Consider the following 72,089-nt stretch of genomic DNA (forward strand, 5'->3'; position numbering starts at 1 on the left):
TCTTAGAAACCAATTCTGAGCACTCGAGATGACACTAAGCGACACGAAACAGAGCTCAGAAAAGAAAATTAAACGAAAAAAATTTATTCCTAAAATTTCAGGAAAAAAGGAAAGAAAGGCAAATGACCGGGTTGTTACAGACAGTCTCTGCATAGATAGATACCGCAGTATCCTCCAGAGTCTAAAGTCGCTCTCCAAAGTTGGGTATGTGGGTAGGAGCCTCGGGTGCCACTGGAGCGGGAGAATGGTGATCCTGAACCTGCTCTGCATCGTGAATGGGTGACCCAACTAGAGTGTGCTGCTCTAAGGCCTCTGCAGGCTGCTCTAAGTCAATGTCCCTATGTATGGCAGCCGGAACAACTCGTATATCGTCCGTTGTAGGGTCTACTGCTACTGGTGCCTACTCCTTTGCCTCTAAATTCTCAACTGCCTCTACAGCATCGTCCCTCAGACTCTTGATAAGAGCATTGTAGCTCTTATCCCAATCCTTCTTCTAAAAAGAACAGGCCCCAGACTTAGTCTGCTCCAGTGGCTGGAAAGGATAGCGCTGGTCTCGTAGAATCTGGGTGATGAGATGGCCAAATGGAAGATACTTAGTCCTTTTGGGCTTGGCCTTGCTGATGTGGTCGACATACAGCTCCATTATGACGCTCTAGATGAGCGTTGGGATAGATAGCCAATGCCCTGTATAGAATGCGTACAGAGCTGTCAGATAGTTGCCGTACCTCTGTGTCTTATGCCCGACCATAAAGATGTTACGGAATAGGATAGAGTCGAAAAACCACAGGTCATCTGGAAGATAGGTCCGGGTGGCATAGGTCTCGCCACCGGCATAGAGACCTGTGAGTAAAATGGCCATGTCTGCATATGATGGCCTGTAGAAAGTGAGATATGTGTCGTGTAACTCTAGAGGGCAGATGTGTGGATGCTGGCAAGATCTGAACAATGTGTCCACAGTGATGCGGATCGGGTAGTCGTCAATGGTGGTCCACAGCTCTGCCAGGTTACTCAGTGCAGGCCGGAGGTTCTAGAAGAACATCCGGACCAACCTCGGGTACACTAGGTATGAGACAGGGGCTAGTATGGCTGAGATGCCCCTTCGGATTATATCATCATATGCTGATCAGGTAAGCACCAATCAAGAAAAGAAGTCTGTGTCGAAGACCGACTCGTGCGCCACTCGAAGGTGTGAGTATCTATGTAGTGGTCGGTCTAACTCCGGGGCTAGCTAAGCTGGCGGTGGTGGTGGAGATGGTATGTGCTCAGCCTCAACATCACCCTGTGAAGAAGATGCCTCGTCTGAAGACTGTAGGCCTCTGTCAGCTAGAGACTGACGTGGAGTGGGCTCCTAGGCATGAGATGGACCGGCCTCATCATCCAAACTCGGCCTGCCCCTACGGTGATAGTATCTGCGAGCTACAGTCTTGACCCTAGCCATAGCCTGCAAAATAAAAGCAAAACTTGCAAAAGAAGTCAGTACTAATATAAAGAATTAAAGCACAGTTCATAGAATCATGTATATCAAATAAGATAGACAAAACCGATAGGGAATATGAATCTATGCAAGTGACAAGGAATAAGTGATATGATGTGAAACATTAGACAGTATAAGTATAGAATGCATCCAATGTGGAAAACATAGGCATTGGGCGTGTATAAGATGGCATGAAACACAAGAGATGGTGTGTGAGATGTGTGGACCAAATCTATGAAGTTCAATAGATCACAAAAATGTGAGATTGATTCAAGTTCGATTGATCAAGAATAAGTGAGAATGATCTGTTACAAATCGATCGAATAAAAAGTTCAATCGATTGAACTGTGAAGTAAAACACGAAAAGTTACAGATCTGTGACGTGGATGGCACGGGGCCTTCACGAACATGGTCGTGGGCCCATCAACACAACAAATCAACCTATTGGGTCACTTGGTTCAGCCCATATTCTAAAAATCAAATCAAAATCACGATAAATACAAAAACATATATACATATATACACAAAGAGCTCAAAGCTTCATCAATGGAGTTATTCATTATGAAAACAACTTAGATCTATCATTTAGAGCATGTATGCATCAAATTTAAGCTTGAATCAAAGAGATGTGGTTCGGATCTCACCGGAATCAAGAGAGAAGTGGAGATGCGAAGGGGGTGAGATTCGAATCAAGATCCGAGAGGAGAGAGAGTGATTCGACGTGTGGGGTGCTCGCCGGAGATGGAGAAGAGTTGGGATGCAGTGGTGAAGGGGAAACGAGGGTCTGAGATCGATTCTTGTTGAATCGATTGAATGACCCTGAATCGATTTTTAAAAACATTCTCTTGCCAGTTCGATCGATCGAACTGAATCCTCACATCGATCGAACTGACATCGATCTCTCCTCTTAAGAGACAAAGTATTTTTATGATTTTGAAAAAGTAAAATAAAAATAAAATAAAAAGTAAAATAATTTTAGGATTTTTTAGGATTTTTGAAAAATATTTATTTATTTAAATTATTTATTATTTATTTATTTATTTATTAATTTTTTACTATATATTTATTATTATTTTTATTATTATTTATATTTTGGAAAATAAAAATAAAAATTAAATAATAAAATATATATTTTTTGGAAATTTTGAAATTTAAAACAAAGAACAAAGATCGATCTCCCCAAGATCGATCACAGAATACCTTTGATCGATCGAAAATGCATAGAATTGAAGAAGTGTTCGATCGATGAGACAGAATGGCTTTTGGATGCAGGTGGATGCAGGTTTAAAATTTTTCTAAGTATTGGAACTGCAGATCGATCCAAGATGAAGTTGGATTGATCAAATAAGTTTAGATCGATCTAGGAACAAGTTCGAACGATGGGACAGAGAGCTGAAATATGCAGGTTTTGTTTGAACCATTGGACAGAGAGTGATTTGGATACAGGTTTGATGTAGGTAGGAAGTTCGATCGATCGAACTCATTTTGAGATCTATCGAACTTATGCAAAATGCTCAATTTCAACATAAAAGTGCATGCAATCCTAATCAAAGTTCCTAGCAATACATATGAACCCAAAGCCAATATCTAGACTTTGCAAGAAATGAAATTAAAGATAGAAATGAGGGAGGAATAGGGTTTTGACACCTTACGAAATGTCTTGCTAGTCTTTAATGTCTCTAGCAAGACATTGGGCTCTTTTAGCCTGGATTAAACATCTTATAGTGCATCCCCTCCTCAATGGGGTGATAACTGCTTTGAACTCCACCCAACAAATGGTTCTTTAAGGAACTTATTGGATTAAGCTCAAAAGACGTTTTCGGTCCTTGGTCAAAACAATCTTTGGGCTACCAGGCCCTTTCAAAACAAGATTTTGAAACAACTTTCTTTGGTTTCAAGTTTAAAGATGGACTTTTTGGAACTTTGGTCTCACACAAAAACTTAATTCCTTCACTTTTAAGGTCATGACATTTCTCAACAACATTCACTTCTTTATGCTTGTCAAATGAGTTGGGGGTTGGATTGAAAATATTCAACTTTACCTTCATGTAGCCAAATGAAATCTTCATTATCCCCGTCCTACAATTAATGTTGGCATTCACGGTTGCCAAGAAAGGACGGCCAAGGATAACGGGAATTTAGCTCTTAGGATTTGGGACCTGTTCCGTGTCAATGATAACGAAATCAATGGGAAAGAAGAATTTATCAATCTTAATCAAGACGTCCTTAATGATACCCCTAGGCTTTTTGATTGATCGGTCGGTAAGTTGTAAAATCACCGACGTCGGTTTCAAGTCTCCTAAGCCTAATTTGACATATATCGAGTATGGAAGAAGATTAACACTTGCTCCTAGGTCAAGAAGAGCCCAATTAATGATATGTTCACCAATGATGCATGAAGTAAGATTGAGCTTACTTGCTCAGCTAAGACCACTTTTGTAGGTGCTTGGCTTTTGTTCTTCCTCTTTTGGGTGCACAAGTCTTTTAAGAACTTGGCATAAGCTGGAATTTGCTTGATTGCGTCCAAAAGTGAAAGATTAACTTTCACTTGCCTAAACACTTCTATAATTTCATTTACTTTGGCCTTTTGCTTGTCATTTGAAATGGATCCTTTTAAGGCATCCGGGAATGGAGCTTTTGGCTCAAAAACCTTTTCAGAAATTTTCTTTGAAGTCACTTCAACACAAGAAGTTTTCAAATCATTTTGCAAATCTTTCTTTTCAAAATCACTTTTCAAATCACTTTTCAACACATTCTCATTTATATGGTCATGAACATGCAATGAAGAAGGAATAGGATATGAAATGGGATGGGTGTCAACTTGTGGTTGCACTGGTTCACTCTCTTCATTGGACATACCCACTTGGTTGTCCACAGTCTTCCCACTTCTCAAGGTAGTCACCGCATTAACATGCTCTATTGTGTGACCTTCCGATGAGGAATGAGTCTCCACAACACATTATTGCTTTTGTGGGGCACTCAAAGGCATTTTTCCTTTTTTTCTATCAATCAAAGTACTAGCTATTTGCCCTACTTGGGTTTCTAGCTTAGCAATGGATTGAGAGTGAGAATGACATAATTGTGTGTTTGCCTCTAAAGTGCCCAAAACGGTCAAAACTTTCTCTTTAAAAGCGGGACTTCTAACATTTCCTTGGGAATATGATGGTTGATTAGGAAAATGAGAATTAGAGAATTGGTTTCCTTGTGATTGGTATGATGATCTAAAACCTTGGGAACCTTGGCCTTGCATTAGAAGTGGAATGTATTTCCTTTGAAAACCACCTTGGGAAGGGTTTGAGCCCTCCCCTTAGTTTTTCCAAGAGAAATACGGGTGATTCCTCCAACTAGGATTGTAGTGATTGCCATAAGGATTGTTCCTTTGATTAGCAAAAACAGCATTTGCTTATTCATGATGCTCACTTTGCACATGTCCATGAGGATAATTGGAAGTAGAATGTAAAACACTTGAACAAGTCATACATGTCTAATTAGATGCATGATGAGAATGGTTAGGGAAGGAAGATACTTGATTCGCCGAGTTTTGGTTGATCAAAAATTAATCTAACGTTTGAATTAATGATTTCATCTCGACGGTAATTTCATTGGAGTGGTCGACTTGATGTAAGCCAACACTCTTCCTACCACTAGAATTTCTACCATTCTTCGAAGATAAGGGACGATGCAAAGAATTTTCACTCATACTCTCATAAAGACACCACACGTCATCCTCATGCCTATCAATGTAAGAGCCACCCATGGAAGCATCAACCATACCCTTGTAATTATCCGATAAGCTCTTAAAGAAATATTAAACTAATTGCCATTTGGGCATGTCATGATGTGGACACTTCCTAAGCAATTCATTAAAGCGTTCCCATGCCTCATTAAATGTTTCCCCATCCCCGTGTGAAAATTCCCTAATAGAAGTTCTCATGGCATTGGTCTTAGAAACTGGATAGTACTTCTTCAAGAACTCTTGTTGCATTTCTGCCCAAGAAGTTATTAAAAAAGGCCTAAGATTATTAAACCAATATTTTGCCTTGTCTTTAAGGTGAATGAAAAATTTTTAAGCCATAAGACCTCTTCTCGCATGTCCTGTATTTCACGGTGGAACATACTTCAAGAAACTCATCCAAATGCTTATAAGGTTTTTCACTTGGAAGTCCATGATAGTTAGGAAGCATTTGTATGGTTTGTGGCTTGATTTCATAATGGTGTGCTCTAAATGGTGGCAATTGAATGCATGTGGGTGCATTATATTCATTAGGCATATAGTAATCTCTTAAAGCAAGGGGAGGATTAGCAATTGGAGGTGCAATATGGGCACCTTGATTGCCTTGAATGATGGGAGGTGGTGGAGCATAGATTGCCCTAGGCATTCCCAATGGAACTTGGCCTTGTTGTTGTGGTGGATGAATGAATGGCCTTGGCATGCCTAATGGTACTTGCATGTTATCATGATGCACATTGGGATGGAGGATACCTTGTTGGTCTATATGACCAAGGTCCTCCACATGGTCCTCATTATGTCCTACCATTGATGAAATGGTCCTCATTATGTCCTTTAGCACTTCAACTCCAAATGTAACGACCCACTTATTTGCCTTCCTTTCCTTTTTCCTAAAATTTTAAGAATGAATTTTTTCCATTAAATTTCTTTTCTGAGCTCTGTTTTGTGTCGCTTAGTGTCATCTCGAGTGCTCAGAATTGGTTCCTGAGACCCTTTTCGTGGATTGACAACTTCCTTTGAGGACCGAGTCATTTTCACATTTTTCGTTTTTCAACACTATGCGCTATTTCGTCTTTTTCCCTATTATGTCTTATCTCTATTTGTCAGTTTTTGGCACAACCTCACTTCTCATGCTTGGAGTTGGTTTTTGACTTCACGTGTCTTCATCTTGAGTGGTTTTCACGAAATACGTATCTTTACTTTTGTAAGAAAGTACTTTGGTTGCTCCCGGTGTCCATAGGGGTATGGATGCAAAGTTCTTTGAAATTATTTTCTTTTCTTGGGGTGTTTTTCATAAATATCTTTTGAGAATATTTTATTTCAGGGGTTTTTAAGAAAATATTTTTGGAAGATATTTTTATTCTGGGCCATAAGTGCAGTTTTCACTTTTTGGAGGGGCCATTATGCAATTAAGGAAAGTTATTGCAAAATGTCTTATTTTGAGCCTGGATCCTCATACGGGATTCATTTTCACATTTCGTCGAGTTGTGTACTCTTGGAATTTCCTCCTGGTCGATGTTTTCCAGTTTCAGGGTTTCTGACCCCTATTTTCGCCAAACTTGTTTTGGGCATAACTTTCTGCTCGGGACTCAGTTTTTGATGCTGTTTCTTCCATTGTTCATATTTTATCATTTTGAATCTTTTTATTCATAAAGTTTTGCCATTTGAGCGAGTCTGCTCAAATTTTACTTTTTCGGACCCGGCAGGGCCCGTTCGGGGCACTTTTTGAGATTTCTATAAAAGGGGGGTGAGATATTTTATTTTTCATCTTCTCCCCTCTTCATGCACGACCTGGAGCTCCCATGGCAGCCCAAGGGGTGCTTCCATCTTCTCTCTCCTCTTTTGGTTCACTTTTCCTTGATGGAAAGTCTTCGGCCTTAACGTTTGTTGTTCCCCTCGCCGTGCTCTACCTTTTCCCCTTATTAGAATTTAGTTTTGACCATTTCTTGAGTTTGGTTTTGAGGTCAACTTATGATTTTGATGGGGCTTTGATGGGGGTTATGTTCACAGTGTTGTCCCCGACAAAACCTCTCGGTATCGTCGAATTCGAAGCACTTTTATTTTGGTGGGCCTTTGGGATTTTCATCTCAAATTGAGGTAGGGGATGTTTTAGGTTTAAATTCTTGTTATATAGCATGGTTGTGATGCTTATACTACTTGTTTATATGATTAAATATAAAATCTAGAGATTTTATTATTTATTTTTCTTGTAGGGAATCTAATTTTCTCGGTTGCTCATGACTTGGTTTAAACATGTACCATGATTTTATATTGCCCATTGATATGCTCATTATCGTGTATTAAAATTGGAACATTTGAATAAGTATTAAAGATTTTATTTAATATTTATCTTAGGTGAAAGATTAATTCACATGGCCTTAACTAGCTAGAAATTAATATGTGTTACCATATTACATTAGGCCTTAGCATGCTCTTCAACATAGTTGAATTTGAAAGTAATTGGAGGTGTTTTAAAAATTAGTAATTATTAATTAATTTGACCCGAGTGCACTATTCACTCCATTCGAATTTCGACTTGATATTCTTGATCTAAATGCCATATAACTTCACATATATTTAATTTAGAATATTCGGTGAGGTTTTGAAACCTTTCATTTAATTAATTTCCTTGTTTAAGATTTAATCCTCATGGTGATATATAACTTGGAATTGAATTGTGGCATGCTAGAAAATTAAGCTATGGTGTGGTTGTTCACATGTATTAAATTGGGATTAATTGCATGAGAATTGCAACCTTTATTTTATATTTAATTTTAGTGAAAGTTTAATTTACATAGGTGTAACTTGCATGGAATAAGCTTGAAATGTTATATTACATTAGTCCTTGGCATGTTCTCTAAGATATGTTAAATTGAGAGCATTTGGTTAAGTTTGAAAAATCTAGAGATTTTAATTAAAAGAATTAATTAAAATCTATTTCGTGGTCCCATTAGCTTAATTAAGGTTTGAAATGTTATATTACATTAGTCCTTGGCATGTTCTCTAAGATATGTTAAATTGAGAGCATTTGGTTAAGTTTGAAAAATCTAGAGATTTTAATTAAAAGAATTAATTAAAATCTATTTCGTGGTCCCATTAGCTTAATTAAGGTTTTAACTTGATATTTGTATTGGCCATGACTTGTTTACTAGTATATATTAATTTGGGACTATTAGAAGTTGTTTTACACCCTTGAGATTTAAATTAGCATGATTTAATTAAAGTTCTACTTTGTTGTTCTAACAACCTAATTGAGTTTTAGAATGAATATTGGTGATGACCTTGCCATGCCCTTTAACATGTATTAAATTGAGGATAATTGAAATTGAAACAGAAATCTAGAGAATTTAATTGTGTTTATCTATTTAAATTCTATCAATTTGCCCCATAATCTAGTTATGTTTTAGAAGTAGTTTCTATATTCAAATCATGGACTTAGACTTGTTGTATATTCATTTGGTTATGTTTTGAACATTGGATAACATAATTGCTATGTTTGTATTTATGAGAATATGTTTTCCTTATTGAATATATTGTTGCCTTGTGTAATGATTTGCACACTTCGTGTTTAACATCTTTCATGCATAGCGTGTAACAAACCGCACACTGAAGATTCGACATTCATCATATCATATTATTTGTGGATTTAGATCATATATTGTATAGGTTTCCAAATTTGGTTGTACTTAGTAGATAGTTGATTATCTTGCATATTCCTGTTGATATATGCGTTGTTGCACAACTTGTTGATTTTGAAAACTTGGGGATGTCGTTATTTGACTATGGCTAGGATGTGGTTCTAGTACGGGGGATAGTCCCTCTATATGGTCTAGTGCACACATAGGAAGGTTACCCATGGGCTAGTAACCCTAAAATAACTATGTTGTCGGTCTGATCCGGCGTGACGTCCGAGTATCCACTTTGTTTGATTTCACATTTCATTTTCAAGTTGATAACTAGATGATGTTATAACTTGTTGTTTCTTATTTGTCGTTCCATTTTAAGTTACAGGATGTTAACTTTGCAAAATTGTGCTTTATGCGTTGTATTGGAAGTTCTAATGTTGGTTAAATTGCATCGATATTGAAAATTGTGTTTTGACGTTCTAACATAGCTTAGGAATGATCCTATTGGTTTATTTAGAACTTAGATGTTAGGTGGCATGACCCACTATTGTTATTTTGTGCTTCAGATTCTAAGTTGATGATTTTGAGAACTTATACCTTGTTGCATTGTATAACATGCTCTTTTGTTGTTGAATTGCATGGATAATGTAATTCTTGTTAACTTATATTCAAATATGCTTTTGTCATGTTGTATGGATTCCTCTAGACTTTGTTCAATTACATTAATAATGTGATCCGTGGTAACTATAAACTCGTTGTATTAATCGGATTACTCCAACTTTGTTTTGTTTCATTCATGTATTTATATCATGATTCTTGTTGCTTTGTATAACATGTTTCTATGTTGTTGAAATGCATGGATGGTATGATTTATGCTAGAAACACTCTAAGGTAGCTTAGGATGCTCCTTGAGTCTCACTTAGACATAGACGTTAGGTGGCATGAGCCCCTTTAACATGTTTCACCTTAAGGTAATAAATTTGTAAAATGCTAGGTCGATGCATACTCATCTCGTACGAGTAGCTTTATGTTACTCACCCCTACGATACTGGGGCATATTTCAGGTACAAAGACTTGGTTCGTGAAGCCTAGCATTTCGTGGATGTCGTGTAGCTTTCAAGTTTCCATTTCATGCAAATGTTAGCATGAAATGTCATTTTGCAGACTTATATGTCAAAATATGTGTATTTGATTCCATGTATGTAATGTGTACATAAGTGCACTCCTTTCAATGTATTTGACATGTATGAGATGAGGCCAGAGGCCAATGACATGTGTATTGTATTCTATACAACTTTTTAACTTCATGAAATATTATGAAAACCTTGAAAAATCGTAAATCATTGCTTCACCATGGTTGCATCGGGTGTGGGAATTTCATTTTCATTCTTTCATAGGGTCTTATTAATCTTGTATGAAGTGTGACCAAGGGCCAAATGGTCATTTGACTCCATTTTACATTTTTGGATTCCATGTTTTCCATTCCAAGTCCATTTTTGCCTTTTTGCCCGTTGGGGGGTCGAATTTTGTATCGGCTATATTTTTAAGCCATGGACCATTGTAGCGCGTCTAAATAGGTAAGTTACGTTTGTGTGCATGGTCATTTCCGGGCGAAACCTTATCGTTTGTGTTTTGAGCCTCTTGTGAATTCATTTTGCATTTTTTTTGTATATTCTGATCTAGGGGCATTATGGACCTTTCACATCAGTTTTATTTTATTCTTTTGACATGGTTGAATAGAAAACATGATTTTAGGGGGGGTTTCTTCTTCGTGTTTTTCCAGAAAATGTCTTCTTGGTACCGGAAATCCCTCGTGAAGTTTCAGCTTCCAGTTTTCATTTTGCAGCTTTATGACCCTCTTGTTCAGTTCTGATCTAGGGGCATTTTCGGGATTTCACAGTGAGTTTTTTTCGATTCCGTCCGCAAAGTCGGGTAGAAACTCGATTTTAGAGGGGGTTTCTTCTTCGTATTTTTTCAGAAAAACTCGTCTTGACCTTTGTTTCAAACCTCAATTCTGGGCAGATCAAAAAAAATGTAGCAGCAGCCAAGGGCTGCCGCCATGCCATGTCTTTGGGTGCCAGCATACATGCCGGTGGGCTCGCGCATGGGCGCCGTGTGCGCCATGGCCCCTCGTCGGGCCGCCGCGATGTCAATTCTTCTTTTGGGCTTTTCTCCTTCGTCCGGACTCCGATTCAAGTGATTTTTTTTTTGAACTTGACTAATTTTTCGCTGTCTTTCCAACGGTGTACTCGGTTGCACCCAGTTCTTCCTGGATAATTACCAGTTTACCCTTTTTTGCCTTAAGTGCTCATTTTTCTTCGTCATACCGTTTCTCCTTCGTCCGAACTTTGAATCATGCGATTCTTGAGTCCATCTTGATTAGTTTTTCATTGTCCTTCTAGCGATGTGCTTGGTGGCACCTGAATCTACAATTATCAAAAATAACTATTTTGCCCCTGGGGGCTTATTTGTCATATTTTCGATCTTTTGCTTCCGCATCAGTTCTTGTTGAGTTCCACGACCTCATGGAAGGTCACTTTGACTTCTTAGAGTTTTGTTTTCTGTTTTCGCTTCCGCATTCGGATCCGTTATCGGATCGTCCTTACGGTTCATCATAGGACACGTTGGCCTAAAAACCAGGGTCGTCATAGGTGGTAGCAGAGCGTCCGGGTCCGAATACCTTAGACGACGGGTTTTGGGTGCATATCATGCTCATGTTGTTTTGCTTCGATATGTCATTTGTATCTTGATAACATGTCTTGTATGATAATATGTTCACATATTCAGGTGTTTTGAGACATCTATCATTGGTTGAGCATGTTTTTCTGTATACATGCTTCCTGATAACATGTTCTATGTCACTATCATGTTCTGGTGTGATAGCATGTCTGCGTGCTTCTTGATAACATGTTTGATTTGATAACATGCCTATTTGCTTATGTGACAACTTGTTTACTACTTGTGTGAGTAGATAGTTATGTTATGTTGCATGCTACTTGTTTACTTTATGTCAAGTTTTTGCATTGTCTCTTAGGATCTGTCGTATCCCTTGGATGCGTTCTTGTTTCACGAGTTTTTTCCTTGGATAGGAGAAATTCATTCTGTGAGGACCCATGTAGGGAACCTTCTTGTCTGTTCTGTTGGTTGATGCGAGTGAGGCTCATGTGAGCGTAGACGACTGCGATTCATTTCCTTTTCCTTGTCTGGTGGAGTGAGACGTGGGCCAGAGAGGCACCATTTTATTTCCTTTTCCATCATGGCTTTTAGATTTAAGGCCTTAAGTATAATGGTGCCAATGTCATTGTTGTCAGAGTTTTGGGATTAGCTAACCCAACTCTCGCAGATGCCTGGTTCCCGCGGTGCTTCTGGTAATAATCATTTTTTACATTGATGTCATTCGTATCAATTGGTTTCTCAGAGTTGACCTGGTTGGGGTATGTTATGAACTAGTGCCTTATACCATCATGCTACCTTGTTGACGAGTAAGTGTGGGCAGGTTCTGGTTGCTGTTCGTACTGCCTTGTCACTCTCTCCTTTCATCGTGATTCAATGTTCCTCTGTCTTAGGATTCTCTCGGTGGTTGACGTTGAGTTAACGTGCCGGTTCGTATGAGGTGTTGTCTTAGTTTATGGTATTGCGTTCCTTCAGTTGATCTTTAGACTTCAGGATTTGTCCTTCAGTGCGTTGTGAGCTGTCCTTTGATTTGACCTTTTGTTCGGTCATTATTCTGTTCTCTCTAGTATGTTCCTAATTTCGGGGACGAAATTCCTTTAAGAAGGGTAGGTTGTAATGACCCACTCATTTGCCTTCCTTTCATTTTTCCTGAAATTTTACGAATGAATTTTTTTTGTTTAAATTTCTTTTCTGAGCTCTGTTTCATGTCACTTAGTGTCATCTCGAGTGCTCAGAATTGGTTCCTGAGACTCTTTTTGGTGGATTGACAACTTCCTTTGAGGACCGAGTCATTTTCACATTTTTCGTTTTTCGACACTATGCGCTATTTCGTCATTTTCCCTATTCTGTCTTATCTCTGTTTGTCAGTTTTTGGCACAACCTCACTTCTCATGCTCAAAGTTGGTTTTTAACTTCACGTGTCTTCATCTTGAGTGGTTTCCATGAAATACGTATCTTTACTTTTGTAAGAAAGTACTTTGGTTGCTCCCGGTGTCCATAGGGGCATGGATGCAAAGTTCTTTGAAATTATTTTCTTTTCTTGGGGTGTTTTTCATAAATATCTTTTGAAGATATTTTATTTCAGGGGTTTTTAAGAAAATATTTTTGGAAAATATTTTTATTCTACATAAGTGCAGTTTTCACTTTTTGGAGGGGCCATTATGCAATTAATGAAAGTTATTGCAAAATGTCTTGTTTTGAGCCTGGATCCTTGTACGGGATTCATTTTCACATTTCGTCGAGTTGTGTACTCTTGTAATTTCCTCCTGGTCGATGTTTTCCAGTTTCAGGGTTTCTAGCCCCGGTTTTCGCCAAACTTGTTTTAGGCATAACTTTCTGCTCGGGACTCGATTTTTTATGCCGTTTCTTCCGTTATTCATATTTTATCATTTTGAATCTTTTTTATTCACAAAGTTTTGACATTTGAGGGAGTCTGCTCAAATTTTACTTTTTCAGACCCGGCGGGGCCCGTTCGGGGCACTTTTTGAGATTTCTATAAAAGGGGGGTGAGATATTTCATTTTTCATCTTCTCCCCTCTTCATGCATGACCTGGAGCTCCCATGGCAGCCCAAGGGGTGCTGCCATCTTCTCTCTCCTTTTTTGGTTCACTTTTCCTTGATGGAAAGTCTTCGGCCTTAACGTTTGTTGTTCCCCTCGCCGTGCTCTACCTTTCCCCCTTATTAGAATTCAGTTTTAACCATTTCCTGAGTTTGGTTTTGAGGTCAAGTTATGATTTTGATGGGGCTTTGATGGGGGTTATGTTCATGGTGTTGTCCCCGACAAAACCTCTCGGTATCGTCGAATTCGGAGCACTTTTATTTTGGTGGGCCTTTGGGATTTTCATCTCAAATTGAGGTAGGGGGTGTTTTAGGTTTAAATTCTTGTTATATAGCATGCTTGTGATGCTTATACTACTTGTTTACATGATTAAATATAAAATCTAGAGATTTTATTATTTATTTTTCTTCTGCATTCGGATCCGTTATCGGATCATCCTTACGGTTCATCACAGGACACGCTGACCTAAAAACCAGGGTCGTCACACCAAATTTTTAGCTTTTAGCTTAGCAATTTTTGATGATTTTAGCCTTTTTCCTTGCTTGCTTAGCTCCTTTGCTTGGATGTTCCTATGCTCACCTTCTTAGCTCAATGCACCTTGTCAAACAAGAACCAACACAATAAGTAACAAAAATTGAAATGAAAATAAAGTAAAGACACGATCAAAGAAGTACTAATTCCTAATTGATTCTATAAATACGACATTGCCAATCAATCAATTCCCGGCAACGGCGCCAAAAATTATGATGCGACCCAAGCGTGTGCACAAAATAATGCACAACACTTTGAGTTTGAAAATTAGTGTCAAGTGGGCATCATACTTTAAATTTATAAACCGCTTAACACCTATACTATGTAGTATGAGTGAGAAGGGATCGTTCCAAGGGATTGAGGGTCGTACTAGGTTGAGGAATCAAGATTAGGGTTAGTAGGTTGAGTGATCAAAATAGTGGTTGGTGGTTGAATTACACTAAGATGCAATTTAAACTAAAGTAAACAATAATGCAATAAGGAGAATAAAAGAGAGAGAAATCTTGGGGTTTAGAGATCACCACTAAGCATACTTTTTTACACCTTTAATGAATGATTAATGAGGGGAGAAACATGTATTGCAACAAAGAGTGTGTGTGTGGTTGTTTCAATAAGCATGGATGACAAAATAAGCATATATTGTCTAAGCAACATGGTGGATAGCACAACATATCAAATTAAGCCATTAATCCCTTCTTTAAGCTCACAACCAAACACATCACAAGGTTAGAGACATATGTTACTTGCTTTCATAAGTATGGAACATCAACAACAAGCATGGATTGTCCTCCCATATAACAACTACACTGCAACTAAGCTAATGACATGAAATTAAACTAATTAAACTAAGAGAGAGGTATAATCCATCAAGAAATGAGTATGAATCATCAAATAAACCACAAGAATATGCCATTAAGCACTATGTCTTGACAATATCTAGATCTATAGCATTAATACACATAGACATGCATCAATAACACAAGAAATAGAGACAAACACGTGAACATCTATTCTAGCATACATAGATATATGGATATAATGAAATGATCAATTGGAAGCATTAAACCATACAAATTATTGAATAAACAAGATATATATATATATATATATATATGAAAGTGTCCAAAACATGTATCACAATACAAATCCCCTCAAAAATACATAAATCAAGAAGTAGAAAGCATGCTTAGGGCTAGCTCTAGCTCCAAGAGGATGTCTAGCCACTCACAGATGATGTCCTACAACCCTCAAGGGCAAGCTCCATGGAAGAAATTTGCTCCTTGGTTGATGAAGAGTCTCCAATGGTGTCTCTAGCCTCCTCCTCTCCTTTTCTTCCTCACTAAGTATTATATTTTCTCTAAGCATATCTATATGTGTAAAAGTGGCTCGTATTCCTTATATAGGTAGGTCAAATATCACCCTAAATGAGCTAGGCTCATACACCAATAATCCTCTAATAATTGGATATGAGACAACTTTTAATGAGCTGGAATTTGGATTTTTCTCGGGATTTAGGAAGTTTGATTGATTGAACTTGTGGTAAGATCGATCGAACATGGCTGAGATCTATCGAATTAAAGTTGGATCGATCCTAAATGGCGGCGCCTTTTTGGATAAAAAAAATCTGAGATATTTTGAAGATATTTTTGGGAAAAGGACAAAAGTGGTTGGTAGGGTGGTACAGCTGGATAAGATCTGTCATGTGAATAAGGACAAGAAAGTTCGATCGATGAGAGAATGATGTTGGATCGATCGAACTTTTGGGATCTCTGAAGATGATATCATGGCCTGGATCTATCTTGGAGTGCTGAGATCAATGAAAGTTGGATCGATCGAACTTTTCTTGAGATCGATCGAAGTTGCTAAAATTCCACCTTTTACTTCCTTTTGCTCTACTTTGCTCCTTTCTTTGATTCATCCCAGAATTGCTTCATTTCTACTCTTATTTGGCTGAGTTAGCTTATTTTGGGGATAAGTACCTGAAAACGAAAATAACACAAAATTAATACAAAACGAAAAAAATAAGATAGATAAAGGTTCTAGAATACCTAAGCTTAAAGGGTTTAAATACGCACTTTTCAGTGCTCACCACTATTTAATGGGTCCATTCGGTTAAATTAAGTTTTTGACTTGATATTTGTGGGTACTAGGACTTGTATACTAGCACATATTAATTTGGGACCATTTGATGTTGTTTTAGAATTTAGGGATTTAATTATCATGTTTTAATTAAATTCTATGCTATTGATCCAATGACCTAAGTAAGCTTTTGATTTGATTCATGTAATGAATAAGTTATGTTGTTTAATATGTGTTAATTAGGGTTCATTTGATTAAGATATTAAACTTAGAGAAATTAATTAGGTTTTATAATTAATTTCCGTTTCTATTGTATTATTGATTAAATCATGTGTTTAACATTGATATTATGTTTGAAGCATGATTTTAGACTTGTAATGGATTTATACGGTTATGTTTCAATATTGAATTATATTGTTATAGCGTGTAACGAATCGCACACTGAAGATTCGACATGTGATGTTATTATAGCGCGTAACGAATCGAGCTCTGAAGATTTGACATTGTCATCCTATAGTAGTTGTGGATTTAGAGCATGTATTGTGTGGTTTCAACCTACTTGTGCATGGAATGTAGTTTCGTGCTGTATATATATATTTCGTATATAAGTTATTAACTTATTTATTTTGGAGTCTTGGGACATTGTTACTGTGATATGGCTAGAGTTTGGCTCTAGTGCGGGAGGTATGAGGTCTCCCCATTGAGATAGTGCGCATTAGGGTGGTCTTCCCAGCGGGTTGATGCCCGGAATAACCATTTTGTTCTTGGTTTAGTCCGAGACATGATGTCCAAGTCTTCCACTATTTGTTTTCGCATTCAATTCCAAGTTGACAACCAATGTTTAATTGTGACTTATGGTTTGGTTATTGGTGATTTAATGTTGTTAAGTACATTTACGAATTATGGTTCTAAATGAATCATAGCATGTTTTTAATGTTGTTAAGTACATTCATGTTTTATAATTTTTGATGAATCAATGTAAACCTTAATGTTGTTAAGCACATTATGTTGTATTATTCAAATATAGCTTAGGAATGATCCTATAAATTCATTTGGAACGTAAACGTTAGGTGGCATGACCCACTTTTGTCATTTTTGTATTTTAGATTTCAAGTTGATAACTTTGAGAATCTATATATTGTTGTTTTGTATAGCATGCTTCTACGTTACTTGAATTACATGAATGATGTGATTTATGCTAGAAATGGTTTAAGGTAGCTTAGGATGCTCCCTGAGTCTCATTTTGACATAGACGTTAGGTGGCATGAGCCCCTTTAACATGTTTCACCTTAAGGTGATTAAATTGTAAGATGTAGGTCGATGCATACTTATTTCCTACGAGTAGCTTTGTGTTGCTCACCCCAAAGTTACTGGGGCATATTTTAGGTACAGGATACAAAATTGTAGATTTGCAGTTGCTTTGGGTGATTTACAGAATTGAAGTTTCTTTAAAAGCATTTTTGTTCACATGCAAGTGTTGGCATGTTTAAGTTTTGCCTATAAAATGTAATTTTTCTAACTTGGAGGTTTGACATGTCAAATTTTGTAAATGAATTGTAATAAGGCCATAGGCCATTTCAACAAGTTTAAAATGTTATTTTACACTTGCGTGTATGTTCACATCATCACACACTTGCATACAATTCAATTTGATCATGCAATGGGGGATCCAAGTGAGCCTTAGGGACTTTTTTTCATTTATGGTGCATGACAGGTTCATTTTTCCATTTTTAACCTGTTTCGGCCGATCAATGGCCTTTGAATTTCAATTATAGTAAAAGTCCAACTCTAGTAGCCATTTTCAACATCGAGGCTTATTTCGGTCGACCGATTTTCTACATCGGTTTACCGAAACTCATTCTTTTATCTTTAGCCTCAAACCGGTCGATCGGTTTGTCACTTCGGTCGACCAAACTGAAAGCTCATCCCACTTCTCTTCCTTGCTCATTTCGACAGACCGATGCTTCATTTCGGTCGACCAAAATGGAGCTGCCTTGTGAGTTTTGCTTGGTTTGTTGCCTTGACGGTTTAACCTTGTTCCACTTGTTTCCATTTAACCTTGTTGGTCTTGTTCAAGCCATTTAATGGTGTAAGTAGTCTAGTTTGAACTAGGTTTTGTTTCCCTTGGTTGTCATTGGTGCCATGGGGTACCAATTGACCTTTTTACTCTAGTTTCCACTTCCGATTATTTCTATGAGTTTCATGATTTCATAGAAAGTCATTTGGGTGTCTTAGGGATGATTGATGTCACGATTGATCTTGTTTTCAGTTTTGTTTCCACATTTCGGATCCTTTATTGGGTCATCTTTTGGTTCATCACTGACGCACCTGGTTGAAAAACTTGGGCCGTCACAGGATAACATCTGTGTTGAGTTCATCTCCATCGTCATGAACTACACTTCTCTTCTCAGGATCTTCACTTTCAAGGTTGTAGAAACCCTAAAAGCCACCACATCTTCAGCCTTCTGTATAACACCGTAAAAAGCGATTAAAATTTTGGACCCCTTCTATCAAGGCTTACACCTTCTTTTATAGAAGAAAATAATAATTGGTGGGCTTTTAGGTCTTCTGGCCCAACTGGGATGAGATACAGCAAGTAAAGAAAGTAATCCTGCAGCTTTTAATCTGACATGTTATGGAAGGCTCAAGCTTCAGGAACGGATGCTCGAGCTTTAGGGTTCATGCTCGAGCATAGGGAATAATGCTCGAGCTTCTTTGAATAGACACTCGAGCTTCAGTAAATGGTGCTCGATCATCACATTGACACTTAGCCAATTTTCTTCAACTATTTTCTGAAGCATCTTTTTCTTCAACACTTAGAATATTTTTGAGGTTGAACTCCTTTAACATTGCTTCAATCAACTCTTTTTATTTCTGACGCCTTATGCTCGAGCTTTAGGGTCAAGACTCGAGCACCCTTAGTTAAGGCTCGAGCACCCTGAGGTAAGGCTCGAGCATCAAGGTATGAGGCTCGAGCATTTAGGCCTTGTTGACTTTTCTTTTCTTCTTTTTTATGGTGCTCGAGCCTCAACACTTAGGCTCGAGCTCTAAGGCTTGAATTACTTCAAACTTCACCATTTCAACTCTCGGCTTGCTCTGACTGACCGGCAACGGCTCTGTAAGCTTCGATATTATCATAAAGTCCCAGTTTTAACTATTTATCTGGGAAAGTACCTGCAAGCACACATTAAACATAAATTAGTCTAATTATGGATAGCTATCACTTTAGGTCCTAACATATACGTACTTAGGGGCTCAAATATGCATATATTCAGCACTCATCACACCCTAAAACTTACATATTGCTAGTCCCTTAGCAATACAGAACTAAAAAGCCGTTTTCATGGGAATCACGGTTGCATTTAGCCTATACAACAAGCCTTTAAATGCCTAGGTTACCCCTAGTGGACGAGTTGTAGTCTCGTGAGGGTTTCAGTGAAGATATCCACAAACTTCTCAAGTCAGTGTCTTAAATGCACAACATACTTATTCAAGCCTGATTTCAAATCATATCATCCCTGCAGTTCATTAATCAGTTAAATACAGCAAGTACACCAATCATGTAATCAGAACCACTTTCAACTTTCAATTTTCAATTTCAATTAAGCAACCATAGTCCCCACATATCGATTTAATCATTTATTCAATAATTTTAATCCCTAAAGATGCTTTTTGAAAGTGATCCTACAATTCATCGTATGGCTTACTGTCCATACTTGCTTTCATTCCTTACCATTCCTCAATTCACAAGCAGACTTTTCAAATTCCAACTCCCAAGGCATTTTATTATTTTTTTCGGGTATGTATTTTTCTCAACAAGGATACTATGCAATGTTCAGATTTATTAAGCTTTCTAAAGTACCCTTGTAGCGAACTTTCAGCCAATGACTCCCAGACCAGATGGTCTTAGGGCATTAAGTGTTAAAGCACCCCTAAGGACTTAATTGTTTAAGTAATCTAGGCAACCTAAACCCCTTATGTAACAAGCTTTCAGCCAATGACTCCCAGACCAGACGATCTTAGGGCATTAGGTGTCAGAACACACCCCTAAGGACTTAATCACTCAAGTAATTTAAGTACAAACCTAAACTTGATCCTTGTCTACTTTTCTTTCCTTTTTTTTTCATCAAATTTTTTTTTTTTTATATTTTTCATTCACATTGGTGAAGGATTTTTTTCTTTGTTGCATATATACCAATATTTCTCTATTTTTTTTTCTTTTATACCTCGGTCATCAAAACTATTAAATCTACCTGATCATCTTAGTCTAACTCAAAACTCAACAAGACTTCCAATTTCTACCCCCACAAACTTCATGCAAGTGTGAATATTGTACAAAGTGTAGCATTTCAGAAATCAAAATCATTAAACAATAATCATTCTAACAATGTGGACCACAGGCCATCAACCGATTTCAAAAAATTTCAAAGAATCTATTTTACCTTATTTTAGCATACAAACCATCTCTAACCAACATTAGACTGCAAACAGAGTATATAACTATCAATAGACTCAAGCACATGCTTATATTATCAAATAATAAATCACATCCTTGTGTAAGTAGATTAAAAATTAAAAATTTTATTTAATTTTCCAAGCCAACCTTACCCCCAAACTTATTGTGCACATTGTTCTCAATGTGGGAGAACAAAAGAGAATTAGGGAGATATTACCATACAAGCAGACCAGTAAAGATAGAACATAATAATGCAAAGACGGGTAAAAAGAATTTCCAGCATCTCCTCCTTTAACATAGTGGTTCCTCAAAACCACCCAAGGTTGCTATCAGTCAAATCACCCCCAAACTTAATCTATTATATCTGGCAAAATCAATAAACTCCAACACATATCAGAGTATCAAGTATATATGGAGTAAACAGAGATAGAAATATCAACACAAGGATAATATAATCAAAAAGCATGTATAAATATCATAAATTAGTACAATACTTTTGAAAGAAAGACTTAGGGCAGAAATACATCATATGGAAATAAATACAGCAAAAAGACCACCCTAGTCAACAAAAATATTGAAAAGTCCTAAAACTAATCCGTAGGTGGTGGTGGTGGAACGGAATAAGTGGATAGATCGGACGGAGTGCGGCAAAATAACTCCTCCAATATGCGCTGTTGTGCAGTCAACACCTGACGTAGCACTGTCTGACCATCCTGCAGCTCGGCCACCCTGGCCTGTAAAACACTAATCTTAGCCTGAGAAGAACTCTCAAGTTAGGCTGCAGGAGCAGGTCTCCTCCTAACCTGGGGCCTAGAATCGGAGAGATATACATCTTCATCCGTAGCCTCCTCATCATCATCGTCGTCCTCATTATCATCCGCCGCTGCTATCACCACATTAGTAGGGTTGGTAGAAAGAATGGTAGGCAAGGGTGGATAAGGTGGAAAGTGTAGTACATAAGGCACACCCCTCACCTCGGCGTCCCTATGCTATCGATCCTCTTGAATCTCATCACTAATACCCCACTCCAGCTTCCTCGCCTTGGGCATATGCCTGAAGACGTTGTTCCACTGCGTGAAATGGTATTAGGTGAAGATGGTCATAGTAGCCTCGTTCGGGGGCAACCCCTGCCATCTCCATCAGGTGTGTGACTAGCCTAAGAAAGTGAATATGATAAATAGAAGAGCGTCGGGCCTCTCCCATCTCGTCGTATACCCGACGGAGCTGTTCCAGAACTTACTAGGGAATAGGCACCCAGTAGCCAATGTAGAATGCATAGGTCGCATCCACCATCTCAGTATACCACACTATCTTGTAACCGATAGGGTGAGTGTTAGCCACTAGGACCGTATCGAGAAACCAGAAATGGTGCGAAAGCTATGACTTCCAGATCGTCTCCATGGTGGTAGACCATCGTCCCTAGCCCAAAGCATAGACCATAGCCTCCCGAGTCGTGCTTAGGGGAATCGGTGGAAATCTATCCATAAGAGTGGCTGGGCACCTGTGATGGCAACCCATAGCTGTAGCAATAGTATCACAGCTCACTGTCAGCTATATGCTCTCGACAGTGGCTATAACGTGGTCTTCCTTATCCTCCTTCTCGTCTCCTACATAGAACGACAAGGATCTGTAAAATGCCCGCACCAGCCTGGGATAGGAAATCTGCGCTGGATGCTTCAAGAACCCAGAAAGCTAGCGAGCCTGTAGGGCCTCTCCTGCCCAAAAGGTATCACAGTGCCTCTGAAAATCTTCTATAACAAAATCTGTCTCATCACAGATCTTGCTATACCGCCATAAATCATCCAATGCCATCGCCAGCGTCCTAACAACCCTCTGCCTCTGCCGTCTCAGTATCTCTATAATCCAAAAAGAATATCCAAGCTAAACCCCCAACTCTGTGCTCTAATGCTTTAGCCTAAGGTACTGATGCTCGAGCCTGGTACTAGCTAATGCTCGGGCTTTATGTCCTGATGCTCAAGCCTATTGGAAGCAAATGCTCGAGCCTCAATCTGAAGGCTCAAGCTTCCTGGTTTGCAACCGAAGGAAAACCTCTCCCAATTCTTCCAAAAATGATCCCAGCTACTCTAAATTGATCCTAACCCTTCTCTTCAATCACTTACAAACCCCAAATTTTGATAAACTTTTCCTCAAACACCTCAAATCTTCCTCACTCGTGTTCTTCAAATCCACTTGAAATTTGGAATTTCTGCGAGTTACGATTATAGATTTAACATTAGATTGAAGTATATAAATTCACAAGGAAAGTTTTGAATAGGTTTAGGCATCAATTGGAGATGGAATTAGGGTATATATATAAATAATATATACATATACATATCTATATAAAACTAAGAGGAAAGAAGAAATTCATACCTTTTTGACGAAGGTTGAAGCCCTAAAACAATGTGAAACAGGAATTTGAAGAGATTGGAGGGATTTGGAATGAAGAAAAGGCAAATAGGAGCAAAGGCACGAGGGTTTCATCTGTGGCTCGAGGGTTTCTTTTATTTTAAAGTACAGAGGCTCGAGCATCAATTGGGATGCTCGAGCATGGCCGTTGAAAACCCTAGATATTACGAGGATGAAAGGTTCGAGCTTAAGGTACTAATGCTCAAGCCTGTAGCTGCTGATGCTCGAGCCCTAACTTTCATGCTCGAGCATTATGACAAATTTTTGTATTTTTGGATTTTTTTCAATTTTTATTTTCTTTTTCTATTTTATCCAAACTCAAACTAACCTAAACCTAAATGAAGATTAATATGAACCTAAAATCTAGAAAAGAAAATAACTAAATCAAAAACTTAAAATAATGAAATCAAAATTAAAATAAACTATGGTACAACATACAAATGCTAAGTTTAACGTCGATAGCTCGACGAAAACATGGCCTCTCTAGTCCAAGTAAATAGGATCATAAAGTTCCACTACCTCAACTGTGCCTCTCTACACACTACCCTCTATGTAGGGTTTAAGTCTTTGTCCATTAACCTTGGACAGTGGTCCAATCTTGCAATCTTATATTTCTATTGCACCATAAGGTGTAGCAGAAATAGCCATGTATGGACCTTCCTAACGTGACTTTAACTTTCCAGGAAAAGTTTTAGTCATGTATTAAACAACCAAACCTTCTTCCCAGGCTAAAAAATCTTACGCAAGATATGCTTGTCTTGAAATGCCTTAGTCTTTGCTTTATAAACCTTAGCACTCTCATAAACATCATTACGTAATTCTTCAAGCTCAGTTAATTGAAGCTTCTTGTTAGAACCAGCCGATGTCATATCAAAGTTGAGCTTTTTAATGGTTTAGAAAGCTTTGTGTTCTAACTCTACAGGAAGATGGCACCCTTTGCCATAGACAAGACGGCAAGGTGATATACCAATCGGAGTCTTATCTGCAGTACGGTAAGCCTACAAAGCAATGTTCAGTCTATAAGACCAATCCTTACGATCTGGCTTAACCGTTTTCTCAAGAATTCTCTTAATTTCACGATTGGATATTTCTACTTGGCCACTTGTTTGGGGATGATAGGCGGAAGCAACTTTCTGAGTGACGGAGTATTTTTACATCAAGGTAAGGAAATACCTATTACAGAAATGAGCACCCCTATCACTAATGATAGCTCTTGGCATACCAAACCAACTAAAAATGTTCGTTTGAATAAACTCAACCACGACTGCGTGATCGATGGTTTTAGTAACTACTGCTTCAACCCATTTAGATACATAGTCAATAGCCACAAGAATGTACTCATTTTTATTGGACAGAACAAAAGGACTCATGAAATCAATACCCCAAACATCAAAAACCTCAATAACTAAGATTGGAGTTAAGGGCATCATATTTCTTCTAGATATTGATCTTAGTTGCTGACATCTAAGGTAAGGCATAAAGAATAAATATGCATCCCGAAAGAATGAAGGCCAAAAGAAACCACATTAAAGAATTTTAGCTGCAGTTTTCTTTGTACTGAAATGACCTCCATATGCCAAACTGTGACAGAAGGTCAAAATACTATGAAACTCACTCTCAGGAACACATCTACGAATGATTTGATCAACACAGTATTTGAATAGCTGAGGATCTTCCCAATAGTACATCCTAATTTGGGAGAAAAATCGATCATTTTCCTGTTTTGACCAAGATAAATGAATTTTGCCTATTACTAAGTAATTCACAATATCAGCAAACCAAGGCAAATCCTTATAAGAAACCTTAAATCGTTATTCATCTGGGAAGGAATCACAAACTTGAAGTGAAGTTGAGGTTTCCTTAATCAAAATTCTAGAAAGATGGTCAGCTACAACATTCTCTGACCTTTTTTTATCTCGGATTTCGTAATCAAACTCTTGAAGCAAGAGGATCCATTGAATGAAATGGGGTTTGGTTTCCTTTTTGGACAGAAGATGTTTCAAAGCAAAATGATTAGAATAAACTATGACTTTGGAACCAAATAGATATGATCTGAATTTGTCCAAAGCAAAGACAACGGCAAGTAACTCTTTTTAGTAGTGGTATAATTCAATTGTGCATCTGAAAGAGTTTTACTAGTATAGTAGATAACATGAGGAAGTTTATCCACTCGTTATCCTAAGACAACACCCATAGCATAATCAGATGTGTCATACATAATCTCAAATGGAAGAGCCCAATTCGGAGGATTCATGATAGGAGCTGAAGAAAGAAGAGAGCGAAGCATTTGAAAAGCTTCAAGGTATGACTCATTAAAGACAAAAGGAGCGCTATTTGCAAGTAGATTACACAAAGGATGGGAAATCTTACTGAAATCTTTAATGAAGCTTCGATAGAACCTAGCGTGCCCAAGAAATGATCGCACCCCTCTTATAGAGGTAGGAGGAGGCAATTTAGAGATCAAATCTATTTTAGCTCTATCAACTTTAATACCTCTCTTTGAAATGATATGTCCTAAAATAATACCCTCTTGAACCATAAAATGGCTCTTCTCCCAACTAAGAATAAGATTTATTTCCCTACAACGTTGAAGCACTAGGGAAAGATTTTGAAGACAGTTTTCGAATATAGACCCAAAAATAGAAAAGTCATCCATAAAGACTTCAAGAAACTTTTTAACCATGTCTAAAAAGATAAACATCATACACCTCTGGAATGTTGCTGGCACATTACATAATCCGAAAGGCATCCGTCTATATGCAAATGTACCGAATGGACAAGTGAAAGTAGTTTTCTCTTGATCTTTATGATCCATAGGCACCTGATTATAGCTGGAATAACCGTTTAAAAAGCAATAATAGCTCTGGCCAGCCAATCGCTTTAGAATCTGATCAATGAATGGAAGTGGAAAATGATTTTTTCTAGTAGTGGAGTTAAGTTTGCGGTAATTAATACACACACGTCATCTAGTGGTGGTGCATTCTGGAACTAATTCACCCTTAAAATTCTTAACTACTGTAATACATGTCTTTTTAGGTACTACCTGAGTAGGACTAACCCATTTACTATCTGAGATGGGGTAGATTATCCTCGCATTTAGCAACTTCGCAACTTCCTTTAACACTACCTCCTTCATATTAGGATTCAATCTTCATTAGAGTTCCTAAGATGTTTGAGAATCCTCCTCCAAATGAATCTGATACATGCAAATTGTGGGACTAATTCCTTTCAAATCAGCCACACTCTACCCAATAGCCTCTTTATTTTGCTTAAGAACTTTTAAGAGATTACTTTCTTGGGAACTTATAAGATTGGAAGCAATGATCACCGGGAGGGTGTCATTTAAACCCAAGAAAGCATACTTGAGCTTTTCCAGTAGTGGCTTAAGCTCAAACTTAGGTGGAGACTGTAAAGAAAGAATAGGTGGAGTACTAGAAAATGGTGGAAGTAGCTCTAACTTAGATTTCCATGGAGGAAAATCTATGATAGGAGTGGAATCTAGCAAAGAATTCACTTCAGCTATTGAAGCATCGATATCAAAATCTTCATAGTTGAAGTGATTCAGACAAGATTCTAAAGGATCCTTGGATAAAATAGTTGGGAGTGATTCCTCAACTAACTCATCAATAACATCAAGGAAGAAGCATTCATTATGATCGTAGGGATGATGAATAGCATTGAAGATGTTTAGCTTGACTTTCATATTCCCAAAAGACAAATTCATGGCTCCAGTCCTATAGTTAATGCAAGCATTCGCTGTGGCTAGGAAAGGTCGCCCAAGAATGACTGGAATATACTTTTTGGAATCATGGACTGGTTCTATATCAAGAACTAAAAAATCGACTGGAAAATAAAATTTGTCCACTTTTATAAGTATATCTTTAACAATACCTCGTGGTTGTCTAATAGAACGGTCAGTAAGCTGTAGAACAACCGACGTAAGTTTTAACTCTCTCAAACCTAACTTCTCATACACCGAGTAAGGAATAAGATTAACACTTGCTCCAAGGTCAAGGAGTGCTCACTCTATCACATTGTTTCCAATGGTGCAAGAAATTATATGAACTCCAGGATCTTTAACCTTTAGAGGAGTGTTGTACTTAAGAATAACACTGACATGCTCAGTGAGAGAAATTTTCTTAGGAACTTGGCTTTTGGATTTTCTCTTAAGAGTGCACAAGTCCTTTAAAAATTTGGAATAGGCTGGAATTTGCTTTATAGTATCGAGCAGAGGAAGATTAATTTTGACCTGTTTAAAGACCTCCATCATATCTTGAATTTTCTCCCCTTGTTTACCAAAGTGGGAGGGTTCCTTGAGACGTTTAGGATAAGGTGCTCTTAGCTCATAAGCTGTCTCAGGGTTAGGAGTAGATGAAGAAGTGACTCCATCTTCAACTCCTTTTGTGGATTGTGGAATAGCACTTGAGGAAACATCCTTGGGATGTGGATTATGAATGATAGGAATTATGGGAATCCTAAGCCTTTCTTTTTCCTCCTGTCCTTTTTTAACTTGGTTATTAACCACTCGACCACTCCTCAATGTAGTGATAGCCTGAACTTGCTCATAATGAATACCTAAGGAATTGGTTTCATCAATCATGTAAGTCTACCCTTTCGGGTTGGCTATTGGCTGACTAGGCAACTTTTTATCCTCTCTTCGAGATAGAGTACTCGCGATTTGCCCAATTTGTGTCTCTAGCTTTGCTATGGCTTGAGAATGAGAATTAAGAAGTTAGGTATTAGCTTTCAGATCAACAAGAGCATTGAGTACTTGTTCCTCAAATTTAGAATTTCTAGGAGGAGGTGAAAGATGAAGAGCTTGAGTAGGTTGATTTCTAAACTGAGGTGGATGGTAAATACCAGATTGATTGAAAGAATTATTTTGTGGTATAGGATTGGATGAATTTTCATACTGCCCCTAAGATTGGGGAGCAGTGTTTCCTTGATTTGGATTACACCATGACAGATTGGGAAGATCTCTCCAGCCAGGATTGTATGTAGAAGAATATGGATTATAGGCTAGTCTAGAGACTGCAGCATTTACTTACTCCTGTGGGATCTCAGCTGATTATCCCAGCATAGGGCAAGCGTCAGTAAAATGGCTTGGATTAACACAGATTGAACAAACTTCCTTGGGTAAGGCAGTTTGTAGATTAACAACAGGAGTAAAACTAGATGATAAAATTTGATCGAACTTACAATTCAAGGCTTCTATTTGAGCGACTAACTCACTAGATTTGTCTACCTCATAAAATTTTTCAACCTTATGCATTCTAGGTGAAGACCTAGACCTAGAGGAAGAAGCGTGTTGCACTGAGTTTTCACTTAAGGCCTCAAACAGTTCTCAAGCATCAGCCAGACTCTTACGCAAAAAAGCTCCATTATTGGAAGCAACCATATTTTTATATGAGTTTGTAAGACTATCATAGAAGATCTATATTAAGTGCCATTGAGCAATATCATGGTGTGGACACTTTCTTAGAAGATCATTATATCTCACCCATGCATCATAGAGCTGTTCTCCCGGGATTTGGGAAAATGCCATGATTTCTCTCCTCATTTATGTGGTTTTACCCACAGTGTAGTACTTCTTCAAGAACTCCTGTTGCAACATGTCCTATGTAGATATGGAATTTGTTGGAAGGGACTGTAACCAAGTTCTTGCTTTGTCTTTGAGAGAAAACTAGAAAAGACGCATTCTGAATGAATCATTGGTTAGAATGGTGAACTTGGTAGTTGAACACAATTCCAAAAACACATTCAAGTGCTTATAAGGATCCTCTATTGTATACCTATGAGAGGTAGGAATCATTTGGATCATAGCAGGCTTGATCTCAAAATAGGTTGCATCAGCATCCGAAAAAACAAAGCACGAAGGGGAAATATATATGGTAGGAATAAAATAGTCCCTCAATTGTGGTTGTGGAGGAACATGTGGAACCTGTTCTCCATTCCCATTACCATTATTACCCGGTGCATTACGTTATTCAGCCATATTATCAGAAAAACTTCCTATCAAATTTAGATGTTTTTTAGGCTTTCTTAATTGTCTAAGAGTTCTCTCTATTTCAGGATCATGCACTAAAGGTGTTGTCCGATTATGGTGAGTTAACATGCACTGGTTCTACTAATCCTAACAGTAGCAAAAATAAAATATTCCAAGCAATAGAAAATAGTAAGAACTCACAAGAAGGTTAAATAAACAGAAACTTTTTCTCCCTTAAGCGTCTTTGCCTTCACTGTTAACTTGTACCTGAAAAGAAAAAGAAGTAAGATGAGATATCAAAAAGTCCGAAGACTGGTAAACCAAAATAACTAATTAAAAACTAAAATAAAAACTAATCTCCCCAGCAACGACGCCAAAAATTTATGTGTCTCTCGCAATCGAACTATATCGTGTAGGATAGTTTTACATAGAAAGGATGTCGAACCCAAAGGGAGATGAGATTTATATTTAGTTTTCAAGTTCATTTTATTGGTTTACAGGTAACTGGTTGGAAAAATTGTTGGTTGTCACGATTTAGCAAACTAAAATTATAACACAATATTTAAATAGCACGAAATAAACTAATTTAAATAATCAGAGAGAGAGAGTCTTAGGGCTTTGATTTCACCACAACCGTCATAATATGGTTAATTATAATAACTCTGGGAATTTAACAATGATATTTTCCAAAAGAATTAAACTCAATAACATTCATTCAATTCAGGTTTTAAAGAAAGATGTTTTATAAGATTAACTAACTATAACCTATATGCGGTTAGCGTGGACTATCCGCCTACCTACTCTACCTACTTTAACTACTTAGCGAATGAACCACCTTTCCTAAATATAGATTATGAAAACGTTCTTTTGTAAAAAACATTAAAGTACCATTACATGACCTCTATTCTTGTGTTCGGCATGGCTCCGCCAGATACCACACAACAAGATAGGTTGGGAATAGAGCACAAACCATTACATCTAAGATAAGAGAATAATAGTTTATAATCTATTAAAGTATGAAAACCACTTGAGTTGTCTCAAATGCTCATAGTCATATAATCAAGAAAATACATATATTAAAATTAATCCCAGAGTTAAAACAATCAAACCATAGTATTTAGGTTGGGTTACATCAGTGCCCTAAGAAAGGGTTTAGCTACTCATGATAAGACTGGATAGCATCTGTGTTGAGTTCATCTTCATCATCACGGACTGCACATCTCTTCTCAGGATTTTCACTTTCAAGGTTGTAGAAACCCTAAAAGCCACCATACCTTCAGCCTTCTGTATAACACCATAAAAAGTGATTGAAATTTTGGACCCCTTCTATCAAGGCTTGTGCCTTCTTTTATAGAAGAAAATAATATTTGGTGGGCTTTTAGGTCTTCTGGCCCAACTGGGATGAGATACGGCTAGTAAAGAAAGTAATCCCGCAGCTTTTAATCTGACATATCATGGAAAGCTCGAGCTTTAAGAACGGATGCTCGAGCTTTAGGGTTCATGCTCAAGCATAGGGAACAATGCTCGAGCTTATCTGAATAGATGCTCAAGCTTCAGTAAATGGTGCTCGATCATCACATTGACACCTAGCCAATTTTCTTCAACTATTTTCCGAAGCGTTTTTCTCTTCAACACTTAGAATATTTTTGGGGTTGAACTCCTTTAACATTACTCAATCCAAGCTTCATAGGCTCGAGCACTAGGTACTAGGCTCAAGCATTTGGGGCTCAATGCTCGAGCATCAGTGGATGATGTTCGATCCTTTGTGGATGGTGCTCGATCATGGAGGTAAGGCACGAGACCTAGGAGCATAGCCTTTTTATTAAATCAACTCTTTTTATTTCTGACGCCTCATGCTCAAGTTTCAGGGTCAAGGCTCGAGCACCCTTGGTTAAGGCTCAAGCACCCTGAAGTAAGGCTCGAGCATCAAGGTATGAGGCTCGAGCATTTGGGCCTTGTTGACATTATTGCTCGAGCCTCAACACTTGGGCTCGAGCTATAAGGCTTGAATTATTTTAAACTTCACCATTTCAGCTCTCGGCTTGCTCTGACTAACCGTCAACGACTCTGTAAGCTTCTATATCATCATAAAGTCCCGGTTTTAACCATTTATCTGGGAAAGTACCTACAAACATACATTAAACATAAATTAGTCTAATTATGGATAGAGGTATCATTTTAGGTCCTAACATTTACATACTTAGGGGCTCAAATATACATATATTCAGCGATCATCATTGATTGTCACATATTCTTTCTGCAGTCTAATGTTGGTTAGAAATGGTCTGTGTGCCAAAATAATGTTGAAAAGAGATTCTTGAGAATTTTTGAAATCAGTTGGTGGCCTGTGGTCCACTTTGTTAGGATGATTATTGTTTGATGATATTGATCTCTAAAATACTCCACTTTGCCCATATTCACACTTGCATGAATTCTGTGGGGTATGAACTGGAAGTCTTGTTTTGTTTTGAGTTAAATTGAGATGAGCTGGTGAATTTGATAATTTTGAGAACCAAGGTATAAAAAATAAATAAATAAATAAAAGAAAAATAAAAGATATGTATGCAATAAATGAATATTTCTTCACCAATGTGAATGAAAAAAAAAAAAAATGTGAAGAAAATAAGTAGAAAATGGTCAAGTTCAGGTCTGTACCTAGATTGCTTGAGTAATTAAGTCCTTAGAGGTGAGTTCTAACACCTAATGCCCTAAGATCATCTGGTCTGGGAGTCATTGGCTGAAAGCTTGTTACATAAGAGGTTTAGGTTGCCTAGATTACTTGAATAATTAGGTCCGGAGGGGTGCTTTATCACTTAATGCCCTAAAACCGTCTAGTTTGGGAGTCATTGGCCAAAAGTTCATTACATGGGTGATTTAGAGAGCTTAACAGACCTTAACATTACACAGTATCCTTTTTAAAAAATGCATACCATTAGAAAAAATAATGCCTTGGGAGTTGGAATTTGAAAAATTTGCCTGTCAGTTGAGGGATAATAAAGAATAAATGCTAGAATGGATAGTAAGCCAAATGTTTGTTTGTAAGTTCACTTTTAAAGTGTTTTGGAGATTGAGATTATTGACTAAATGATTAAACTGACATATGGGGATTATGGCTGTTAAATTGAAATTGAAATTGAAATTTAAAAGTTTTTCTGATTGATATAATTGGCTATGCTTGCTATTTGATTGATCGATGAACTGCAGGGATGTCATGATTTGAAAACAGGCTTGAATGAGCTTATTGTGCAATTAAGGCGCTGTTTGAGATATCTGTGGGTATTATAACTGGAAACCTTCACAAGACTGGGGTGACCTAGGGGTTTAAAGACTTGTTGCATAGGCTAAATGCAACCATGATTCCTACGAAAGTAGCTCTTTAGTTTTGTATTGCTAAGGGACTAGCACTATGTAAGTTTGGGGGTGTGATGAGCACTGAATATTGTATATTCGAGCCCCTAAATATATGTATGTTAAGACCTAAACTGATATTTCTATCCATTGTTAGACTGATTTATGCTTATTGTGTGTTTATAGGTACTTTCCCATAGAAATGGTTAAAACCGGGACGTTATGATAAAAAAACTGATATCAAAGCTTACACAGTTATTGCCGGTCATTTAAAGCAAGCCGAGAGCTTAAATGGTGAAGTTTGGAAGAATTCAAGTACCAAAGCTCAAGCCTAAATCCTGAGGCTCGAGTCCTACAAGAAAAGAAGAAAATCAACAAGGCATTAAAGTTCCAGCCTTATACCTCAGAGCTCGAGCCCTTCTCAGTAGTGCTCGAGCCTTACCTTAGGGTGCTCGAGCCTTGGCCCTCAAGGTCGAGCATGAGGCGTCGAAATTTAAAGAGTTGATTTTAAAAGATAATCAAGCTCCCAGGAACTCGTGCCAAACCTCAAGGATCGAACACCATCATTCAAAGCTCGAGCCTTGAGTCCAAAAATCTCAAGCTTGGTACTTAAAGCTCGAGCCCTATGAAGCTTGGATCGAGCAATGTTAAAAGAAGAAAACCCCAAAATATTCTAAGTGTTGAAGGAAAAGACGCTTCAGAAAATAGTTGAAGAAATTTGACTAAGTACAGAATTGAAGATCAAGCACCATCTTTTGAAGATCGAGCAATAATTCAAGAAAGCTCGAGTTTTGCTCCTAAAGCTCTAGCCTCAGACCCAAAGTTCGAGCTCTACTTCTTAAGCTCGAGCCTTCCAAGACAAATCAGATTTAAAGTTACGGGATTATTCTTTTCTAAGTCGTATTTTGTAATACCCCTAATTTTAAAAGGATAGTCTCGGCATTTTAATTTTTCTTTTATTGCATTTTTATTTGTTTAATTGTTAATTTTGTTTGTTTAACTGTTTATTTGCATTTATTAATTGATATTTGAATTAAATTGATTTAATTATTTTTATGTGAATTATTTGACTTATTTCAATTATTTGACTTATTGTGTACTATTTTTCTTTACTTGTTAATTGTATTATTTTTATTTGTAATTCACTGCTTTAATGAGGTTAAATTAATGTAGTTATTGTAATGTTAAAATTAGGTTATTAAATTTAAGTTACGTATATGCAACCGAGTATATTATAACCTAGGTTGCTCTATGGGCCAACTAAGATCGACATTAGGGCTCTGTCTCTTATCATACAGGGAATAGGATTTTATTTAAGTCTCTATATATATAGAATAGTACGTTGACTTAGGGTTTTTAGAATACACAACCCCTATTCACTTACCAAGGTTACAGAGAGAAACAGAGAGTAAGTTCATAAAACAAAGGGTTGAGAACAGAGGCACCGTAAGGGTTGTCAAGGAGAAGAACAGAGAGGACTAAGGGAGAGTTATGGTGGATTAAACCAGAACCATAGGAGGCTTGAAGGGATTCAATGGTTGCCAGAAATTTAGAAGCGATGCCGAGATTTCATAACTGAAATCACAGGCAAATTCTTTTCTTCCTCTTTCCCGTTGGCTTGTTCTGTGCACCTAGATAGTCTCTAGGAGATTAATTGGACATTAATTGAACCATGCATGATTATTATATGTTATATTTGATTATCTGTTATCTGTGAAATTTATCTAAAATAATTCTATCATGTATGTTTTTTTACCGTCTCTATTTTAGCATAAAGAGTCACCACTGTTTTAATCTTGTATTGCATTTTACTATATTAAATCAAGGTTTGAATTAATACTAGATGAGATTTAAGACCTTTAAGTTCAATTTAGAGGAAGAATAGTAAGGTTGGAATGGCCGGAGACGGAGCAGTTGGGCTGAAACGGAGCGAAACGGGATTGGAAGCTCTCAGGGGAGGTGAGAGCCGGCTCCATGGAAGTGGGAGCCGGCTCGGCTCCAAGGTCCTTAGAACCGGCTCCCAAGCATAAAAAGCCTTCTCCCAAAGTCATGGAGCAAGCTCTCTACAATTTACACTTTCTGATTTTATTTTTTTTACGCACTGTTGGTACTGTTTGAGCATGGGAACTGTTTTGACGGTTTTGGGTCTTAACAGAGGGATTAAGAAATTTATTTTGGGTGTTATTACGACCTTAAGTTGATTAAAGTTGACCTCTAAGTCAATGGGACAAACTGTATAAAATTAATGAACTTTCTATGCTGTTAACGGATGGAAGAGAAATAAATTGCTTAATTAAATTTTAGCAATTTAATGGGATTTAGTATGCTTATAAAACTTATTTTAAATGCATGATAGGGTCATTTATTTATTTGTTTTGATCTATGCATGCTCTGGATGTTAATTGTTGAAATATTTAACCTTTTATGCAATTGTATGGATTAACGCTTGGATTATAGTTGCTGAAATATTAAACACTTTTCTGCAATTATTTGGGTTATGATTTTGGATTGTAAATTGCTAAAATATTATTTAGGTGTTATAATTTACATGGATATGGAGGATTATATGCACCGGTATAGGACGGTGGCATACTAGGGACGGTTTAGCTCAAAGCGCTATGACCTAACCTACTGGATGAAAGGAATGCATTGTAAAATATTGAATCCTGTTTATGTTAAAGTTAGATCAACTGGCTAAGTTGAATGACTTCCTGGATTAGTTGGTTGTAGTTAAGTCATATCAACTGAATAAGTTGAGTGACTAACTGGACTATGTTTTGTATGTCACCTCAATAAATAATTGAATGACATACTCTGGTTTTGGGATGGACTTTAGATATATGGTTATGGTACCACGAGATAAACTTGAGTCTCAGGCTCGTTGGTTAGGGTGCGTATATGCAGTGGATGCGTAGCTGGCTATGGTAGGTTGAGGTGTACCCTGTTAGCTCTAGGTATTCATGCCCACCTTTGGGTGCGTCTTCGCATGTTGCCTTCTATTCAGGTTGAGACCCCTATTATAGTCTAGTGAATGTCCCTTAGTGTGGATATATATATGTATGGACTAAATAGATATTGTGAGGTATCTAGGGTGTATCTGCATATCGGGTCACTGTATGGATTGCAGTTAGATTAGAACTTGTTCGTGGGCCTGACCCACTCTTTTATTCTTTCAAAGTATAGGACGATTCCAGCCTTAGAGCTTGATCGTGCTTGTCGATGACAGTCTCTTATTCATCTGCTTACGTAGGACTTCTCTCGATGTTCTAGTTTAGTTTATTTTTAGTTATTTCAGTTCAGTTGGGATTTTATTTAGGGGTCCACTAGATGGATTCCTGAGTTGTACTCTTAGAGGTTTTGGAGAGTTGGATTTTATAAATCTTTAACTTTGGAGAATTTTATATTTAGTATTTCTTTCAGCTTCATTATTTAATTCTTTTTATATTCTGTGTTCGCTTTAAAATACTTTAATTGTTTGATATTTCCCTCGGGTTTGGGCCTAAGCCTGATCAATCCGTGTCTCAAATCCGAGGGGTATCACAGTTCGTATCAGAGCACTCTAGGTTTATGTGTCTCTAGGATGTTTCGTATTAAGGCTTCCGCGTAGCGTTTTCTCTTGATTAGAGCTTAAGTTTAGGATTCATAGTATTCCTTTACGGTTTGTTTAGCAAGTACTGATGTCAAGTTTATTCTCTAATTTCAGAATGTTTGGCACTAGAAAGAGGATGTGGTCCGCGATGAAAGCAAAGAAGGACCCAAGGAAGAAGAAGGCTACTCCGACGATTCCCCTACGAAGGCCGACCAAGAAAGCAGAATTGGGACTAAGGAATTGATTCCAATAGGTGTTACTTCGGAGCACAAGTCAAGGAAGGTTTCTGGTGTGCGAGATTGGCCACCATACTGTGGACCTAACACAACTTCGGTGGTACTCGAAGCTGAGCCACGCGGAGAGGAAGATCCCGAAGAAGATTAAGATGGAGGAGATACCGAAGCATCCAAAATGAAGGGCACCGGTGTTCAAGAATGAATGATTTTCTAAGAGTAATTTTAATTACTAGTAGTAGTGGAGATATTACTAAAAGTGTGGTATGGATTTAATCACGTACACAAGTATTTTGTCAAAGAATATCTTACGATTATTCGTTTGACAATTTATGGTTTGGAACAGTTCTTAATAAAGTGAACTATTTGGCTATTTTTATTGTGTTTGTGGTTGCATTTTTTGTGATTTATACATATATGGTTTTATTAAACTATAGTGGAATGTGTATGTTGCAATAATAAATGATTCTCACAGTGGAGTGATTGGTTTTTGGATAAGCAAACAAATATTTGCTTATGGTATGTTGTGTTGAGATAGGACGATTACCAAGGAGTTTATAAACAAACTTGTGTAAGTCGATATGGTAGTTTTGTTTCCGAAGGATGAATTCTGAGGATAGCACGATAATCTAAAAAGGGAGTAGCTTCGGAGTATTTTAGTTACCTTACATGTTTTGCTCTACGGAGTATTCAACATTCTGGTTTGGATAGTTTAGTTTGTGACACTAGATGTTGTAGGCTCAGATTTCTAGCCAATCTAATGGTCCTGGACATGCACACTTATGCTGTGTTACTTGGGGTGGGTTGGTTATTTCATTACCATGCCCAAGTTAATTGTTATGATAGGTCTGTTGTGATCACCATACCTAATCAGGATATATATGTCGTCGCTATGCCAAGTTCTAACGGGGTCATTAGAACTTATTTGTTTCGTATAGAGGAGGAAATGGATGAGGAGACTACTGTATCTTCGGATAGCATACCAATTGTACAGGATTTCCCGGATGTTTTTCAGGAGATTCCAGGGTTGCCACCTGGTCGAGAGATCGATTTTGTGATAGACTTAGCTCCACGCATTACGCCTATTGCTAGGGCACCATACAGGATGGCACCAGTGGAAATACGAGAGCTGAGGGATCAGATTCAATAATTACTAAGCCAGGGTTTTATTCATAGGAGTACCTCACCCTAGGGAGCACTGGTTCTGTTTGTGAATAAGAAGGATGGTTCATTTCGGTTGTGTATAGATTACAGGGAGTTGAACAAGGTTACTATTCGTAACAAGTACCCTTTACCTAGGATTGATAATCTTTTTGATCAGTTGAAGGGAGCTACATACTTCTCTAAGATTGATCTACGTTCTGGATATCATCAACTTCAGGTTAGGGAGCAGGATGTTCTGAGGTCAGCGTTTCTCACTAGATCTGGATCTTATGAGTTTCATGTGATGCCGTTCGGGTTGACTAATGCACCAGCGGTCTTTATAGATTTAATGAACAGAGTCTTTAGTGCTTATTTAGATTAGTTTATCATTATTTTCATTAATGATATCTTGATCTATTCTAGGTCAGAGGACAATCATGCTAGACATTTTCGGATAGTCTTGCAGACGCTTCGTGAGCACCAGTTATATGCCAAGTTCGAGAAATGTGAATTTTGGCAGCGGGAAGTGAAGTTTCTGGGTCACGTGGTGTCAGAAAAAGTGGAATAGCGGTGGATCCAGTTAAGGTTTATACAGTGGTTGAGTGAGGATAGCCTACTTCACCTACCGAGATCCGGAGTTTCCTCGGATTAGTAAGATACTATCGTAGGTTCATCCAGGGGTTTTCGAAGATAGTGGGACCACTCACTCATTTGACTAAGAAAGGTGTATGGTTCGTATGGGATGAACATTGTCAAAAAGATTTTGATGTGCTAAAGACTAAGTTGACTTTTGCACCGGTTTTGTCTACCCCACAGAGCGGGATTGAGTATCTTGTCTACACAGATGCTTCTTTACAGGGTCTTGGATGTGTTTTGATGTAGGAGGAGTGACCGATTTCGTATGGATTTCGTAAGCTTAAGCCTCACGAGTTTAATTATCCAACACATGATTTGGAGTTAACAGCTGTGGTCTTTGCCTTACGCATTTGGAGGCATTATCTGTTGGGTGAGTCCTTCAAATTATTTAGCGATCACAAGAGCCTGCAGTATTTGTTCACTTAGCGGGAACTGAATATGAGACAGCGCAGATGGTTGGAGTTTGTGAAAGACTATCACTTCTCTATACAGTACTATCCAGGGAAAGCGAATGTGGTGGCAGATGCACTCAGTCGCCGACCCATTCCTAGTCTTTCTACTTTATTCACCACTGAGTGGAATGCTTTGAAGATGATGAATGAGTTGTTACATACTTTCGTGGTTTGCATGGTAGTTACACCATCTATCATTCACAAGGTTTTGAAGGCACAACTCACGGATCAGCAGTGCATTGACAAGGTTGCAAAGATAGCTTCCGGTGAGGTCCCATTTTACTATGTTGGGACTGATGGAGGTTTGAGGTACAAGGGACGTTTGGTGGTACCTTCTGATGATGATTTGAAAAAGGATATGATGACTGAGACTCACCACTCTGAGTTTTCTATTCATCCAAGAGGAGACAAGATGTACTAGGATATAAAACGGCAGTTTTGGTGGGCAGGTATGAAGAAAGACATTACTATTTTTGTCTCTCGATGTAGTATTTGTCAGATGGTCAAGATTGATCATCGACGGCCGCCAGGAGCTCTACAGCCACTACCGATACCAGAGTGGAAATGGGAGAGCATTTCTTTGGATTTTATGGAAGGGTTGCCTAATTCCTTCAAGGATCACAATTCCATTTGAGTCATTATGGACAGATTGACGAAATCAACTCATTTCTTGCTTATTCGCACTGACTTTACTTTGGAGCAGTTGGCGAGACTTTACATTTCAGAGATTATAAAGCTACATGGAATTCCATTTTTTATTATATCGAACAGGGATTCGAGCTTTGCGTTAAGATTCTGGAAGAGTTTCCAGTAGGCTTTGGGTACAGAGTTGCATCTTAGCACTGTTTATCATCCTCAGACTGATGGACAGACTGAGAAGGTTAATCAGATCATAGATGATATGCTTCAATTGTGTGCTCTTGATTTCAAGGGCCACTGGGAGGATTATTTACTGCTTATGGAGTTTACATATAATAATAGTTTCTAGAAGACTATTAGGATGGCACCATTTGAGGCGTTGTACGGCTGACCGTGTTGATCGCCTGTTTGTTGGATGGAGGTTGGTGAGAGCAGATTCTTGTGTCCTGAGTTCATTAAGGATACTTCTGAGACGATTTCTCTTAATAGGGATCGCATGTGCACTGCCCAGAGTAGGCAGAAGAGTTATACGGATCGTCACACACATGCGTTGGAGTTTCAGGTTAGGGATCAGGTTCTACCCAAAGTGTCTCCTATGAAGGGTGTAATGCGCTTTGGGCAGAAAGGGAAGTTGTCTCCTTAATTTTTCGGTCCATTTATGATTACAGATCGAGTTGGAGCTGTCGCTTACCGGTTGGCACTTCCGAATAATTTGGATCGTGTACACAACGTGTTTCATGTTTCCATGTTGCAGAAATTTCTGCGAAATAAGGATTGGTATCAGCATATCGATGTTGGGGAGATTGAGTTACAGCCGGATGCAACTTATTTGGCGCCACCATGTCGTATTGTCGACCGTCAAGATCAGATACTTCGTAACAAGGTTATCCCTCTAGTTCGTGTTCAGTGGAGTCAACACAATGAGGCTGAGTCTACTTGGGAACGGGAGGATGTCATTCACTTATAGTTTCTTGAAATATTGGAAGAAGGTAAGAGCAAATTCCGATGACAGAATTCCTTTTGTTATGGGGGAAGAATGTAATACCACTAATTTTAAAAGGATAGTCTCGGCATTTTAATTTTTCTTTTATTGCATTTTTATTTGTTTAATTGTTAATTTTGTTTGTTTAACTGTTTATTTGCATTTATTAATTGATATTTGAATTAAATTGATTTAATTGTTTTTATGTGAATTATTTGACTTATTTGCATTGTTTAGTTATTGTGTGCTATTTTTCTTTACTTGTAAATTGTATTATTTTTATTTGTAATTCACTGTTTTAATGAGGTTAAATTAATGTAGTTATTGTAATGTTAAAATTAGGTTATTAAATTTAAGTTACATATATGCAGCTGAGTATATTATAATCTAGGTTGTTCTATGGGCCGACTAAGATCGACATTAGGGCTCTGTCTCTAATCATACAGGGAATAGGGTTTTATTTAAGTCTCTATATATATAGAAAAATACGTCAACTTAGGGTTTTTAGAATACATAACCCCTATTCACGTACCAAGGTTATAGAGAGAAACAAAGAGTAAGTTCATAAAACAGAGGGTTGAGAACAGAGGCACCGTAAGAGCTGTCAAGGAGAAGATTAGAGAGGACCAAGGGAGTGTTATGGAAGATTAAACCAGAGCCATAGGTGGCTTGAAGGGATTCAGTGGTTGCCGGAAATTTAGAAGCAACGCCGAGATTTCATAACTGAAATCACAAGCAAGTTCTTTTCTTCCTCTTTCCCGTTGGCTTATGTTCTGTGCACCTAGATAGTCTCTAGGAGATTAATTGGATATTAATTGAACCATGCATGATTATATGTTATATTTGATTATTTGTTATCTGTGAAATTTATCTGAAATAATTCTATCATATATGTTTTTTTATCGTCTCTATTTTAGCATAAAGAGTCGCCATTGTTTTAATATTGTATTGCATTTTACTGTATTAAATCAAGGTTTGAATTAATACTATATGAGATTTAAGACCTTTAAGTTCAATTTAAAGGAAGAACAGTAAGGTTGGAATGGCCGGAGATGGAGCAATTGGGTTGAAACGGAGCGAAACGGGACTGAAAGCTCTCAGGGGAGGTGAGAGCCGGCTCCATGGAAGTGGGAGCCAGCTCCCACACTCACAGAGCAGGCTCCAAGGTCCTTGGAGCCAGCTCCTAAGCATAAAGAGCCTGCTCCCAAAGTCATAGACCAGGATCTCTCCAATTTACACTTTCTAATTTTTTTTTTTTTTTACTCACTATTGGTACTGTTTGAGCATGGGAACTGTTCTGATGGTTCTGGGTCTTCACAGAGGGATTAAGAAATTGATTTTGGGTGTTATTAAGACCTTAAGTTGATTAAAGTTGACATCTAAGTCATTGGGACAAACAGTATAAAATTAATGAACTTCCTATGCTGTTAACGGATGGAAGAGAAATAAATTGCTTAATTAAATTTTAGCAATTTAATGGGATTTAGTATGTTTATAAAACTTATTTTAAATGCATGATAGGGTCATTTATTTATTTGTTTTGATCTGTGCATGCTCTTGATGTCAATTGTTGAAATATTTAACCTTTTCTGCAATTGCATGGATTAACGCTTGGATCATAGTTGCTGAAATATTAAAACACTTTTCTGCAATTATTTGGATTATGATTTTGGACTGTAAATTGTAAACTATTATTTAGGTGTTGTAATTTACATGGATATAGAGGATTGTATGCACCAATATGAGACGGTGGCATACTAGGGACGGTTTAGCTCAAAACGCTAAGACCTAACCTACTGGATGAAAGGAATGGAATGTAAAATATTGAATCCTATTTGTGTTAAAGTCAGATCAACTGGCTAAGTTGAATGACTTCCTGGATTAGTTGGTTGTAGTCCAGTCATATCAACTGAATAAGTTGAGTCACTAACTGGACTATGTTTTGTATGTCACCTCAATGAATAATTGAATGACATACTCTGGTTTTAGGATGGACTTTAGATATATGGTTATGGTACCATGAGATGAGCTTGAGTCTCAGGCTCGTTGGTTAGGGTACGTATATGCTGTGGATGCGTAGCTGGCTATGGTAGGTTGAGATGTACCCTGTTAGGTCTAGGTACTCATGCCCACCTTTGGGTGCGTTTTTGCATGTTGCCTTCTATTTAGGTTTAGACCCCTATTATAGTCCAGTGAATATCCTTTAGTGTAGATATATATATGTATAGACTAAATAGATATTGTGAGGTATCTACGGTGTATCTGCGTATCGGGTCACTGTATGGATTGCAGTTAGATTAGAACTTGTTCGTGGGCATAACCCACTCTTTTATTCTTTTCAGGTACAGGACGGTTCCAACCTTAGAGCTTGATCGTGCTTGTCAAGGACAGTCTCTTATTCATCTGCTTATGTAGGACTTCTCTCGATGTTCTAGTTTAGTTTATTTTCAGTTATTTCAGTTCAGTTGAGATTTTATTTAGGGTTCCACTAGACGGATTCCCGAGTTGTACTCTTAGAGGTTTTGGAGAGTTGTATTTTTTAAATCTTTAACTTTGGAGAATTTTATATTTGGTATTTCTTTCAGCTTCATTATTTAATTCTTTTCATATTCTTTGTTCGCTTTAAAATACTTTAATTGTTTGATATTTCCCTCGGGTTTGGACCTAAGCCTGATCAACCCGTGTCTCGGATCCGAGGTGTACCACATATTTTACTCCAAATGGGCTAGAAGACCTAAAAGCTCACCAAAATCTTTATTTTCTTCTATAAAAGAAGGCACATGCCTTAATAGAAGAAGTCCATTTTTCTCGTATTATTCAGAAGGTTGATATTATGGTGACGGCTTTTAGGGTTTCCATAACCACAGAAGGTGAAGATCTTGAGAAAAGAAGTGTCGTCCGTGACAATAAAGACGACAACAACATAGATAATATTATGCATCATCATGACTAGCTAATTCCTCTCTTAGGGCACTGATGTAACCCATCTGATTACTATAGTGTGATTGTTTGAACTCTGGGATATTTTTAATATATATTATATTTCTGATTACATGATTATGAGTAATTAAGACAACTCAATTAGATCTTTAAAGTTTTAATAGTTTTTGAATTGTTATTACCTTATCTAAGATATAACTATTCATCAACTATACTCAACCCATTCTTATTGGACGGTATCTAACGGAGCCCTGCCAGATATAAGAATGAAGATCATGTAATGGTGTTCCAATATTTTTTATAAATGAATATTTTCATAGTCTATACTTAGGAAAGATGGATTGTTTACAAAATTAGTTAAAGTAGGTAGGTGGATAGTCCATGCTAATCGCAGATAGGTTATAGTTAACTGCAATTTATAAAACATCTTTCTTTGAAAACCAAATTGAACGAATGTTATTGAGTTCAATTCATTTGAAATATAAATTGTTAAATCTCCAGAGTTGAAATAGTTAACCATAGTATGAAAGTTGTGGTGAAGTCAAAGCCCTAAGTTAACCATTGTATCACTTTAGTTTAATTTCAGTTTAATTTTATTTTATGTTCGTGATAACCAATCAATCAATCAATTCAACCAGTTACCTGTAAACCAATATATTAGTTAAAAACAAAGTAAAGAAAAAACTCATCAGAAGAATTACCTGTAAACCAATATATTAGTTGCTACTGTTGATTCTATCACTTTGGGATTTTATAGGGGTCAACACAGTATGGATTCCTGAGTTGTATTATGGAGGATTAGGTGTATCAGAAGAATTTATTATTTAATGAAATTTATTTTGATGATTTAAAATATATTGGATTATCATTTTAGTTTTCATTTCAGTATTTTATCTATTCTTATTTATTCTCTTGTATTCTCTGTTCGTTAATTGCTAGTTTATTTTTTATATCTCCAGGTGTTCCAGCGTGGGCCTAGCCAATCCGCATTCAGAAATCCGGGAGTATTACAAATGGTATCAAAGCCTGACCCAGCCAGAAGTGTGGCGGCGGGTACATATGAGTGTGTGTAGGTGGCACCAGTAGGCTACCATACTAGGTGCACAATCCCACATCACTTGGGTGTGGATGGGGCAAGTGCTATACATAGATTCAATACCCTTCTATAACACAACGCGTTTTAAAGCCGCGATGGCTGTCAACCCACCAGAACTTTGAAGTTAAGCATATTTAACCTGGAGTAGTACCAGGATGAGTGACCCCTTATGAAGTCTCTGGTCTGGGTGAGCCAAAAGCGGACAATATTGTGTCTGGACAGGGTGAGGGTTGTTACAAATAGTATCAGAGCACTCCAGATTCAAGTGTCCTTAGGAATGTCTTTCATTATATGACTTCCGCGTTGCGTATCTTAATACTTAAAGCTTATAATAGGATTCGTTGTACTCTATTTACGATTTTTTAGGAGGAGCTAATACCAATTATATTCTGTAGTTACAGAATGGTTGGCACTCGGGGGAGGATAGGGTCTAAGGCGAAAGCGATAAAAACTCGAAAAAGTAAAAGAGTACGTTATCGATTTCTTTGCCAGAAGGCAAAATTAAGGATCGAAGGTTTAGTTTCGGTTGGTGCTACTTAAAGTATAAGCCAAGGAAGGATTTAAGTGTGTGTTATAGGTCACCGCATATCGGAACCAACACGACTTCAGTTATTCTCAAAAAGGAGAAAAGTGAGGAAGAGATTTTTCCTTAAAACAAATGTTGTCTTAAGTAAGTACATTACGTGTAAATTTGTATGATATATATATATATATATATACATACACATTATTTTATTTGGTATTCAGGATTTTGGATGTGTGTAATGACCCGGTCATTTCCTTCCTTTCCTTTTTTCCTTAGAATTTTACGAATGAATTTTTGCTTTTTCTCGTTGAAATCTCTTTTCTGACTTCAGTTTCTTGTTGTTTAGTGTCGTCTTGAGTTCTCGAAAATGGTTTCTGGGACTCTTTCCTGTGGATTGACAACTTCCTTTGAGGACCGAGCCATTTTCATTTTTTTTGGCACTATTCATTTTTGTCTCTTTCTCGGTTGTCCCTTTGTTGGCATAACCTCATTTTTCGTGTTCGGATTTGATTTCGGTTTTGCAGGCATCCATGATATTTAAATTCCATGTTATGTGTATTTTCATTTTTGTAGAAAAGCATGCTAAGTGTTTACTTTTCTTGTAAAGGGTATAGATGCATAACCTTTTTGTAATATGCTAAACTTTTGAGGTTTTTGTGTAATTACTGTAAAGTAATTATTTTTCATCTTAGGGACCATTTTGTAATTTAATTTGGAAGATATTTTCAAAAAGGACCTTTTTGCAATTTTCGGAAAGTGTGACAAGTGTCATACTCTCATTGGTCCACTTGTTAACATGTGTGTAGAAATACTTTGAGGCCTTAGATGAGGACATGTGGAGGGTGGAGATTTAACCACTTGTTGGCCTAGGATTGGTGCACTTGTTGGCTTGGATGGTTGACAAGTGTAGGCTTGAGATTAAGCCTAGGATGGAGCCTTGGATTTGTGACAAGTGTAGGGCTCACAATTTGTCTTGCATTGTGTGTGTGTGTGTTGACCATGGTGTAGATTCACCTAGTGAGTGGAGGACCTCTAAATCCTCCACTCACATTTTATCTCTTTCATTATTTACATCATCCTACACATAAGAACCCTAGCCACCATTGGAGGAGCTTAAAGCCTTAAGCTTTGACCTTGATTTTTAAGTGCCTTCCATTGATTTCCAAGCTTGAACTTGGGAATACTTTTTGTTCCCCTCATTCTCCTCTATATAACCCTTGAAGGGTGAACCATTTGGAGTTTCCTAGCCTTGGATTCGAGAGAGACTCTTCTCTAGTGAGGTAGGGGATGTTATAGGTTTATATTTTGTTATCTTGCATGTTTTTTATGCTTATACAACTTGTATGCATGTTTTAATGTTAATTTGAGAAATTAATAGTTATTGTAACTTGCATATAACTCACTTATGAGTTGATATATGGCATGGCCATGACTTGATCCTTGTTGTATGTTAATTTGGGAGGATTTGAATAGGTTTTCAAATCTAGAGAATTAATGAATTTAATTTGATTTAAATTCTAGTAAATTGGGTTTTGCTTATATCCCATTTTGGACTTGATATATGGTATGACCATGACTTAGTCCTTGATATATATTTATTTGGAAACATTTGAACAACTTTTGAAAATTAGAGATTTGATTAATTTAAGATTAATTAAATTCTACATGCTGATGTCTTACTCATTTTGCCCTTTTGATTTGATATATGCAATGAGTATGCTATGTTATTTAACATATATTGATTCGAGGTTATTTGGGATAGATTTGAAATCTAGAGACTTTCCATTATTAGGTTGAAAATCTCTTAAAATGTAGTATTCTAATTACCTTGTGAGTATGTTACTAACTTGATGTATAATTAGTACTTGTGGCCTCTTAAAATGGTAATTGGACTTAACATGATATAGAATATCATTGATTTGCAAAACTTATTTAAATGTATCTTGTGTAGGTATATAGCTTATCTAGAATATTACAATTGTATATCTTGGAAGCTAGTTACTAAATTGAAGCTTATTTAGTACTTGTGGCTTAAGATGGTAATGTGACTCAATTGTTGTAAAATATTCTTGCTTTGTGTATAAATTGCATATTGAGGACATGACTTATCATATGTCATTTAGAGTTGAACTCTAAGACATGGTTTGTGTGGATTCAACCTTACTTGTGCATGGAAGATGGGTTTTATGCATTATTGGATTTGATATAAGTTTGGTCTAACTTATTGATTTTGGAAAGCTTGTAAGGACATATTTCATGTGATGGCTAGGGTTTGGCTCTAGTACGGAGACAAGAGTCTTCTAAGTCATAAGTGCGCACTAGGTAGTACCTTGTGGGTTGTAATTACCTGTAATAACTTATACATGTGCACACTAGGTAGTGCCTTGTAGGTCGTAATTACCCGGAAACACTTGCTTAGTCTAGTGACCGCATGTCCTAGTCTTTCCACTCTTGATTTCGCATTCCATTCCAAGTTATTAATCATGGATTACTTGTAGCTTATGGATTGGTGCTTGCCTTATGTATTTGGATCTCTTTTAGTATACTTGAGACTATATACTTGTTTCATGTATTTTGATCTCATGTAATATACTTGCAACTGTATACTTGTTTCGTGTATTTTGACCTTATTTAGTATACTTGGACTAGTGTACTTGTTTGTGTATTCGAGCCTCTTTTAGTGTACTTAAGCTAGTATACTTATTCCGTGTGCGTAGGTTTCATTTAGTATACTTGTACTGTAACGACCCGGTCATTTGCCTTCCTTTCTTTTTTCCTGAAATTTTACGAATGAATTTTTTTCGTTTAATTTTCCTTTCTGAGCTCTGTTTCGTGTCGCTTAGTGTCATCTCAAGTGCTTGAAATTGGTTTCTGAGACTCTTTCATGTGAATTGACAACTTCCTTTGAGGACCAAGTCATTTTCGTATTTTTCGTTTTTAGACACTATGCGTTATTTCGTCTTTTCCCTATTTTGTCATTTTCCCTATTTCGTCTTATCTCCGTTTGTCAGTTTTTGGCACAACCTCACTTCTCATGCTCGAAGTTGATTTTTGACTTCACGTGCCTTCATCTTGAGTGGTTTCCACGAAATAGGTATCTTTACTTTTGCAAAAAAGTACTCTTGTTGCTCCCGGTGTCTATAGGGGCATGGATGCAAAGTTGTTTGAAATTATTTTCTTTTCTTGGGTGTTTTTTGTAAATATCTTTTGAAAATATTTTATTTTAGGGGTTTTTAAGAAAATATTTTTGGAAAATATTTTCATTCTGGGCCATAAGTGCAGTTTTCATTTTTTGGAGGGGCCATTGTGCAATTAATGAAAGTTATTGCAAAATGTCTTGTTTTGAGCCTAGATCCTCGTACAGGATTTATTTTCACATTTCGTCGAGTTGTGTACTCTTGGAATTTCCTCCTGGTCGATGTTTTCCAGTTTTAGGGTTTCTGGCCCCGGTTTTCGCCAAACTTGTTTTGGGCATAACTTTTTGCTCGGGACTCAGTTTTTGACGCCGTTTCTTTTGTTATTCATATTTTATTATTTTGAATCTTTTTCGTTCACAAAGTTTTACCATTTGAGCACGTCTGCTCAAATTTTACTTTTTCGGACCCGGCAGGGCATGTTCGGGGCACTTTTTGAGATTTCTATAAAAGGGGGTTGAGATATTTCATTTTTCATCTTCTCCCCTCTTCATGCATGACCTGGAGCTCCCATGGCAGTCCAAGGGGTGCTGCCATCTTCTCTCTCCTCTTTTGGTTCACTTTTCCTTGATGGAAAGTCTTCGGCCTTAACGTTTGTTGTTCCCCTCGCCGTGCTCTACCTTTCCCCTTATTAGAATTCAGTTTTGACCATTTCTTGAGTTTGGTTTTGAGGTCAAGTTATGATTTTGATGGGGCTTTCATGGGGGTTATGTTCACGGCGTTGTCCCCGACAAAACCTAGTAGTTTCGTCCGATTCGGAGCCGTTCCATTTTGATGGCTTTTGAGATTTTCATCTCAAATTGAGATAGGGAATGTTCTAGGTTTAAATTCTTGTTATATAGCATGCTTGTGATGCTTATACTACTTGTTTGCATGATTAAATATAAAATCTAGAGATTTTATTATTTATTTTTCTTGTACGGGATCTAATTTTCCCGATTGCTCATGACTTAGTTTAAACATGTAGCATGATTTTATATTGCCCCTTGATATGCTCATTGTCGTGTATTAAAATTGGAACATTTGAATAAGTATTAAAGATTTTATTTAATATTTATCTTAGGTGAAAGATTAATTCACATGGCCTTAACTAGCTTGAAATTAATATGTGTTAGCATATTATATTAGGCCTTAGCATGCTCTTCAACATAGTTGAATTTGAAAGTAATTGGAGGTGTTTTGAAAATTAGTAATTATTAATTAATTTGCCCCGAGTGCACTATTCACTCTATTTAAATTCTGACTTGGTATTCTTGATTTACATGCCATATAGCTTCACATATATTTGATTTAGAATATTCGATTAGGTTTTGAAACCTTTTATTTAATTAAATTCCATGTTTAAGTTTTAATCCTCATGGTGATATACAACTTGGAATTGAATTGTGCATGCTAGAAAAATTAAGCTTAGGTATAGTTGTTCACATATATAAAATTGGGATTAATTGCATGAGAATTGCAACTTTTATTTTATATTTAACTTTAGTGAAAGTTTAATTCACGTGGTCGTAAATTGAATGAAATAAACTTGTAATGTGATATTTCACTAGTCCTTGGCATGTTCTCTAAGATATGTTAAATTTAGAGCATTCGGTTAAGTTTGAAAATCTAGGGTTTTAATTAAAAGAATTAATTAAAATCTATTTAATGGTCCCCTTAGCTTAATTAAGTTTTTAACTTGATAATTGTATTGATCATGACTTGTTACTAGCATATATTAATTTGGGACTATTAGAAGTTGTTTTAGAACCTTGGGATTTAAATTAGCATGATTTAATTAAAGTTCTACTTTGTTGTTCCAACAACCTAATTGAGTTTTAGAATGGATATAGGTGATAACCATGCCACGTCCTTTAACATGTATTAAATTGAGGTTATTTAGAATTGAATCAGAATCTAGAGAATTTAATTGTGTTTATCTATTTAAATTCTATCAATTTGCTCCATGATCTAGTTGTGTTTTAGAAGTGGTTTCTATATTCAAATCATGGACTTGGACTTGTTGTATATTCATTTGGTTATGTTTTGAATATTGGATAACATAGTTGCTATGTTTGTATTCATGAGAATATGTTTTCCTTATTAAATATATTGTTGCCTTGTGTAATGATTTGCACACTTCGTGTTTAACATCTTTCATACATAGTGTGTAACGAATCGCACACTGAAGATTCGACATTCATCATATCATATTAGTTGTGGATTTAGAACATGTATTGTATAGGTTTCCAAATTTGGTTGTGCTTAGTAGATAGTTGATTATCTTGCATATTTCTGTTGATATATGCGTTGTTGCACAACTTGTTGATTTTAGAAACTTGGGGATGTCGTTGTTTGACTATGGCTAGGACGTGGTTCTAGTACGGGGGATAGTCCCTCTATATATAGTCTAGTGCGCACATAGGGAGGTTAGCCATGGGCTAGTAACCCTAAAGTAACTATGTTGTCAGTCTGATCCGGCGTGACGTCCGAGTATCCACTTTGTTTGATTTCGCATTTCATTTTCAAGTTGATAACTAGATGATGTTGTAACTTGTTATTTCTTATTTGTCGTTCCATTTTAAGTTACAGGATGTTAACTTTGCGAAATTGTGCTTTATGCGTTGTATTGGAAGTTCCAATGTTGGTTAAATTGCACCGATATTGAAAATCATGTTTTGACGTTCTAATAAAGCTTAGGATTGATCTTATTGATTCATTTATAACATAGACATTAGGTGGCATGAACCACTACTGTTATTTTGTGCTTTAGATTCTAAGTTGATGGCTTTGAGAACCTAAACCTTGTTGCACTGTATAACATGCTCTTTTGTTGTTGAATTGCATGGATAATGTGATTCTTGTTAACTTGTACTCAAATATGCTTTCGTCATGTTGTATGGATTACTCTAGACCTAGTTCAATTGTATTGAAAATGCAATTCATGTTAATCTATGCTCAAGCATTCTTCTTGTCGTGTTCTTAGATTATCCCAACCATGATTCGTTTCATACGCGTATGTATATCATGATTCTTGTTGCTTAAACTCTAAGGTAGCTTAGGATACTCCTTGAGTCTTACTTGGACATAGACGTTAGGTGGCATGAGCCCCTTTAACATGTTTCACCTTAAGGTGATAAATTTGTAAAATGCTAAGTCGATGCATGCTCATCTCCTACGAGTAGCTTTATGTTACTCACCCCTACGATACTGGGGCATATTTCAGGTACGAAGACTTGGTTCGTGACGCCTAGCATTCCTTGGATGTCGTGTAGCTTTCAAGTTTCCATTTCATGCGAATGTTAGCATGGAATGTCATTTTGTAGACTTATATGTCAAAATATGTATATTTGATTCCATGTAAGTAATGTGTACTTAAGTACACTCCTTTCAATGTATTTGATATGTATGAGATGAGGCCGGAGGCCAATGACCATTATATTGTATCATATGTATCTTTTGATTTCTTGAAAAGCTATGAAAACCTTGAAAAATCGCAAGTCATTGGTTCACCATAGTTGCATCGGGTGTGGGAATTCCGTTTTCATTCTTTCATAGGGTCTTATAAATCATGTTTGAAGTGTGGCCAAGGGCCAAACGGTCATTTGACCCCGTTTTGTATTTTTGGATTCCAAGTTTTCATTCCAAGTTCCATTTTTGCCTTTTTGCCCGTTGGGGGGTCGGATTTTGTATCGGTTGTATTTTTAAGTCGTGGACCATTGTAGCACGTTCAAATAGGTAAGTTACGTTTGCGTGCATGGTCATTTCCGGGCAAAACCTTATCGTTTGTATTTTGAGCCTCTTGTGAATTCATTTCGCACTTATTTTGTATATTCTGATTTAGGGCCATTATAGACTTTTCACGGTGGTTTTATTTCTTCTTTTAACATGGTTGAATAGAAAACATGATTTTAGGGGGGGTTTCTTTTCCATGTTTTTCCAGAAAATGTCGTCTTGGCATCAGAAATCGCTTACAAAGTTCAGTTTTCAGTTTTCTATATAGTAGCTTTTTCGACCCTCTGGACCAAATTTCTTAGGAGGGCATTTTGGGCATTTTACATTGCATTTTTTTTTAATTCTTTTGCAAGTCACGTAGAAAACTAAATTTTGAGGGAGGTTTCTTCTTTGTGTTTTTGCAAAAAAATTCATCTCGGCCTCCAAATTCAGCCTCTGTTACGGATTTTTCTGAAAAATAACCACATAGCAGCTTTTGGGCTGCTGCTGCCAGCCATGGTGCACCCAGCGCGCGCGCGGCGTGCATGGGCGCACGCATGGGCGTGCGCATGGGCGTGCATGGGGGCTGTCATGGCTCCCTCGTCAGGCCGCTGCGACGTCAACTCTTCTTTTGGGCTTTCTCCTTCGTCCGGACTCCGATTCAAGTGAATTTTTTTTTGAACTTGATTAATTTTTTGTTGTCTTTCCAACGGTGTGCTTGGTTGCACCCGATTCTTCCTGAATAATTACCAGTTTACCCTTTTTGCCTTAAGTGCTCGTTTTTATTTGTCATATTTTCGATCTTTTGCTTCCGCATCAGTTCTTGTTGAGTTCCACAACCTCATGGAAGGTCACTTTGACTTCTTAGAGTCTTGTTTTCTATTTTCGCTTCCGCATTCGGATCCGTTATCGGATCATCCTTACGGTTCATCACAGGACACTCTGGCCTAAAAACCAGGGTCGTCACATGTACTATGTTTACTTGTTTTATGTACAACTCATCTTGTTTAGTATGCTTGTGTTTGTATACTTAATTCATGAGCTTTCCGTATTAATTGTATACTTGTGTAGGTATGTTTAGACATTGCATGAGTTGTTTTAATAGGGTTTAGTATACTTGGAGATGTATGCTTGATATTGCTTACCTTGTTTAGCATGACCTAGTGTACTTGTAATTGTATACTTATATGTAGTATAACATGTTTTAACATTGTTTAGTATACTGGGAGATGTATGCTTATATGTTGTATAACATGTTTTAACTTTGCTTAGTATACTTGAGCATGTATACTTGTATGCCGTTGCTCATTTCAATTGTATGAGTAGTTTAGGATGATCCCTGAGTCTCATCTTGACATAGACATTAGGTGGAATGAGCCCCTTTGACATGTTTCACCTTAAGGTGATATAATTGTAAAATGCTAGGTCGATGCATGCTCATTTCCTACGAGTAGTTTTATGTTGCTCACCCCAAAGTTACTAGGGCATATTTCAGGTACAAGAATCAAGGTTGCGATTCTCGTCATGATTGGATGATTAGTGGACTTGAAGATTTCCATTTCTTGGAAAGGTTGGCTTGAAAAGCCATTTGTAGCCTTATATGTCAAAATATGTATATTTGAATTTAAACATGTAATATGTACATGAGTGCACTCCTTACAATGTATTCAACATGTATAAGTTAAGGCCGAAGGCCAATGTCATGTATTTTGTATCCTATGTGACTAATGATTTCATGAAATATTATGAAAATATTGAAAAATGCCAAGTAATTGTTTCACCATGTTTGCGTCGGGTGTGGGAATTTCATTTTTATTCTTTCATAGGGTCTCATTAATCATGTATGAAGTATAGCCAAGGGCGAAATGGTAATTTCCAATCATTTGTTAATTTTGGTTTTCAAAATTTTCATTTCAAGTTCATTTTCGCCTTTTTGGCCGTTGGGGGCTTGGATTTTGCATTGGTTATTTTTGGGACCCGCGGACCATTCCCGCGCACTCAAAATCACTTATTACGTTTGCGTGCATATTTCTTTCAGCCTAGAAGTGCATTTGGGGTCAAATGTATGTTTGGTGCAAACTTACATTTTTGCCGTTTTGAGCCTAAACTGAGCATAAGGGCATTCTGGGGTTTTCACATGAAAAATAAAGTTTTATTTTTGCATGGTTGGCTAGAAAACATGATTTTGAGAGGGGTTTCTTCTTTGTGTTTTTTTCAAAAAGGCCCAGAAAGTCCTCAAAATTGCATTTTAAGTGCAGCCTACAGCAGAACGAGCGCTCCAATGGGGGTTCGAGCGCTCCAACTTTGGACAGAACTCTCGGGGCTAATTATGAGCGCTCATAGCCCTTGCTCGAGCGCTTGAGGTACTGTTCACGGTTGTATGTGTGCGTGTGTCTTGGTTCAGCACTGCACCTCCGACTTCAAATCATTATATCTTCTTCGATTTAACTTCGAATTGGTCCGTTCTTGAGTCTAAATTAACCGCATCGAAATAAGCTTTCCAATGGTATCAATTAGAGCTTCAGATTATTCTTGTAGCTCAAGATATTCAAGTTTTAGAAAGGTAGTGTCTGTTTTTTGTTCAAACCGGGATAGGGTTTCCCTTCCTTCGACTTCAGAACTTAATATCTTTGTCGTTCGGACTCTGAATTAGGTGATTCTTTAGTCCAAATTCATTAATTTTTTGTTTTCTTTCCAATGGTGTGCATGGTGGCACCCATTTTAATGTGGAATGACCATTTTACCCTTAGGTTCATTCTTGTCCGTTTTTGAAACATCACTTCCGTATTTGTTTTCTTTGGGTTCCGTGATCTCATTGAGGGTCACATTGGTGTCTTAGAGACGTGTTGTATCTCTAAAGACCATTTTTCTATCATTTGCTTCCGCATTTTGGATCTATTTCGAGTCATCATAGGACAGACTGGGTTGAAAAATCCAGGGTCGTCACAATGTGATTTAGTTGGGGACACAAAAATGTGATCAGCCACCTAATGATTTCTACACCATGAAGTAGTAATGCTATTTTATGCTAGGATTGTGAACATGTGGTCATAGGATTTGGTAGATATACATAAGTCTAGCCAATCTATTGGACCTGGACATACATCAATATGGTATGTTATTTGAGATGGGCTAGTTAAATTATAATTACGAGTCAAATAATCTAGTATGATTAGTTTGATGTATTTTACGCTACGTCTGGATATGTATCTGATTATAAGTCCATGATAATGGTGGTTGTTAATGTTTCGGTATTTATGAGGTTGTGGTAAATAACGACCACATTAATGCCACGATGATTGATCAGAGGTGTCAGAATTTGTAGAACATCTTCTTGGAAATTCCAAAAGTTGTCACCAGGTCGGAAGGAGGATTTCGTTCTAGTTTAGGTACTTATTAGAATAACGCCAAGTGAGGATAGTAGGCTAAATAAATCTTCATCAGTTTATACTTAATCAAGAATCTTTTCACAAGGGTGTGCCATTAAGAGGAGTTGTTGATGTTGCACATAGAGGAGGAAACTAAGTCTTTTCACTTGCATGAATAATACGGAATTTTTTTTTTTTAGGTCATAATTCGCAACAAATAGCTGTTTCTAGGAATTGATAACTTATTTAGAGGATGGAAAAGTTCCATATTCTTTAGATGTTAGACAAGAAATCTAATTAATACTTATTTTCGTTAAAGAAATAGGGTGTGTCAAAGACATGATGGTGAGACCGAACACCTATATAAAGAAGAGGCGCACAGTGTGTATAGAAAGGTCGTAGCTAGTTGACTTTTGTTAAGTTAAAATGATAGTTGACTTTTATTATACGTAAGTTTATCATAAATCAGTGATGAATGAATTAAGTTGCAGAATTAGCTTTTGAAGATACTCCATTGTAAACAAATAGGTGCAGACAAAGGCTATTAGTACCGGACTAATGGTACTTTCTGCAGATAAATTAAAAGAAGGATGCAAGGATTGAGGTTCACAACTCTTAGTTCTCTATTCATTCAGGTGGAGATACGATATATCACGATATGAAGTAGATGTTTGGTGGACAGGTAGAAAGAGGGACATAATTATTTTGTCTCTAAGTCTAATATTTATTAGATAGTTGAGATTGACCATCAGAGATCACCAGATCCTTACTACTATTTCCTATACCAAAGCGGAAATGAGAGAGTATTTTCCGTCGATTTAGTTGAGGGATTGCTAACTTCACACAAGGGTCAGGATTCTGTTTGGTATAATAGTTGATTGATAAATTAAATCAGCTAATTTCTTGTCTATTCAAACTGGTATAACATCCGTCCATACGAATTAAACTGATCACGAGATGGCTTAGATGAGTAGAAGTGGTGATTCACACTTTGCATCAAGTTCCATTTGGTGGAAGCGAATATGGAAATGGATACTCTCAACAACTGATAAGGTATTAAATCTTTCAGTTAGTTAAGAGCAACTAATATCTTAGCTTTACTTCATATCTCTAGATCGAGGAATTATTCGAGATATTTATTTAAGATCATGGAGGATATGCTTAAGGAATATATCCTAGGTGTGGATAATTAGAAGTACTTACTTCACTTTTTAGATTTTGTCTGTAGTACTATTGGCATAAAGAGGTTGGTGTGACAACGTTTGAGGATTTGTATATTATATAGTGCAGATCTCTCATTTGTTGGTTTGAAGTTGAAACAAGAGATGTATAGTGAGACTTTGACTTCATTAAAGACACGGTGAAAAGAAATACTCTCATTTGTAATGGTTTGTGCGCGGTTTGGAGGCGGCAAAATAAATTTTATGAATAATCGAACTCATATACTAAAGTTTTCTATCCGGAAGTAGTTTACTCGTGATGTCTTCCATATAGGAAGTACTGCGATTTTTGGAGGAATGTCAATTTTATATATTATATTGACTTTTCGTGGATTTATGTTTATCAATTGAGGCAATAGCCTATAGATTAGCGTTACCAAATCGTTAACGCTGGGTACATAGGAGTTTGTGCATATTTGTTATGAAACTTTTAGGAATGCGAATCATTACCCTTGTATTAATTTTAGATAAGACTGAGTTTTTGTTAGATACAACCTATGTGTAGTCATTTTTTGTGTTTCTTAAATACATGAATCGTAAATATTATTTGATGTATTGGAATTCAATGGAGCCCATACACAGAGGCTGAGTCCATATGAGAACGGAAATGAATTCAAAAGAAAATAATTTAGAGTTTCGTGAATTCCGAGGATGGAACTCCTTTTTGGTAGGGGGAAAAATGTAATACCCCTATTTTTTAAAAGGATATAATTTGGATTTAATTAATTTATTTTATTTGCATTTTAATTTGATTTTATTATGTGTTTATGTGGTTATGTGTTTATGTGTTATGTGCTTAAATGATTTAATTGTTGATGTGTATTTGTGTGATGTGATCTATGTGACTTAATTGTGTACTTGTTTGTAATTATGTATTTGTTATATATTTAATTGTTTGCTTTTATTTTATTTTAAAAGGAATGGATTTGGATAGTAATAATGGACCAACGAAATGGGTCACATTGACTACTTGGATAGGAGCCTAAATGGGTAGGATTATGACACATGGGCATTGGTTTTATATATATACGTGTATTACTATAGTATGTATGTATTATTATTTTTTATTATTAATAATACATGATAGCTTTTGTTTGATATGTATATATAAATCAATATATTATTATTATTATTATTATTATTATTAGTAATTTTATATCATGGATGATATTTATATATATATATATATATATATATATATATATATGTTACGTATCAGATGAAGTATATAGTTAGTATTATTATTACTTTAATTATTTTATTCATTTAAGTCAGATCTACCCTCTAATTTATCTGCAAGTAGTTCCATTAGTCTGGTACCAATAGCCTTCGTATGCATCCATTGCCTAAAAATGAAGCCTCTTTAAAAGATAATTCTATAACTGAATCCATGCACTACTGATCTGTGATAAACTTACCGATATTGGAAGTCAACCGGTAATTCTATTCATCAGAAGTCAACTAAATACAACATTTCCACATACACCGTGAACCTCTTCTTGTTATATAGGTGATCGGTCTCACCATTTTGTCATTGACACACCCTGTTTCTTTAACAAAAGTGTATATCAATGATTTCTCATCGAACATCTAAAAGAATATGGAACCTTTCCATCCATCCAACAAGTCGTCAATTTCCAAGTAATAACCAATTATTGCGAATTGTGACCTTTTAGAAAAATTTCATATTATTTATATAAGTGAAGGGACTTGGTTTCCTCCTCCAAGTGCGACACCGGCAACTCCTCTTAATGACACACCCTCGTGAATAAATTCTTGATTAAGAATTAACTGATGAAGATTTATTCAGTCTATTGTCCTTACTTAGCATCATTCTACTAAGTACTTAAACCAGCACAAAATCCTCCTTCCAACATAGAAACAACTTCTGGAATTTCCAACAAAATGTTCAGCAAATCTGGCACCTCTAATAAATCATCATGGCATTACAGTGATCTTTATTTACCATAACCTCACGAATATAGAAACATTATCAACCCTCTTATCATGGCATTATAATATGATATAAATCTATACCTAGCATAAAGTATATCAAACGAATCGTACTAGATTATTTGACTCATAGTGATGGTTTTACTATCCCATTCCAAATGACATACCATAATGACGCACATTCAGGTCTAATAGATTAGCTAGAAGTATTTATATCTACCAAATCTTATGACCATATGCTCATACCCTAGTGTAAAAATAGTGTTATTACCCAAAGGTGTAAAAATAGGAGTTGGCTTATCACATACTTGTGTCCCCAACTAAACCTCATACCAAAATCCCAACAGCTAATGAAAATAAGACACGTATGACAAACACAATAGCATAAAATATACTCATACTTAAGACATTGTTCTTTCTAGGAAAAATCTCTTCTAAAGTCAACTTACAAAATTGTTTCACACAATTTCCTTTTATAGTTTCGTAGGTCATCATCCAACCTTAAAACATAACCTTTAAACGTAACTTAAAAGTAAAATATTTTACCTAAGTAAATACCAAGGGCTTAACCCTCATCCTCCTTATACGCGAAATGTAGACTGTTTAACATGGCGTTATAAAGCAAATTAGAACGTCACAACGTAATACCAATGTTCTCCTGAATGTGATATGAAATCATATGTTTTGTCCTGATAAGAATTCCATCAAATCCCCAAACTCCGGAAGAGTACTTCTTATATATCTTTTTTTAGAGATGATAAGAAAGTTTAACTATAAGTAGATTGATCACCACCAATTCTACTAATATATTCACTATACTACTAGGAAATAAGATCACCCTCGCACGATCATTCATCTTTAAGATTTAGTACTATCTTTCTTGGATACTCTGAAATCTCCTCCATTAGGATTCGCTTCGGGTTCTTCCTCCTCGCTTTTCGCCTTTTTGAGAATAACTGAAGTCGTGTAGGCCCCAAGATGCAGTGACCTAGCACACACACTTAAATTCTTCCTTGACTTAACTTTAAAGTAGTGCCAACCAAAACTAAACCTTCGATCCCTAATTTTGCCATTTGGTCTAAGAAATTGATAACGTACTCCCTTACTTCTTTGGGTTCTTATCGCTTTTGTCTTAGACCCAATCCGTCTCCTAGTGCCAACTATTCTGTGACTACAAAATATAATTGACCTCAGCTCCTCCTAACAAACTATAAATAGAGTACAACGAATCCTAATATGGGCTCTACGTTTGAAGAGACGCAATGCGGAAATCACATATTGAAAGACACTCCTAAGGACAATTAAACCCGGAGTGCTCTGATACCAACTATGATATCTCTCGACTTCGAGACATGGGTTGATCAGGCCCAAGCCCAAACCCGAGGGAATATCAAACAATTAAAGTATTTAAACGAACACAGAATACAAAATGAAATACGAATAAAGAATAAAGTTGAAAGAATACTAAATAATAAATCCTCATTAATTAATCCAATAATAAACCTCCATTAACAAAATCCTCTAATACTAGTAATTAATTAAAATTATAACTTGAAAATCCATCATGTGGACCCCTAATCTAAAATCCAACTGAAATAAAATAATATCTAACTAAAACAATAATAAGAAAATCCTACGCTAAGACGGAGGAGTAAATAAATCGTCTCTGCTCAGCACGAACAATCTTTAAGCCTGGAACTGATGAACACCTTAAAAATAATGGTGGGTCAGGCCATAAACAAGTTCTAATCTACTACATCCCAAACAGAGACTTAGAACTCATATACATCCTAGTCAATCCAATAATAACTACATAGTCCGTATTCTCCTTCTTAAAACGTTCCAACAACAACAATACAGTTCATAAATATAATTTCAATAAAGTATAACTCAATTCATGCATTAATTTATCAAATCATGAAACATAAACACAAACCCATTACATAACCTAGATACTGTAATTTCAGATTTTATCATACAAATAGGCTTAATTAATTTAATTACATATCCTGGAATTAATCTAGGTTTGTATAAATTATGAATCAAAGGGGAAGAGAAGAAAAGAACTTGCCTTAAGAATTTTGATAAAACCCTAGCCTCCTTCTTCCTCTTTTCTTTCTTTTTCTTCCTTCTTTCTTTCTCTAAACTCTTTGTCTTTTTCCTCCAAAATATACTATGTGGTTTAATTTCTAGCTCCCTTTTACTAACCTATATTTATATATTTATAGGCTAAATAAAATAACCTAATCCTTTTCCCAATCCAAGTCAACTTAATAAAAGAAAAAAATAAAATTAAAATATTAAAAAGGTAACTAAAAATATATTACGTACATAATTTATGTATATCCTTATTACACAAATATATAAAATATATACATTAGATTATTAATACTAAGTTACAATAATATTAATTAATTAATTACTTTCCTTATATATGTATATGTGTATATATATATATATATATATAACTATTCATGGGTAACTAAAAATATGTTACATATATAATCTATCTATATCCTTATTATACAAATATAAAAATATATACATTAGATTTAATACTAATGTTATCATAATATTAATTAACAAACTACTTTCCTCATAACAAGGTAACTTAAAATATGTTACGTATATAATCTATGTATATCCTTATTATATAAATATATACATTAGATTATTTATTAATACTAATGTTATCATAGTATTAATTAATAAACTACTTTCCTTATATATATATATATATATATATATATATATATATATATATATATACACACACATACAAATACAACTATCCATGGATAATTATCCACCCATTAAACCTCATATCCAAGTAGTCCATGAGGTTTAATTGGTTGACCCATTACTAATAACCATAACCATAAAATAAAATAAAATATTTAATCATTTAGTCTACAATTAATTACAGTTAATCAAACATATCATTTAAGCACACAATCTAATTAAACAAATAATACAAATAATAAATAGACAAATAACCAATTAATCAAGTAACACTTAATTCAATTAAACACATAAGTAATTAGCCAAATAATCAATTAAACAATTAAAAATGCAATTAAAACAAATAAATAAATACTGAGACTATCCTTTTAAAATTTAGGGGTATTACATCTACTCTCAACCTTGAGACAGTGCCTTTTCTTAAACGTCTCAAGGGACCCTCTTACTTTGGTAAGTAAGGAGAGAAAATCCAAGACATGATGGATGTCTTCAAATAGGTAAAAGTCAATCTTCCCTCCTAGATGCTATCAATCAAATCCCTGCCTATGCTAAATTTTTGAAAGACTTGTGTACTCAAAAGAGAAAATCAAAAAGCCAAGTCTCTAAAAAAATCTATCTCACTAAGCAAGTAAGTGCAATCATGCAGCACAGCACTCCTCGTAAGTTCAAAGATCCTAGTGCTCCTACCATATCTTGCATCATTGGAAACAATGTGATAGATCGAGCATTTTTTGATCTTGGACCGAGTGTTAATTTTATTCCTAACTCTATGTATGAGCAATTAGGCTTAGAAGAGCTTAAACCCATGTCAATGGTGTTGCAACTTGCTGGTCGATCTATGAAGCAACCACGTAGTTTCATTGAAGATGTTCTCATTAAAGTGGATAAGTTTTATTTTCCGGTTGACTTTCTTGTCTTGGATACAAAACCTGTTCACAATCCCAATAAATATATTCCTGTGATCTTTGGTCATCCATTATTAGTTACAGCAAATGCCAACATTAACTATAGGACTGGGGCTATAGATATTTCTTTTGGGAATATGAAGCTCAAATTAAACATCTTTAATGCCACTCCATATTCCTCAGAGAAAGATGAGTGCTTCTTTCTTGATGTCATTGATGAGGATTCAGTCACCATCTTTCCAACAAAAGATCCTCCTCCTTTAATTTCAAATCTTTCTTATCCTTCTTGTGAGTCTTCTCACAAACTTGAGCCTAAGCCACCATCGGATAAGCTTGAGTATTCTTTCTTGGGTCTTGATGGAACCACATTGGTTCCTCCTGTTTCAAATTTCATAATCACCCATATGAGTGATTTTGGGATAAGGGAGTTAGTTGAGTTATTGGATACAAGCTAAGGAGTGGTGTATCATCGAGCTAGCGGCGTTAAACTTAGCATGCTGTCGAGTTATCGATGTTAAACTTAGCATGTTGTCGAGCTATCGACGTTAAACTTAGCAGGTTTGTACTTTAGTTTGATTTGATTTATTTTCTTTTTCTTTTTCTTCGGTTTATTTTGTTTTCTAGGTTTTTAGCTTATTTGTGTATTTTTCTTTTATTTTTATATTAGCTTTGTTTGATTAAAATAATAATAATAATAGTAATAAACAATAAAAGGAAAAAAAAAATAAATAAAAAAATAATAAAAGAAAAAGAAAAAAGAAAGGGTTTTACTTGTGTATAATATTGATATATATGTTTTACTCAATATGCTTGATACTTTGATGTGTGCTGTTGAGTGTGACTGTTTTGCTAGGTACTAAGGACTGAGTTTAGGGGTGAGGTGAAGATTTCACTCCTCTGTGCTAGAATTCATGACCTTTGCTGGTCCTGCGTATTGGGTAATATCTTTTTATCTCTACATTTGTTTAAGCATGATTTTAAGTCTGTTGATTATTGTGATGTCCATATGTAGTCTAATATTGGTTAAAGATGGCTTGTATGCCGAATTCATGCTAAATAGGAATTTTTGAATTTTTTTTATATCAGTCGGTGGCTTGTGGTTCACTTTGTCAGGATAGTTACAATTTGATGATTTTGATTCCTAGAATACTTCACTTTGCACATGTTCACACTTACATACATTCTATGGGGTAACTTGAAATCTTATTATGATTTGTGCTAAACTGAAATGAGCAGGTGAATTTGATGATTTTGAGAACCAAGGTAAAAAAATAAATAAAAATAAAAATAAATAAAAAAAAAAAGGGTTCTTCACCAATGTGAAAGAAACAAAAGAAAAGAAAGAAAAAGGGTCAAGTTCATGTATGTACCTAGATTGCTTGAGCAACTAAGTCCTTAGGGGTGTTTTGACACCTAATGCCCTATGACCATCTGGTTTGAGAGTCATTGACTGAAAGTTCGTTACATAAGAAGTTTAGGTTGCCTAGATTACTTGAGTAATTAGGTCCTTAGGGGTGCTTCAACATCTAATGCCCTAAAACCAACTAGTTTGGGAGTCATTGGCTCAAAACTCGTTACACGAGTGATTTAGAAAGCTTAATAGACCTAAGCATTGCACAGTACTCTTTTGAAGAAAAAAAAAGAGTTGAAAAAAATTGAGTGATAAATGAAATAATTGCATATCTATAGAAAATTAGGAAAAATACCTTGGGGATCAGAATTTGAAAGGTTTACTTATGAATTGAGGGATAGCATGAGTTAGATATAAGTATGGATAGTAAGCCACATGTTTAAAATTGTAAGTTCACTATTAAAAAGGATTTTGGGGATCGAGATTGTTAAATATATGGTTAAACTTACATATGGGGACCATGGTTGCTAATATGATATTGAGAGTTGGAGATTTTTCCTGTTTAATATAGTTCCTTCTACTTGTTGTAGTTGACTAATTGAAGCATTGCTGGAACATTCTGATATGAAAACAAGTTTGAATGAGCATATTGTGCAATTAAGGCACTAATTTGAGAAGTTTATGAGTATCTTCACTAGAAATCCTCACGAGACTACAACTCGTCCACTAGGGGTAACCTAGGGGTTTAAAGGCTTATTGCATAGGCTAAATGTAATCGTGATTCCCACGAAATTGGTTTTTTAGTTCTGTATTGCTAAGGGACTAGCAATATGTAAGTTTGGGGGTGTGATGAGCGCTGAATATTGCATATTCAAGCCCCTAAATACGCATATGTTAAGACCTAAAGTCATACATTTATCTTGTTTTATACTGATTTGTGTTTATTTTATGTTTTTAGGTGTTTTCCTAAAGAAGCAGTTAAAACCAGGCTTTTATGATAAAAAGAATGATAAAGAAGTTTACTGAGTCATTGCCGGTCATTCAAAGCAAGCCGAGAGTCAAAATGGTGAATTTTGGAGAGTTTCAAGTTCAGAAGCTTGAGCCTCAGTTCTATGGCTCAAGCTCAGCAGAAAAAGATAAGAAATTCTAAAGGTAAGAATGCTCGAGCCCTGATCCTCAGAGCTCGAGCCCTGATCCTCAGAGCTCGAGCCCAACCACAAAGTGCTCAAGCCTTTGCCTAAGAGCTCGAGCACATGATGCGTCGGAATTGAAAAGTTGATCCAAGCTCCCAGGACCTCGTGCCAAGCCTCAAGGATCGAGCAGTAACACCTATAACGCAAGCCCACAGCCCTAGAGTTTTAGCCCTACACCTTGGGAATCGAGCACTGTGAAGAGAGGATCGAGCACCATCAATAAAAAGACATTTCGGACAAATTTTGCTCCCAGAGCTCGAACCCAAGCTTCAAAACTCGAGCCCAACTCAGAAAGCTCGAGCACCACTACTTAGGGCTCGAGCATTGTTGAAAACTCTGGACCTAGTTCAGTATTTTAGGCATAACTTTTGACTCGAAACTCTAAATTAAGTAAACTTAGCGGCTCTGGAAATAAGACTTGAAGCCCGATGTTTTTGTCTCTAATAATCATCTCGAGATTTGCACTCTAAATGTGTCAAAATCACATTATAACCTCAAAAGAAGTTGCTAACAGCTTAAGCTCTAGCTCTGGCGTCCTAGAGGTTAAAAATACATACGAGAATTGTGTAAAATCACCTTTCTTTATTTCCTTATGAGCCCAATTGTTACCAAAAGTTAGAAAACCAATCCAAAGGGGATTAGGACTTGTTTTCCATTATAAAAGAAGGGATTTATCAATGAATTTCATTATCTCTTTTCTAGTTATTATCTCTCTCATGGCAGCTTTTAAGGTTTTGAAGAAGAAGATCTAAAAGGAGTTTCGGCGGTCTATGGTGATGAAGACCACAACAACACAGATAATACCTTACGTCGTCATGAGTAGCTAATTCCTCTCTTAAAGCATTGATGTAATCCGATCCAACTATTATGGTTTGATTGTTTATACTTTAGGAATTTAATAATTTATATACTTTGATTACATGATTTTGAGCAATTGAGCCAACTTAATTGGTGTTTTAATGAATTAATAGTTTTTAAATAGTTATTACCTTATCTTAGATATAACTGCTCATAAATTATTCTTAACCCATTTTTATTGGATGATATCTGGTGGAACCCTGTCGGACATAAGAATGGAGATCATGTAATGGTGTTCAAACGTTTTTCTTCAATGAACTCTTTCATAATCTATGCTTAGGGAAAACGAGTTATACTGCAACATTAGTTCGAAGTAGGTAGGCGGATAATTCGTGCCAACTTTTGATAGGTTATAGTTAGTTAAGTTCAATGAAACATCTTTCTTTAAAACCGAATTAAATGAATGTGATTGAGTTTAATTCATATGGTATATAAATTGTGGAAATCCCAAGGTTGAACAGTTAACCATAGTAAGCAAATCGTGGTGAAGTCAATCCCTAAGTATTTCTTCTCTTGATCTCAATTCTTTTATTCCGTTTATTTTCTTTCATGTTATTGAATTGCAGCACAACACAGCAAATCAAATCCTCTTTCTAAATTAAAATAGTATTAATTAAAGACTCGATAAACCACCATAGTCCTTGAGGTTCAACACTCTCAACATAGCCCAATCTTACAATAATTCGTTCTATTGCGAGTGGTATTTTATTATTGATAAATGAAAACACACATCAGTAACCTTTTGAGATTAAAATCAGCTAGTCTTTTTTTTTTTTCTTGAAATTGGGCTGAGGACAACAAGTTAAAACAATTCGTTTAGCTGATGATTATTTTTGTCGATTATTAAATGTCATAATCGGCAAAGAATTCTGGTACATAGGCCATTTTGTACCCTTCCATTCATGGCAACAACCATGTTAAATAGGAGCAAGTTGGGTTTGCTCTATCTTTCCGTCTTGATTTATAGGAGCAACCAGTTGATTTACCACCTGCTGATTTTCCACCTACTGATATTCGACTATTGGAACTTGCCGATAATCGGTAGTCGGTGACTGATAATATTCTAGCAAACTTTGCTGCCGATTTTCTGGTAAAATTTTCTACTGAGATCGGTAAGGCAGGCTAATTTCGCTACTGGTTATCAGCAGCCCCTCATGTAACAGAGGTTGTGATATAGGGGTGAAATGCTGATTTACCACCTGGTCAGGATAGGGTTTCTTGTACATGGGTTGAGGATGTCTACTCCCTTGACCTACCTTAGCCTGGATTAGGGCTAAAATCAGTGTCGTATCATCAGGCTAAAGCGGAGTATACGGATCAACCAATTCTCGTTGTGGGTTTGCAATCACATGCCCCATGGTAACCGTCGGTGGTACCTGTGGATTGTTTCTTCCTTAGTTCTGATTGCCCCCCATATCTTGCTGTTCTCTCTGCGGGGGAATCGGCATCACTGGTGAGTGTTGTAGAATAACCTTTGCCGATTTTACATTTGGCTCAATCGGCATCAATGGTATTTCTGTTATTATCAGCGGATTACCGACGGGCATACCAAAAGTTGCATTCGACGAGGAAAATCCTACCGTCATTGTTTGTGGCCCTTCAGAAATGTTTGTTAACGGTAAATAAATACATTGAAAAATTGATTCATGAGCTCGTTAAGATGCCGAGTTTTTAGCTTGATGACAACTTTAGGTAGCCAATATTTGAGCCTTAAATTCTTTCATCATCTGATTAATCTCCTCCCCCAATTAGGCAAATACCTTCTGATTAAATTCTCCCATTTGGGAATTTATTTGGGATCTTATTTCTCCCATTTGTTGATTTACCACCTGTCGATAATCGGCTGCTAGTGATTGGTTTGCCACTTGCTGATAATCGGCTGCTGGTCGCTGATAACTTTCAGTCTAACCATACGACTGATTGGTCATTGGCTGCCCCACATGTACCGAAAGATTGTGATATAGGGGTGACATGATAAGTTATCACCTGCCAGTAATTAGTTGCTGGTGACTAGTAATATTTTGGCAAACTTTGCTGTCGATTTTCTGGTAAAATTTTCTGTCGAGATCAGCAAGGCTGACGGAATTTAGTATCAGGCTGATAGTTTATCCAACTTTGTCGTTGATAAGTCATCTTTTGTGACTGATTTACCACTTACCGATAATCGGCTACTGGAATTTGCCGATAATTGACTTTTGGCATTTACCGATAATCAGCGACTGTTGGCGTTTGCCGATAAGTGACTATTGGCGTCTGTCGATAATTAGCGACTGGTTGTTGATAATTGTCTAGCCAACTATATGGCTGATTAGAATACCGGTACATCAGCTGATTTGACTGATTAGAATATTCGTGCGTCAGTTGAGAAGTCGACTGCATATTTTTACTATAAATCACTCACTTAGTGAGGTCTCACCGGGCGTGCTAAGAATGTTGACACTAAAATCAGCTAGCTTAGTCGATTCTAAATTGATATGTTGCGGGCGTGCCAGAACCAACAATGTGATTCGAGTGTGTTTAGTCAACAATAGTCTCTTTAAAAATTTTGACTTTCAGGCGATGCGAAAAGAAAAAGAACAAATACTCCTCTATGAATTCATGATTGTCTTAATTAAAAAGACTTTTATCAATGAATAAATATAGTAACAATTTGATAATAGAAATGGGAGAAAATATAAATATAGAAGGTGATAGGGAGAAAAGATAGAGAAAGATATATATAGAGAGAGAGATAGAACGAGACTGAAACAAAGAGAGAGAGATAGAAATAGCAAGGATGCTATATGGGGAAGAAGCTTGAGAAAGTAACAATAATAATAAAAGATTCTGAGGATGCTGGACCTCTTACAAAGCATGCCTCTACAATTATTTATACAATAATAGTACGTAACACAACTCCTATATGCAGGTATTTTACTTGCATTACAACTCTATCAAACTAACTATAAAATCAAAATAAACTAATCCTAGAAATAATTACTAATATTTAACTAAAACCAACTAAAAGATAAATACTAACACTTGATCCCTATCCATTAGTTAATTCAAAGCTTCTTTCATCTTTATCACTCTTATATGAAATTCCAACTCTAATCCACATGAAAAATATCATTCACCTGAAGTTCAAACACTACCACGTCACTACCCATGCAATTTTACCAAAAAGAGTGTCGACAAACACGTGTCCTTTCTTGATAAATACACAATTATAATTGGGTGTGGCCGGTTATATTATGATAATTATCTATTAAAATAATTATTACCAAATATATTTAATTGAAAATAATTATCTTTTTATTTAACTATGGGCTGGACTGGGCTAATTAAATAATTTAAGTTAATCAAGTTTGGTTCAACTAAATAATTTAATTAAATATGAGACCCATTTTTGATGGGTCAATTTGTCAAGACAAAAATCCATGAAATTTTTTGTGTCTACACGGACAATTGGCATAAAGAAGAGGATAGAGAAAGTGAAGAGATTGAGGTGATAATGATTCATATGATGATTTACATATCTACGAACTATAGCCTTTTTATTTTACTTCTATTTTTAATACCTTATTTAAAGGTTTTATGTAAATTTACATTATCCTTTAACTCAAGTAAAGTCCTTCGCCAGCCAAAAGGGAGTTTGTTACACATATAAATTGTGGGGGGTTTGTTGACCAAGAAAAAAGGTTGGGTATTTTGCAACTTCTTAAAACTACAAGGGAGTTTAGTGCAATTAGGCCTATTTTTTAAAAAAATATATATAAAAGAGGAATATCATGTTTAATAGTTTGCCATTAATGTGAAATTTTGTTTGTTACTTACCAAATTAAATAAATAATTTTTTTTTCCTATATGGAATAACAATATATTTATCACTTAACCCATAAAGAAATTTGTATGGCAGGTCCACCTCGGTTGCGTATATACTCTTATTTTATTAATCTATGTTTGTAACTTACCAAAATAAAAATAAATAAATGCACTATTTTTCCCCACATGGAATAACAACTCAGTAATTAAATACATGTTTGCTCGAAAAGTTGTAAAATCTGAAATAGACAAATAAAATGAAACATAGGAAAAGTTTGTATTTTTTGTTTCCCTCTTGGCATGCATAAGAATAAAGTATCTCGCTAATGTTTAATTTCGAAAATCCTTGCATTTAACTTCTTTTCTATATTAGCATGGCAATATTAACCTGTCACAAAAGCTTGAATGCTTATAAAATGCAGGTAAACCTTGCTGCTATATCACTATATCACTGTCGTTCTCTATCGATCACTTCTTCCATTGCACATACACATGGTGTTTGCTAAAACATTGGCTCTCCTTTGCCTTGTGCTTGTGACCCTCTTGCCTCTTCATCAATGTAAGTGTATGTGTGTATATATATAATATGCCCAATGCATTTCTTGTTGCCTTTCTTTTATTTAGGGATCTGGATGTGATTCTGTTCTTTTTTTTGTCTTTCTTATATTTTACTTCTCTTTCACATGATCAGGCAGTGAAGCCAGAGCTGATACAGGCATCTCCGAGCTCAAAAATCCAGAAACGGTTAATTTTCAATGCTAGTATTCTGCATTTTGTGGGCGTGGAACAAAATGGTGTTGGTTATGCCCTTACACACAAATATACTATGAGTTAAAATCAGTTTGTGATGCCGAATGCCATACTGCCTAGACATTGCAAGCTTGTGCTTATGGCGCTCGTGCTCAAAGACCATCCATCAGTTGTTTTCTTTGCTTCCTAGATCTTTTTCTGCTACCGTACAAATCATGAAAAATTGGAAGCATTTATGTTTGTCTGAAATATTAAAGAATAAAATGAAGTTCTTTTTGTCATGACGATGCATTATGATTATGTATTTATATTTTACATTGCTGCTTTATAATTTAGCATGCTAATGCTTAAATTGAGAAAGTACTAGTTTTTGAATTAGTTCTGATTGTGCATATGAAGTGTCCGACTCGTATTTTAGGAGTGTTGAATGAGAATCCCCTTCCTGAAAGTGTCCATACCTCATAGCTTATTGTACTTTTTTAAAAATAAAATAATTATCATATTTAATACTTTCCATATTAATGTGAATGTATTGTTTGTTATTTACTAAAATAAATATAAATAAATAAATTTTCCCACAGGGAACTCAACACTTAAACCATAAAGAAATTTGTGGTAGGTCCACTTAGTTGTCTATTTCTCTATTTGAATAAGGGTTAATTTCAATGAAACCTCTTGAAATTTGGACAAATCTCACATGAAGACATTTTTTAAAAATTACTATCACTCAGACCCCAAATCATTTTTCGATCACTTATATGGTTAAAAATGGTGTAAAATAATAATTTTACCCTTATTTTAAAATCGGTTTAATCCAAAATATAGCAAACATTTAGGGACAAATTTGCCCTCATCAATTAGCCTGTGAAAGCCACGCACCCAAAACAATTGCTCATGCACTCCTTGGACTTTTGTTCTTTAATTAGTTAGTAGTAATTTGTTTATTTCATTATTCTATATCTTATTTAATTCTTTTCTTCTTCTTTTTTGTTAAAAAAAATTTCCAAATCCAAAGTCTGTTTTTAAAGGCAAAAGAATATGAAGAAATGAGTCATTATCAACTCTTAACAATTGCCTCAAACAATTATTGTGCACGCTTCTTGAGCATATTGTTTGGTGGCATTTTATTTGATTTTTAGTGAATTTTGTCCCTGTCCCGCTCCGATATTTTTCGAATGAAAAAAATAATAATTTTTTGCCAAACAATTTTTTGGTTATTATTTTGTCACCTTTTATTTATTATTTTTTTTTTTGGGGGGTGAATTTTTTTTATTTTAACACCTGAGTAATCCTAGCTATTACCCTCCATACCTAGAAACGGACCTATTATGAAGCAGCAACTCTGCTTGCTCTATTCGTCACGCATCGAAAGGTACCTAACCAGTAAAAAAAAAAACCTTATGTATAATTTATTTAATTTTAAAATGTATTTAATATTCAATTTTATTTAATGTTCATATTATTATTTATGTAAATAAATGACTTTGAATTTAAATTTATATTTTAATTTAAAAACATGAAATTGAATACTATAACTATAAGCTTTCTTAACATATATATATATATATTTAAATAAAAAATTATATATAATGTTTTTAATTTTTTAATATATTTAACATTTAAATTAAATTTTTATTTAATGTTAACATTATTATTATTCTTTATGAAAATAAATAATTTTGGTATTAAATTTGTAGCATTTCTCAAGAATATATATATATATATATATATATAGTGAGAGAAGAAGGATATGGAGGGGGGTAAAAATGTCATTATATATATAAAACAACCCTGAGCTAACATAAAGTCAAAAAGGTATTCATGTCATCTTACATGTGAAAAGTACACATTGCGGGCACACCCTCCATCTTTGATAGACAATGGTATTAGTCTTTCTCGATCATTGAGGTAATAATCTTCATCAGAACCGAATTCTGTGAATTTGGAATCCCCTTGAAGACTCGAGAGCTCATTTCCTCCCAAATATGATAAATGGATGCTGAGAGTAGCAGCTTGTTGATGGCACTTGCAATTAATGTTCTTCGAAGACCAATGATGTAAAACCCAAAAGATGAAATCATTCCAGGACGATCGAGTGTAAAATCCAAATGTGTTTTGGATGTGTGACCAAATGGTGAAGTGAATGAACAGGATAAGAAGAGATGATTCAAGGATTCTTCTAAAGAGAGGCATAATGAGCAGTGATTGGGGATATGTTTGTACGCCAAGGATTTGCAGTCAAGTGTAGGGAGTTTGTTAAGTACAACAAACCAGAGAGTTACACTATAACATGGTATGGATATTGAATTCCGTACCAGCTTGAACCATGGTGCTGGGACAGATGGACTTGTGATTGATTTAATGGTATGCATGTTTCATGGAAAATTTGCCATTCAGGGATGTCCGCCAAGTGATTGAATCAATTCCTCTAATCAGGTAGGGAGAGGACTT

Source organism: Cornus florida, unplaced genomic scaffold, assembly GCF_030987335.1.
Source record: "Cornus florida cultivar Cherokee Brave unplaced genomic scaffold, ASM3098733v1 CherokeeBrave_3.0.0_Hap2_Chr07, whole genome shotgun sequence".
Lineage (NCBI taxonomy): Eukaryota > Viridiplantae > Streptophyta > Magnoliopsida > Cornales > Cornaceae > Cornus > Cornus florida.